This window comes from Lycium barbarum, chromosome 3, assembly GCF_019175385.1.
Source record: "Lycium barbarum isolate Lr01 chromosome 3, ASM1917538v2, whole genome shotgun sequence".
Lineage (NCBI taxonomy): Eukaryota > Viridiplantae > Streptophyta > Magnoliopsida > Solanales > Solanaceae > Lycium > Lycium barbarum.
Window position 1 is genome coordinate 145,428,135 of NC_083339.1, and position 51,581 is coordinate 145,479,715.

Consider the following 51,581-nt stretch of genomic DNA (forward strand, 5'->3'; position numbering starts at 1 on the left):
TTTTTAATAAAGCAAATTTAAATTTGCCAACATCACTGAACTGTCTGCGGACGAATAATTTGCCTTGTGTGAAGGAACTTATAGTTGAAGATGTACTACTATATTTCAAGTCAAGAACAGAGATGCTTTCCTTTATTAAAGGGAATAAACTACAGGCAGACAAATATCTATATCTATCTAATTATATAAAGCCGGGACATAGGTCAGGTGACGTGACACTCTCCTAAGCGAGGATTGCTATTTATCTAATTTTTTAGAGTTTTGCATTAGTTCCTTCAATTTCCAATTTTTCCAAATGTAAAGTGCCTTTTCGGTTGCACAGTTCTCTTAAACAGTTACACCCCTCATTAACAGCTGCCTCTGTAAAAGACTATCTCTTAATTACCCCTCCATCTTTCTCTTCTTTTCATTAATCATCTCCATCACGTCTATTCCTCCTATTTCCCTAGTTTAAAACAATTTTTATAGCCTTTTATCAACCTCATTTGTTTGTCCGCTTCAGTCCATGCATATGATAGAGTAAGTACTTTCTTTTGTCCATCTAGCGATTTGAGGCGACATTCTGTATTTTCTGTAGAATTTTTTCGTGTTTCCCCGTTCTTATGTTGTTTGTTGTTTTTATTTTATTTTGGGTCCATTAGTTGTGATTTGATGCTATTACGAGTTCAAATTTGCTCTGTCTGATTGTGTTGGTGCTTTTGTCTTTCCTACTCCGACAAATATAAAAAAGTTTACAAAACAGAGGAGTTTAATACTAGATTGTAAGTTAAGATCCTGGTATAGTCTACACGGTGAAGTAAGTTGACTTGACTCTTATATATTCTCTGTGGCTATCTCCATTTATATTTTGATTGCTAACATGGTTTATTGTTATTTCTTTCGATGAGTGCTTCTATATTGTTCTTGGCTATTGTTTACTCATCCTTCAACTGAGACTGCATGCAAGCTTCGACATTCTATAGTTGAATACATCAATTACCCGAGACAAGATTATAGCATTTTCTTGCTTTTTTCCCTTCAGAGGAATATTTTTTTGTTTCTCCTGTAGTAATGTTAATGATATAATGGATGAATCTACATAATAATTTAAAGTTAGTCTATACGGAAATGATGTGGAGCTTCTTTGTGATAAAGAGAGTCATTTATCTTTTTCTTCATTTTTGTTTTTGAGTTTTATTAAATATTTGTTTTCTTCCAAAAGGAGAAATTAATGTAATCGTTGTAACTCTTCTTTTTATGTGAATCCATGTAGCTCTGCACATTCATTTTATGTAAATCAGTGTAACTCTTTTTGTTTTACTTTCTAATATTATAAAAAAAATGAATGAAACGAATAGCCCTGCAAATTATATTAGGCCACGGTAATGGTGATCCAACATCTGCGATATCATGGTTCGACCCTGCACCTTCCACACCAAAGGTGGTTTTTCTATTTCTGTTTTTTTGTTTCCACATAATCTCTGGAATATCTTTGAAATTTCTTGTTTAAGTATTGTTAGATGCTACCTACCGATTAAGATGCAATTTTATTTGCATTCTGTTCACTCTTTCTGTTTCAATTTGTTTGTCTTACTTTTCCTTTTAGTCCATTTGAAAATGGTTTCAATTTGTTTATCTTAAATGACATTTTCGTTCATTCTACATATCTTTAATTTAAGACCACATGATTCAAAAGCTTCTTTACTATTTTAAACTTCGTGTCAAGTCAAAACTAAACAAACAAATTGAAACTTGGGAGTAATAAACAATTGTTTAAAGGAAGGTATATGGACATATTTTGTAGTATTATAACACACCTTATGTTATCGTCTAAATAATCTAATGGCAGACAAATGTATAGGAGATTGCTGGACATGCTATTTGTTTAGTTCTCAAATGCCATTTGTAACTCTTCAATTTATGTTAATCGTGTAAATCTTCACCGTACCTTCATTTTATGTGAACCGGTGTAACTCTTCGTTTCATTCTCTCATATTATAAATTAATGAAACGAATAACCATACAAACGATTCTAGGCCGTGGTGATCGTGAAGTGGGGTTAATTAGTCACTATACCTGCACACTTTTCATCTTCCCACCTTATTTTTCACTAAATTTTCTTGATAATTGCTTTGTAATTTTTTGTTGATATCTACCTATGGACAATGCAAAGATTCTGATAGTTTGCTTAATTATTTTTAACTGTTGTTCCATCCGAAACCTCATTTGGGATCTCAAAACAACACGATGTTCCTCTCTTTTGGCCTTTTCTTATCCTTTCTTCTTTCACCTTAATTCACTCCAATTTTCTCCTTTTTTGGGTCTTTTTTTCCCCTCATTTATTTGCCATGTTAATTAAGAAAACTCAAAAGTCACTCTTAATTATGTTAAAAAACTGAAAAATTATTTCTATTAAATAACACTAAATTCTAAAAATACTCATATTTCAAAAGTAATAACTATACAATTACACCAATTGGAATTCTATAAATTTTACAAACAATTTCTGACCCTTCACATCCTTTATTGCACATCAACACACCTCAAACATAAACAAACATGTTCAAATGCATAAGATCTTGTCCTAATATGTAGTTTGAAATGCACTATTTAAGTGTTTATTGGGTCTGATCAGTCTGACCCACATTTTCTTTTCTCATCTGCTTCGAGCTTTTCTATCTTCTCTTTGAATTCTTGGAGGTAATGTTTATTTCGAGGAATAATATGATGGAGTAATGTTTGTTAGAATCACACACTCCCAAATATATTTGTTTTTGAGAGACTAAATTTATAGGAGAGTTATCAAAGTGTCAAATTGGTAGGATTCGTTATTTGCAAAAAGAAAAATATTTAAAATTTCACATCAAATCAGAAGAAAAAGGAACAAGAGATTTGTTTTATGCATATGATTTGAAAGGAAAGAACTTTGGAAACAAAGTGACGTTTTGAAAATAAGATTTACTGACAGGCGGAAAAATTGGTGCTATCATTAACTGTTTTTGCAAAATTGACAACATAACGAGGTCGAAGTTAATCTCAATGAAATATGCTTACTTTTGATTTAGTTAATTTATTATTATTAATTTTTGTATGTATATAGATGAAAAGATTATTTCTATACATATTGACTGAATTTATAGGACTAATTAGAAATTTCACAAAATATTATAACCGCGCGATCAATGTCACTAGTTATATAATTAATTAGAGAACCCGTGGTTTAAATACTGTATAGTTTAATAATCATGTGCACAAAAAGCAATAGGCTAGCTCCTTGACCCCTCATCTAACTACATGAAATACTGAACAATTGAAACTCAAACGGATACACATTAATACATAGTTTATATATTATTTAATAGCATTAGATGGATTGTTTCCCCTGTTCTATCCTTCAATACTTGGATAAGCTAATCATCAACTACCCTTTATAAGAACTAACATGTAGCTTTAAATCTTTTCAGATCAATTAAATCTCCTTTTGTGTTAAATACAAATGAATTTGCAAACACATTCAGAGTTACCTTACATAATATATTTAGGGAAAAAAGTCAAAAATGTTCTTTTACTTTGGAAAAAGGGCTAAAAATATCCTCCGATTTAATTTTGGGTAAAAAATACTCCTCCCGTCATTAAAGTTTTCAAAATATACCCCTGTCTTAACGAAAATCCGCAACACAATTCGATTTTATTTTTGAACCCGCTCCATTTAAAACCGACCCAACTACATAAAAAACTCATATGCTACCAACTTGTTCTCGAGTCCTACATCTGGAGCCACTAGACACAGGAGTGGGCAACCCATATGCGTTTTCTATTTAGTTGGGCCAGTTTTACATGGAGCGGGTTTAAAAATAAAATCAAGTTATGTTGCGGATTTCTGTTAAGACAGGAGTATATTTGAAAATTTTAATGAAGGGGGGGGGGGGGTATTTTTGACCCAAAATTAGTTCAGAGGATATTTTAGCCCTTTTCCCAAATTAGAGGGGCATTTTTTACCCTTTTCCCATATATTTAATCTGGGTTATAGAAATAAGGCCAAACACATATGCAGAGGCGGATCCATGATTTAAATTTTATGGGTTCAATCTTAAGGTTTTTACCATTGAACCCATTATATTCTTAAAGTTAGGGGTTCATATCTACTATTTATTGCAATTTTAATAAATTTTTACACATAAATTTAGACTCCGCGTTGAAAGTTTGGGGTTCAACCCCTACATTGTAGGCTAGATACGCCTCTGCACATATGTGTCCCCTTAAACTTGTCAACATTTTCCATATAACCTCAACTACAAGTGTTACCTATTGGACACTTGGCCCCCGTTTGGCCATAAGTATTATTCACTTTATTCGGGAATTTTTTTTTCACTTTTTTTCGGAATGAGCATTTGGTCATGAGAATTCCGAATACAACTTGAAGTTGTATTCCGGAATACCAAAAACTTAAAAAACTTGTTTCACGAAAAACTAGAATTTCAAAAACTATGGTCAAACACAACTTCAACTTCAACTCCAACTCCAACTCCAAAATTTTAAAAAAAAATGATTTTTTTTGGTATCTATGAACAAACGGGGCCTTAATATATACTCAAAAGTGTATCTATTAAACACTTCTCGCATAATCCCTCAAAAAAAAAAAAGTGCGTGACTTTCACACATATGACATGGCAAATAGAGCGAATCATGATGTGACATGTGGCAAACAAAGAAAAATATTTTCTACAATATTTTTTCAGAAACCACTCCAGGCCCACGCCCACGCCACTCCCCCACCCCCTACCGCTTCGTCTTCTCACTGCAACCCAAATCCCCACCATTAACCTACTAGAGTATAATTTTTCTCAATGTTCTTTTTATTTTTATTTCAGAATCTCTCCACATCCTCCACAAAATAGTAGTCACTAACTTGAACAAGCTTGAATACCTCAATCTTTCATCTAAATCATTGTTTTCTAGGTTAATTTCTAATGAAATTGATTTGATTATTGGTCTTACAATTCTTTTACGTTTCAATAATTCATTTGAATACCTCCCTTTCTTTATGTTTAATTTTTTCAGAATATCCCGTTACACCCTTCTGCTTCGTCTTCTTCTTGCCCCCCTTCAAGCTGCCAATTTTTCCCTAAGTCCCCATCATTATCCCCAGCATGTCTTTTATCCCTCTTTCTCTCTTTTTTATCATTAATTTAACGGAAAAGAGTCAAAATTATTCCTGAACTTTGAAAAATAGTTCATCCATGACCTTCGTTATACTTTAGGGCCAATTATACCCTTACCGTTATACTTTGGGCCAAATATACCCTTGAGTATAACGACGTGCCACGTGTCAAAATCTCAGTGGCCAACTTATTTTCCCTCTTTTATTTTTCATCCGGATGCCTATTCCTTCAGATCCGACCCAATTAATTTATTACCCGACCCGTAAAATAACATATCATTGCCATAGCCAAACCTAACCTGTATATCTATAACGCCTCTCTCTCTCTCTCTAAAAAAAATACAGATCTCTTCAACCTCCATAGCAGATCTAAAAAAAAACGCAGATCTCTTCAAACTAAGCTTGGAATTCTTCATCCAAGAATAATTTATACTCTTCCACTCAGGATGGATATCCACTATGGCATGCTATGTCGTCTCTTTCAAGACAAAGTTTGGTGCAGATCCTATCATACTTAGGCCCACAGGTAATTGAAGTTCCCACTTTCTTTTTATCTCTAGTGGGACACTACTACAATTTCTCATGATAGAAAAGACATTGCTAATTTTAAAGAAGTGTCCTTTAATAGAAAATTGGATGGGAGCAGTGGAATTGAATAATGTAGAGAGAATTTTGGGATGTCATTTCTTGTTATTTACTGGTGCAGATTTTTTTTTACTGGAGGGATTTTTTTTTTTTTTGAAATTTGGGGTTTTGCCCAGCGTTAATGTATGTTGAATTTTGTATATTTAACTTTTACTTACTAATTAATTGCAGCTTATTAAGATGATAAAAGTCAACTTATTCTTCCATCATGGTGGTGATTGGATTCGAGAACCACATGTATTGTATGAAAAGAAATGGGTTCACTATTGGAGAGAGTATGATCCTGATCTCTTATCTTATATTGACATTGTAAATGAGTACACTTTCCAGTTAGGATTTGTAGGTGTCCAACAATTAATTGTTGCTGGACCATCTGGAAAGTACTTTGAATTAGAAAGTGATGAAGGTATTAGGAAATTATTATCATTTGTCTCCGAAGAATACCATGTCATTCATTTCTTTGCTACTGATGAATGTGAAATAGTTGTGCATGTTCCAAATATTCTACAAAGTGATGAATCATTTTTCTTAGTACCTAATTTTGTTAATGAAGTTGGGACAGATGCGCATGTTCCAAATGTTCTACAAAATGATGAATCACTTTTCTTAGTACCTCATTTTGTTACTGAAGTTGGGACAGATTGTAGTGAGACTGAGGATGATAATGGTATGACATTTGATTGTATAGAATATGATAGTGAGGAATTAGAGAGACTTGCTACCCACAAGAGAAGGGCTATCACTGAAAACTTGAATGATTTTAGGGAGTTAGTTAAGGGTATGACCTTCAAGGACATACCAGAAGCAAGGAATTTCTGTAGACTTTATGCACTGGCAAACAAGAAATAGTTAGTTGTTGAAAAAAGTGATACGCATAGGGTGAGATATTCATGTGATGTTGTAGGATGCCCATTTATATGCCATATATCTAATGATGACACTACTGTTGGGGTGACTGTTAAGACTTTAAATCCTCATAGTGATTGTCGTGTAGTGTATGATAACCCACTGATCAACTCTAGTATCATAGCTCAATATTTCAAGGGAAAGTTACAAGATGACCCAAAATACAAGGTAAAAGATATGAGGGATGACCCACCAGCTTTGGTCAAACTTGCCGGCAGACCCAGGATTAAGAGAGATAGAGGGAAAGATGAGGCCCTTAAGAGGCAAGGTGAATGGAAGCTTTCAAGGAAAGGTAGCGTGATGACTTGCAGCAACTGTGGAGAGCCAAATCATAATGTTAGGAGTTGTGGCAAGGTAAATTAACACATCTATTAATTGTTGTGTATCTAATATTAGTATAATTAACTGTTTTGTACTGTTTTTTTTTTTTTGCCTTTTTGTAGCCAAAGAAAGGCAAGCAACCAGCTAAGAAAAGGCAGCCTGCTAGGGGCAAAAAGAGGCAGACTCGGGGCTTAGTTGATGAAGATGAAAATTCCCAAGTTGAAGAAGAAATCAACTTAACAGCCCCCCAACCAACCCAAGACAGTCAGTCCATGCCTAGTAGCAGCACCCTATTTCCTAACTTTGAATATCCTTCAGTTGAGGAAGATGATGAAGACCCTTTTCTAAGGCCCATAGTGATTTCTGAATTTTCCACAAGGCTTCAAATGAGGCAGAAAGCACAAGAACCAACAGGTAGAAGGGCAATAAGCTTTAGAGGTGACCACAATGGTGTTAGCGAGGCAGCCAATCTTCCAGTCTCATTAACAAGCTTAACTTGGCAAGGGAATGATGCAGTTACTACCAGCCAGTTGGAGGCTAAAGCTCAAGAGAGGATTGGGAAGTTGAATCCAAGAAGGGGACCTAACAATTGATTTAGCTTTATGAAATGTTATTGTTTTTTGTGAATTATTGGTGATGTATTTACTGCTTAAGACAATACTCTTAATTTGCTAATTATGTAATGGTCAAACTAAATGGATGCCACATTATGACTTGGGATGTATTAGTTTTTAGGGTTATAGTGTGGCATCCATACAACTATTGACTTATTTTGTGTTGTGGTTGACAGTTTCTTTAGCATATTTATGGTGTTTGAAATGTCCAGTTGTTTTGTCGGATTGAATTAGTTTGGCTGAAATGTGTATGAAGTGTAGTGAATTGAGATGTGCAGAAAGTGTGCAAAACTGTGTTGAAATGTGCAAAACTGTGATGGTTATGTACAGAAAGTGTGTAGAAAGTGTGATGGTAGTATCATTACTTCTGAAAAGATCAAATGCTTTTTTAGACTGCTGCAGGCAATGATGAATTTCAAACCAATCATTTTAGCATGGACTTTACTATACCAATACCACTCACTCTTTATCAAGTCCAGCAATCAGCAAATATGTTCTAAGTAGCTGCAAACATTTTAGAATCTAATATAAATGAAAAATGGACTAACTACACTTTAGTTTTGTATTAGAATCACTACACATTAGCAAAACCACCAACAACTCTCAGGTTGTTTATGCCCTTCCTATGATTCACGTGCCAATGAATCCCTATACCTTTGTTACACAGAAAGATTAATAGCCCCATGAGTCCAACAGAGAGAAAAAATGGATTTCTTATTAGCAACACTAAATTAGCAAGTTTACACATACAATAACAACAACAAACTAGCTTACATACCAAGACTTCAACTCCTAAACAAACACTTCTACTCCTACACATCGTCATCTACCAAAACAAGCCTTTCACTTCTATTACTAGACCAAGCATAATTCATCCCAAATTAGCAACAAAAAAATTCAACTAATACGGACAATGAAATCATAAAAAACATCTTCAACTTCAACATCTTCTCTTCCAATTCCCTTGATTTGTTCACTTGAGAGTTATTTATAGCCTCCAAGTTATGCACCTTTTTCTTCAAGTTGTCTCTTTCGAGCTTAACCGCATTCAACGACTCTCTTAAATTGTCCATCTTCACCGTAGCCACTTCCAATTTACCCTTCAAATCACTTATTTCCAATATAGCATTGTCTAGAAAATTATCTTGCCACTCTCAAAAATCACAGTTTTCAGCCTGTCCAAACCAATAAAATACGAAAAAATGATCAACACTTTAATGAAACAACAAAAATAAGACTGGATAAATAATTCAATAATAAAAATAAGACTCTGAATAAATGGCAATTCATAAAAATAAAGGTTGATTATCATATCATCCTAAAAAATTACATCGCCATGTTTCTTCCACATTTTGAATGTTTATTTCCCATGCTTCCTTCTCTTTTTGGTGGGCAGAAAAAGCAGAATTCAGCTTCATTTCCATGCTTCTGATCTGTTGCTCCGTAGCACGCAGAGCTTCATCTCTGGAAAGGATTTGATGGATAAGTGTGTTAATTCATTCTCTTTCAGCAAATAAAAGGCTAAATCAAATTTCTAATAAGCTCACTGTACTACTACAATTTATATTCAAAACTATTTTGCCTGAGCGAGTGAATGAACTTAAGAGAGTGTCCATGTGTGTGAGCTTAATATATTCCAAACCAAAGTAGATAGCAAACTGCAACCAGATTTATTAAGATGCATATTGTGAATGTGTGAAAAACACACCAATAATAAACTGTGTAACCCATCAAAGATTCTATTGCACTTTCCGTATAACCCAACAAAAGGGAAACACATGGAAATCCTAATTGGAAAGTGTACTCATTTACAATGTCAATATAAGATAAGAGATCAGAATCATACTCTCTCCAATAGTGAACCCATTTCTTTTCATACAATACATGTGGTTCTCGAATCCAATCACCACCATGATGGAAGCATAAGTTAACTTTTAGGAATCATAATAAGCTGCAATTAATTAGTAAGTAAAAGTTAAATATACAAAATTCAACATACATTAACGCTGGGCAAAACCCCAAATTTCAAAAAAAAAAAATCCCCCCAGTAAAAAAAAATCTGCATCAGTAAATAACAAGAAATGACATCCCAAAATCCTCTCTACATTATTCAATTCCACTGCTCCCATCCAATTTTCTATTAAAGGACACTTCTTTAAAATTAGCAATGTCTTTTCCATCATGAGAAATTGTAGTAGTGTCCCACTAGAGATAAAAATAAAGTGGGAACTTCAATTACATGTGGGCCTAAGTATGGTAGGATCTGCACCAAACTTTGTCTTGAAAGAGACGACATAGCATGCCATAGTGGATATCCATCCTCAGTGGAAGAGTATAAATTATTCTTGGATGAAGAATTCCAAGCTTAGTTTGAAGAGATCTGCGTTTTTTTTTTTAGATCTGCTATGGAGGTTGAAGAGATCTGTATTTTTTTTTAGAGAGAGAGAGAGAGGCGTTATAGATATACAGGTTAGGTTTGGCTATGGGTATGATATGTTATTTTACGGGTCGGGTAATAAATTAATTGGGTCGGATCTGAAGGAGTAGGCATTCGGATGAAAAATAAAAGAGGGAAATAAGTTGGCCACTGAGATTTTGACACGTGGCACGCCGTTATACTCAAGGGTATATTTGGCCCAAAGTATAACGGTAAGGGTATAATTGGCCCTAAAGTATAACGAAGGGCATGGATGAACTATTTTTTAAAGTTCAGGGGTAATTTTGACCCTTTTCCGTTAATTTAATATAGTCAAAACTTGGAATTACCAAGAAATCAAATAGGTACAACTCTTTGTTTATCTTAAGCAACTTTGCTCATGGCTTCTGCTCAATCACGTGCTTGTCTTTTTTCCCCCCTTGAATTCGCCCATCAGTGTTGATTTTTCCCTAATCATACCACTTATGATTTATTTTTTTCCTTTCTTTATTCTGGGGATAGTGGGAAAGTGAAGGACAGGGGAATGGGAGGTGGTTGTGACAGTGTTGGGAAATTACGTAGCATTACGCAGTAATGTAATTATAACTACCTGTTTATTTATCATAATTTAATTATAGTGTAATTACAAACGTATTATTTGGTTGCATAAATATAATTACACAGTTAATTTAATTTTAAAATAAAATTAATATTTAAAAAATATTTACCTTTATAAATAATATTAATTTAGTTATTTAATAACACATTGTTTCTTGATAATATATTAATTAATAATCATATATTTGAAACTGATATTGTAAAAAATAATTGATATATACATTTTTTGAATTAATAATATTTAATTTAATCATATATTTGAAACTGATATTGTAAAAAATAATTGTTATATATATTTTTTGAATTAATAATATTTAATTTTAATTAATTATAAAACTTAAAAGAAGACTTTTCCCGTGAGAAAGTCATGGATTGGATGTTTGGCAAAAAATATATATATTTATAAATATAATGCTATAACATTATTCAAATGTTTGACACAAAAAATTCATCAAATGTAAGTGAAAAATAAACAATATGCAATGTGAAAACAAATAACTTAAAATTGAAAATATAACCTAAATTCAAAAGAAAAAGAAAAAGTTTAACATAATATTCTTATGTCAAATTTTAACATTACATAAGTAAGTTCCAACGTAACTTAAGTAAATAATTCAAAAAAAGAAAAGAAAAATATAACTCTATAACCTTATTCATAACGAATTTCTACTTTAATAACGTCACTCTTTATATTTCAAGTTTGTTTATGACTCATTCTTTTCAATATTAAGAGATTAGTTTCAAAAATTAGAATAATAAAACGGTTATGCTAAATGAATAAAATTAAAAAAAAAAATACGAGCAATTACCTGGAACCACAAGAAATAAAGATTGGAAATGAGAAGAAAGGAAATAAAAATAAATAATATAAAAAGAAAAATACATTTTAAAAAATAAAAATAATTAAAATGTATAAATAAAAACGAAATTAAAATAATAGAAATCAAAAAATAAAAATAAAAAGAAATAAAAATAATAGAAATAAAAAATAAATTAAAAATAAAAAGAAATTAAAATAAACAAAAAAGAAACAAACTAAAAGTTAATCTTGTAATTACAGGGTGCAATTACATCCAATTCTCAACCCCCTTGAGAATTGGAGAGTGTAATTACACCCTCTCAATTACACTCAATTCTCACCTAACTGTGTAATTACTTGATCAAACAAACAGGTCAAACTGTGTAATTACACCTAGTTTCAATTATCTGGGTGGCTTTCCAGACAGGCCCTAAGGAAAGAAAGAGAAAAATGTTTAGAAAAAGATAGCTCTCACGCGCTTTAAAAGAGTGTTCTACATTTAGTGTGTCATGCCAGCAATGTCTGTCTAGTAGACACACTTTGAGGATACATTAAGTATCCAATAGGTAACACTTATAGTTGAGGTGCCTGTATGGAAAATCTTGACAAGTTTAAGGGGCTCTATATTTATTTGGCCTAGAAATAATAAGTGTAGTTGTTTTAGAACCTTTGATAACATAAATAATGGACATTTGAAAGATGTTTTGGCAACTATAGGTATGACATTGAAAATGCAGATCCTTTACTGGTTACACAAATATAGGGGGTTTATGTTATAAATCACCTATAGAAAGAAACGAAATAGAAAATCATTTTTAAAAAAATTCTTCGACTGTTTCAGGCATATCTTCAAACATCTTGGCTGAATCAAATTTATTCCCTTTTCATTGCAATTATTTTTGGATGGCAATTCAGTGTGCTTATCGCTGCTGAAGTTTGTGAACCTGAGTAGAAAACTTTCGTAGAAGGTTTGAATAAATAACCACGTGCAGATACATAATCCACCAAAAAAACAAATGGATAAAAAAGGAACACCAGTTACCCGTATGGTTAATGAGAAATCCAAAACCTTAGACATTGAATATTAAAGAGACATAAATCAAAAAGGCAAAAAGAATATATGCAAGTGAAGATGCTAATCAATACGCTACAAAAGATAGAATCAAAGATTCTAGATGGTCACCAAGAATTAATTTAGCATAACTCAGACATATTCTCCTTTCTCCGCCTTCAGGGATAATTAAACAACACAAACGAATAAAATTAAACAACACAAACGAATAAAATTAAACACCAAAGGAAAACGATCTATCTAGTCAACCAGAACACCACATAAATGAATAGACAAAGAAAACTATCAAAGACAAACAATTCAACCAGAACACCACAAATTCAATAAACAAGACCATTGAAAAGGAAAACGATCTATCTAATTTTTACTTTCTCGTCGTCCGTTCCAATTTAATAAAAAAAAATTGTGAGCCCCATATATATTAAACAATAACTAATATTAAAAAAAAAATTGTGGGCCCCATAATTCTAATATATATATATATATATATCCGTTCCAATTTAATAAAAAAAAATTATGAGCCCCATATATATTAAATAATAATTAATATTAAAAAAAATAGTGCAAATTAATATGTAAAAAAAAAAGTGCACCTCATATTAAAAAATCAAACAATATTCATGTAATTTCCAAAGTATCTCATTAAGTCAATAATGATGGATTCATTACCACGTGCGCATTCGTAGCTGTATACGGTAAAAACCGGATGCGAGGCAAACCGGTGGAGCGAGGGGGCCGACTGATCTGCCTTCTTCGTCATTGGAACGACCAAGCCCGGTGACCCGAGCATTCGTGGCCGTTGGTCCGTATAGCCGTTGGTCCATACGGCTGTTGGTCCGAGTAGTCGTTGGTCCGTGTGGCCGTTGGTCCGTGTGGCCGTTGCACGCGGGTCACGCGCCAGTAACGTCCTGTCCTGGTCAACTACCCACCATGCGTGTGTCAGACGGCGCCGTTAGTCTAATCCCACCAAATCCGTGCAGAGCTGTCCTTGTTGCTATTATTTTATTAGTTCACATCATATGAGACCCATGGAGGTCACACTATAAATAGGGCACATCCCCCTCCTTTGTAAGGGTTGGCTTCTTCATCCTCCAAGAACACTTGTAATAGAAAAATATATATGCAATCTCTCTCTCAATATCTGATCCAGCCAAGGCCGTTTGCTTCCATTTACGTTGTGTTTCTTCCATTAAGTATTCAACATGGCTTCTAAACGTTCATGTCTGTAGCAAATTAAGCAAATCACCGTTACTAGCCGTTTTATCGCCAAATACTCACACGCTTGTTTTCCGCTATCAAATATACATCGAGATCCAAACACATATCTTATACCCGCGTACAAATTCAATTGGTTTCCCAATTTCAGGGTAAACAGTTTGGCGCCCACCGTGGGGCTAGGATAATAGTGGTCTTTGATCTTGATCTCTATCTTACCCATCAAAATCGGAAACATCTGCTGTCCGTCTCGGAAGAAACGGACCAAATGGCTAACAGTGGGCAATCTGGTCACGTCAACAACAACGAGATCGTGGTCGAAAATGAAGGCAGCGGGCCACGAGGATTGTCAAACCCCACTGACCCTTTAAATACTAACAATTCAATTACTTTGTCCGGGACACAAGTCCGGAAAAAACCGAATACCCCGAATGATAATATTGACTTGCGTTTAATTTTTGAAATGTTGCAGGAACAGAGAGCGGCGATTGCCGAACAGGGAATCGCAATAGCCCAGCTGCAAAACAGAAGAGGTAAAACGACCCCGGAAAAGGCGAAGAGTGTTGCTGAACCCAGAAGAGATGAGGCACGGATGGTTGAAAGCAATGGCTCCAGAGCTGGTCCATCCACCGAGGTTCTGAGAATGCTCGAAACGTTGGCGAAGCGGGTGGACTCGACCGAAAAAAGGGTGGAGACATACAACTCTCGGGTGGATCAAATCCCGGGGGCTCCGCCTATTTTGAAAGGGCCCGATTCGAAGAGGTACATCCAAAGGCCTTTTCCTCCGAGTGCCGCTCCGAAATTGATCCCGAAGAGGTTCAAAATGCCGGATATCCAAAAATATGACGGCACAACGGAACCTCACGAACACGTGACCTCATACGCCTGTGCTATAAAAGGCAATGATATGGAAGATGATGAAATCGAATCCGGGTTGCTGAAAAAGTTCGGGGAAACTCTGTCAAAAGGAGCATTGACTTGGTACGATCATCTGCCCAAGCATTCAATCACTTCTTTCGAAATGCTCGACGATGCCTTCATAAAAGCACACGCCGGAGCCAAAAAGGTGCAGGCTCGAAAGGCGAATATTTTCCGTATAGCCCAAAGAGACAAGGAGCTATTGCGTGAATTTGTCAACCGGTTCCAAAGGGAACGAATGGAGCTCCCCCGGGTTCCGGAGGAATGGGCCGCACAAGCTTTCACAAAGGGGCTCAATGTTCAGAGCTCGACGGCTTCGTTCAAATTAAAGGAAAGCTTGCTGGAATACGAGGCTGTGACCTGGGCGGATGTCCATAACCGATACGAGTCAAAAATTCGGATAGAGGATGACCAACTCGATCTTCCCCCGGGGCCCGTAAAAATGGACAAAAGCTCGGAGAGATCACGAAAGAATTACGAACCGGAGGCCGGACCATCGAGGGAAAGACATCGGCCATACTCTCGAAAACCAAGCTTCAGGTCGGAAAAATCAAGGGATGGCCCGAGTCATTCTCCGGGTGGGGGTGATAAACGGGCCGAGTCCCCGGTTCAGGTATACCACCGAGGGGTCAAACGAGGAGGCCACGGCTGTGAAACTCGATCTCACAGATGAACTTCGCGAAAACGCGTTGGTCCGTATTGCAACCCAGAAGCACAGAATGAGAAGGTACTACAATCGGAGAACCAATTTTTGACATTTCTAAGTTGGGGACTTGGTGCTTCGGAAAGATACCTTGAGCACCAAGAATCCCAACGGAGGAAAACTGGGTCCGAACTGGAAAAGACCGTACAAGATAACCAAGGTAACGGGCAAAGGATCGTGTCAGCTGGAATCCGTGGACGGGCAGCGATTGTGCAACGACCGGAACGTGGCTCATTTGAAGGGATATTACTGCTAATGTATGGATACCTCATGTTTAACCTTTTTCTTTTTTGCAGGAAATCAAGTACCGGATAAAGTTAGGATCTAGGTCTGAAAACGCGTGTTGCACTCTTTTCCTTAGTACGGTTTTGTCCCAAAATGGGTTTTTCGACAAGGTTTTTAATGAGGCAACAAGTACAACGTGTTACTTAACAAAATAAGGACAAACGGCCGGGAACTCAGGTTCACGGCCTACGAGTGGGGGCTTGATAGCGCTCGCCTGATCTTGCAGCTCGGATAAGCACTAGGGGACTTATACCCACATCGAGGTTTACCCCGGTTAATGGAAAACGGAGGAGCTCAACAAATCAAGACCGGACCTTCTGCATTATGTTTCGGTGTAAGGACCAAACGATCATAATGAATCGTGTCCCATTCAACATTTGCTACGGCAAAACTAAGGCCCGGCCACCGGCCACAACCTCCGATGTAAGGACCAAATGATCATAATGAATCGTGTCCCATTCAACATTTGCTACGGCAAAACTAAGGCCCGGCCACCGGCCATAGCCTCCGATGTAAGGACCAAACGATCATAATGAATCGTGTCCCATTTTTCATTTACTACAACAAGGCAGAAGAAATTAAAATTCTCATATGTACAAACATTTTGCAAACGCAAAGTCATCAAAACCTGGTATAACAAAATCTTGGGTGTCTTTCTGTTAAAAGGACTTCGCCCCGATGGTAACTGCCGTATTCCGACACTACCCCACTCACATACTCTATATCGAGGATTGTGCCCGAAATTCGACAAAGGCGACAAGGTCACAATGACCCAAGCCAAAGCTCGGCAAATTCCCCCAAAATGGGGACTGCTACATCAAAAACTTTGCCAAGGTTGAAAAAATACCGACCCTGAAGAAAACTCCCTATCGTAATTCGGAGACATCTGAACTTATGAAGCATCGGATAAGTCCCACGGGCACGGTGAATTAGCGACTATGAGTCGACCTGTCCTAAAACGGACCAACGATCATGACCAAAATAATGGCAAACATTCAAAACGAAGAAATAAGAAGGTAACGATGAGCTGACAGGGTCACCGGTTTCGGAAGTTATCCACTCCTCGTTACTCCGATAGATCGGAGATCCGGGAAGTGTGGGGCTATCTGTATACGGTAAAAACCGGATGCGAGGCAAATCGGTGGAGCGAGGGGGCCGACTGATCTGCCTTCTTCGTCATTGGAACGACCAAGCCCGGTGACCCGAGCATTCGTGGCCGTTGGTCCGTATAGCCGTTGGTCCGTGTGGCCGTTGGTCTGTGTGGCCGTTGCACGCGGGTCACGCGCCAGTAACGTCCTGTCCTGGTCAACTACCCACTATGCGTGTGTCAGACGGCACTGTCAGTCTAATCCCGCCAAATCCGTGCAGAGCTGTCCTTGTTGCTATTATTTTATTAGTCTAATCCCGCCAAATTCGTGCAGAGCTGTCCTTGTTGCTATTATTTTATTAGTTCACATCATATGAGACTCATGGAGGTCACACTATAAATAGGGCACATCCCCCTCCTTTGTAAGGGTTGGCTTCTTCATCCTCCAAGAACACTTGTAATAGAAAAATATATATGCAATCTCTCTCTCAATATCTGATCCGGCCAAGGCTGTTTGTTTCCATTTACGTTGTATTTCTTCCATTAAGTATTCAACATGGATTCTAAACGTTCATGTCCGTAGAAAATTAAGCAAATCACCGTTACTAGCCGTTTTATCGCCAAATACTCACACGCTTGTTTTCCGCTATCAAATATACATCAAGATCCAAGCACATATCCTATACCCGCGTACAAATTCAATTGGTTTCCCAATTTTGGGGTAAACAGTAGCAAACACTAATATAATAAAGTTTTAAATACGGAGCACAAACTACAATGTTATATTAATATGTTATATTAATCGTGTTTTGAACATAGTATCTCATATTGACAAAATCAAGCAAGATATATATATATATATAAAAGTAAATCCCATATTAAAAAAACAAACAATGTCAAAAAAAAATTGCGGGCCCCATAATTCTAATATATATATGCATAAAAATAGTGCAAATTAATAATTTCCAAAAAAAAGTGCACCCCGTATTAAAAAATCAAACAATATTCATGTAATTTCTAAAGTATCTCATTAAGTCAATAATGATGGATTCATTGTCATGTGCGTATTCGTAGCAAACACTAATATAATAAAGTTTTAAATACGGAGCACAAACTACAATATTATATTAATCATGTTTTGAACATAGTATCTCATATTGACAAAATCATGTTTAGGTGTCACACCCCAATTTAACCGGAGTCAAAATTAGGAAGTATGACGTATTGGTGATTCCTATTTATTTGTTTTATTTTAAGGAGTCGCCACCTAATTAATTTAACGGTCAATTAGGACACCTAAATATTAACTAAGGGAAAGTTAAAACTAAACCTCAATTAATAGTCTGCTTAACCAGTGTGATTCTAGGTAAGGGCTCTATATTATCCTAAAGGGAAGGGGTTAGGCATCCTTTAGAATCCGTTAACTTACGGTTATCCGACCAAACTTAGGTTAATTAATTAGTGATTAAATACAATGCTTAAATTTTAGAAAATGACTTAAAAAAATATTGCTAAAGTTTTAAAAGAAAATAATGTTAGTTAAAATAAAATTTACAGAAAATACAATAATTTGTATAAAAGAGACTTTAAATGCCATTTTGAAAACACGACTTATGAATATTGTTAAGGTTTTAGACGAAAGTATAATAGTGTTGTTTAAAATAATACTTGTAGAAAACATAATAATTTGCATAAAAGAAGATTCTAAATATTAAATGAGACTTGAAAATATTGATAAAGCCTTAAATGAAAGATACTATTTAATAAGATTTATAGGAAATGTGATAATTTGCATGAAATAAAACTTACAAGCATTGTTAAGATAAACATGTCATTTAAAGAGACTTATAAATGTGGCTAAACTTTTAAATAAAATGCTATTTAACATAAGATTTGTATAAAATATGATAATTTGCCCATAAATAATAGCTATTGAGAAGAGATTTGACAATTTTAAACTTTGAATAAATTATACTATTTGATTATAGCGATGTAGAAAAATCTAAGCTTATAAATAGGATTCAAAAGGAAGTAAGTTTTCTTTATCATTTCTTATTAACTATGATAACTATGCTTAACTGAAAATATGCGTGATTGATTCGAACTTGAAGGATTATTTATAAAATATGCTTGAATTTATACTTGCGTATTAGTGGTGTTTTGAAATTAAGATAACAAGAAATAAAATATGATTCCTTTAACTCAACAAAATATTAATTTATACTATCAATTATTCTAGAAGTAAATATTATAGATTCTATAAATAACTTTAATGTGAAAAGAAGAAAATGAAACTTATGGGATTAATTATTAGTCTTCCTTAAACTAACTACCCATTACTAAACTAAATCTATTAACTCATTAAGGTTCATCTAAGTTAAGAAACAAAACAAACAAAGAGTTAGTTGCATAATATGAATTAAATACAGAAAATAAAATAAAGGGGCAAATAATGTCAAATGGGTCCAGCCCGTTTTGGGACTGCTGGAAAACTGTTTACTGTTGGGCTTCGGCCCAACAGATTTCTTTTATATGTTGTTGCGGATCCGTCACTGCTGTTGGGCTTAGCCCAGAATATTTTAATCTGTTGTAGGTGTAGATTGACCCGAGAGGAGGTAATGTTGGGCCTTGACCCAACACCGAATGCGGAAAAGGAGACAAGTCCCTCGGACTCGTATGCGATGGTCATGCAAAAAATGAGAAGAAAAGGATTAGTATCTAATTCGATGAATAAGGTTAAACATGTAAAAATATAGACTCAAAACAAACTCAGCGGGGTGTGTATATTCTATGTATATTTGAAATATACCTCACGTATACACATTCATACATAATTAAACATGACACGTATGAAAGTATATAAAAATTTTAAACAAATGCAGAACATACAACATGCTTTTGGCAGAGTAATACAAGAGAAAGAAAGGCTTAGCATGCCACATAAAACAGCCACTGATTCGGTTAATTAGAAATTTGTCACATTTTACCCAAATTTGAGGCCAAATTATAACCAGATTTCAATTTCCTAGGCCCGTAAACGAACATAAGAAAAACCGTGGTAAACACAGCAACTTAATGCTCATACTTATCGTCAACAACACAAAAACACATACCGAATCTATACCGGGCAGATTGGCGGTATATAATGGCTTTTCCTTCACAACAATTAATTATGGACACTAAATTATATAAGATTTAAGGCAGCACTCCATAGATAACACATTAGCAAAAATAGAACAATAAATTTAATGTCATGGTTTCTACTTTCCCAATTGTACAAACACAAGTTCGAATTCGCGGCGTATGGAGTACAACAATAACAAAAACCTCAACCATTCAAGACCTTCTTTGTTTATGTTCCTAGATAAATAGTCAAAGACAAATGAACCAAATCAAACCAATATTGTTCAAGATAAGGGCCAGACAAGTCCCTCATTCTTTAATCAATCAACAAAATTAGTCTTAGCATGAACAAAACCAACATGGTATTCATGAAATCCTTTATTAACATATTTGAGAGAATAAAAGAAAGATTTCAGCATCTTTATTCTCAGCCTGTGTATTTCAAACAGTAGGGTAACAACAAAAGAAGTAAAAATACAAATAAGGATATCACATCACCAGGGACAGTTTTGTTAAGCACATTATCATACATGTTCAAAAATAGGAACTTTACACAATTCAAACAATGACAAACACTTCCTCATCCTTTCAAGATGAATGCAACATAACCTACTTAAACTTACTTAATGATAACATTCAACTTACCAAAGAAACAACTTATGATTGAGATCATGACTCAACTACTTGTATTTTAACTAGTCACACATTATTCCTACTAGACTTCATTCTCAAACTCATAAACAACAATTTCAACACTCATTGTTCATCAGGGAAAAAACTTATCTCGTTGGACATGTAAATGGGGCGGAGACTGTCTCCAGATTTCTCCTCTTTAGCAAAAACAGAACCAAATTGGAAAATACTTTAATAAGTTCCAGGAAAAGGACACCAAGCTATGGAATCCCTTAACATAGACTGGTTTAAAGTATCTAAGCATGTTTGAATGCATAAAGAGAGACATCCACAACAACCAAACAGACCTTTAACAAGCGAAACATAAGCCAAGCTCGAACAAGCTACCGCAATAAAACAGAATTAGAATTGAATTGAGGATAAAACAGGTTTGGTTCAACAGGTTCTTTAATATTCATGTCAGTCCATTTCCAAGAGTTCAAAATACTCGATTTGGAGCACAATAATGTTCTAGAGGACCTAAATAAAGCCGCAAACAGAAAACAAACACACACAGGTTCCATATGGATCAGGTAACCATCAAGCATACTACATAAACATCATTAGTAATTTGACTAAACAAAGCCTCCAAGCCAGCACGATGCAATCAAACTATTCACTCGCGCAGGTAAACAAATCCCTAATGGCCGTATGCTAATGCAGGAGCAGAAACAAACACACTATTCTACACTTTATGTGAACTGACACAAGTCCAAACAGGGCCATACACAGATCGATTTTTATCCATTAACTTAACTAACATGCAGCCAGATTCAACTGATTTGAGACTAAACATATGCTTAATAGAATTTAAAGCTAATAATACCAAACCCATGCCGAATAACTGAACTAAACAGCCATCTAAAACAGACAGGACCTATTTCAAAACTCATATTTTATACACTCTATTGCATAACTGTAATTAGTCTAGTATAAAGATTCCTTAGCCACATGTCTTTAATACAACAATCACAAGCTTATACATAGAGACATAAATGATATCATATTAGTATAGTTCATACTGGCACATAATCAAACTACTAAACTGAAGTTAAACCAACTAAACAGGAAACATCCCAATATTTTAACTTCTGGCCCGAGACTAGACTAATTAAAACAGGGATATTCATAATGCTACTAAGCTAAACTAAAATTAACCAACCAAGACAACAGACAATGTATGAACACATAAATACTTATCGAACTACCGGACTGAAATTAATTGATTAAAGGAGAGTTGTTCACATACTTAAACAAACCAAATTGAATTATCATAAACAGACATGCTTAACCACACAAGCAGACTAATACAGGAACATATAAACAGGCTTATCTAAATCAACGCTAACACATGATTAATCCCAGGACATACAGGCAAACAAAGATGAACTTAAAGCACCTGGTTAATCCAAACTTGCATGTAAAGCTGCAACGGTCCCAAAACTGAACTAAACATAACTAAACATGTCTAATACAACTAGAATAACTACGAACAAAAATCTGAACTACAACTAAGCAAAACATCCCACATAAACAGTTTCAAACATTCCAACAAATACAAAAAATGATTTAAGGGAAGGAAATTTACCTTCTTCGGGTGCAGCGAAGTGAGGACGGAGGGATCAATATCACCTCGAACACTTCAAAACTCAGTTCCCAGAAATAAGAGAGATTGATAAAAATCGCAATTTTGGCTTAGAGTATGTTTAGCAACAAAACGAACACCTTCAATTTCTATGGAATTTTAGGCTAAAAGACTCAAATTTTCAAAGAGTTATTGTGCGGCTGAGAGCTTAATTCTTAGGGGGGGTTTCCTGAATTCCAAAAATCCTCCCTTAAATGATTCAACGTGCCACCATTTATAGGGTTTTGGCTCTTTTGAGTTGAAGAAAAAGGAAGAGGAGCGGGGAAAAGGAAGAGGAGCGGGGGGAAACGGCGGTAATGGTGGAGAGGAGCGAGGGAGCGTGTGTGGGGGTGAGGAGATGATGATGAAGAAGAGAAAGGAGTGGGGGAAAGGGAACAGCGTGGTGGGGAAAAGGGAAGAGGAGCGGCGGTGGTGGGGTGAAGAGAGACGAAGGAGAGGAGAGAAAGGGGCGGGTGAGGGTTTTTAGGTTTAGGAAAATTAGACCGGGTCGGGTAAATGGTTGGCTGGACCGGGTATGAATTAATTGGGCTGACATTTGAAAATGTTGATTAATTATTTGTGCTGAATTGGTTAAAAATGTGGGCTGATTTGAAAATTGGGTTGGTAAATTAAATGTGGACTGGTCTTTGTGAATTGGTCCGAAAAATAGTATGAGTTGATTGGGCTACTACATTTAGATAAAAGACCTACTTAAACAACTTGTGTTAAAATATTACTTAATATAAAATATGCAATCATTAGTGCTCAGATAAAAAATTGCGTTGTAATAGTCGTGTAATAATATTTCGAAAATCCACAATAAATAAATATTATTATTTAATTATGCAAAGATAAATGTGATGCGTGTGCGTAAGCTGGCAAAAATGCTGAAATGATAAAATTGTGAATAATAATAATAATAATAATAATAATAATAATAATAATAATAGTAATAATAATAATAATAATAGTAACTGTAATAGAATAATGAAATACCGGTATTGATAAGAGGCTAATAATTATAGTAAAAAATAAATATATATATATATATTTATATATATATATATATATATATATATATATATTTTATTTTATTTTCAAAAATATTAAAAGCGTAAATAGGTATTTTGGAAGAGAGGCAGGACAAAATTGAGTGTCAACAACTTGTCCCTCTTTGCCCGGTAATGATGAAAAGAGTTGTCGGGCAAAGATGTTGACTCAGTAGCCTATTTTGTCCCGACTAAAGGAAACTTGAGAGGATTATGACCGAACTCCGGCCTCTGAGTTGCCTACATATCTCGGGCTGTACGAGAATCAGGTCGAGTGTAGTTCTGGGATACTTACGACACTTGAACCCCGATTGGCGCGAAGCTTGCAAAATATTGTCCCAGTGTTGAATTATGATAACACTAGGTATTATGATAGAAACTTGAGAATTCTTGAAAAATTGAATTGATAGAATGCAAGAGAATACTTATAATTAGAGACGAGTGTTCGAGGTAGATCTTTGACCCGTGTCGAGAAGTCTGATTATCTTTCCCGACGAATTGCCCCAGTTCGCTGCCGAAGAAAAAATTCCACGATTTGATGTGTGATGCCAACTTTGATATTTTTCAAAGCCACCAGCTAAAAACAATTGTTAGCAATAAAAAAGAAATATATGTGTAAATAAGACAGGGTTGGAGAAGTTACACTTGCAACCCCTGTTTCGAAAGTTGAATCCACATTCGGAGGTGGATGCCCGAACTGAAATATAAGATTCCCGCATTCGGAGGTGGGTGCCTGAACTTGAATATAAAATACCCGCATTCGGAGGTGGGTGCCTGAAATAAAATATAAGATACCCGCATTCGGAGGTGGGTGCCTGAACTTGAATATAAAATACCCGCACTCGGAGGTGGATGCCTGAACTTGAATATAAAATACCCGCATTCGGAGGTGGGTGCCTGAAATAAAATATAAGATACCCGCATTCGGAGGTGGATGCCTGGACTTGAATATAAAATACCCGCATTCGGAGTTGGGTGCCTGAAATAAAATATAAGATACCCGCATTCGGAGGTGGGTGCCTGGACTTGAATATAAAATACCCGCATTCGGAGGTGGGTGCCTGAAATAAATATAAGATACCCGCATTCGGAGGTGGGTGCCTGGAATTGAATATAAAATACCCGCATTCGGAGGTGGGTGCCTGAAATAAAATATAAGATACCCGCATTCGGAGGTGGGTGCCTGGACTTGAATATAAAATACCCGCATTCGGAGGTGGGTGCCTGAAATAAAATATAAGATACCCGCATTCGGAGGTGGGTGCCTGGACTTGAATATAAAATACCCGCATTCGGAGGTGGGTGCCTGAAATAAAATATAAGATACCCGCATTCGGAGGTGGGTGCCCGGACTTGAATATAAAATACCCGCATTCGGAGGTGGGTCCCTGAAATAAATATAAAATACCCACATTCGGAGGTGGGTGCCTCGACTTGAATATAAAATACCCGCATTCGGAGGTGGGCGCCTGAACTGAAATATAAAATACCCGCATTCGGAGGTGGGTGCCTGAACTGAAATATAAGATACCCGCATTCGGAGGTGGGCGCCTGAACTGAAATATAAAATACCCGCATTCGGAGGTGGGCGCCTGAACTGAAATATAAAATACCCGCATTCGGAGGTGGTCGCCTGAACTGAAATATAAAATACCCGCATTCGGAGGTGGGCGCCTGAACTGAAATGTAAAATACCCGCATTCGGAGGTGGGCGCTTGAACTGAAATATAAGATACCCGCATTCGGAGGTGGGCGCCTGAACTGAAATATAAAATACCCGCATTCGGAGGTGGGTGCCTGAACTGAAATATAAAATACCCGCATTCGGAGGTGGGCGCCTGAACTGAAGTATAAAATACCCGCATTCGGAGGTGGGTGCCTGAACTGAAATATAAAATACCCGCATTCGGAGGTGGGTGCCTGAACTGAAATATAAGATACCCGCATTCGGAGGTGGGTGCCTGAACTGAAATATAAAATACCCGCATTCGGAGGTGGGTGCCTGAACTTGAAATATAAAATACCCGTATTCGGAGGTGGGTGCCTGAACTGAAATATAAAATACCCGCATTCGGAGGTGGGCGCCTGAACTGAAGTATAAAATACCCGCATTCGGAGGTGGGTGCCTGAACTGAAATATAAAATACCCGCATTCGGAGGTGGGTGCCTGAACTGAAATATAAGATACCCGCATTCGGAGGTGGGCGCCTGAACTGAAATATAAAATACCCGCATTCGGAGGTGGGCGCCTGAACTGAAATATAAAATACCCGCATTCGGAGGTGGGTGCCTGAACTGAAATATAAAATACCCGCATTCGGAGGTGGGCGCCTGAACTGAAATATAAGATACCCGCATTCGGAGGTGGGCGCCTGAACTGAAATATAAAATACCCGCATTCGGAGGTGGGTGCCTGAACTGAAATATAAGATACCCGCATTCGGAGGTGGGCGCCTGAACTGAAATATAAAATACCCGCATTATAAGGTGGGTGCCCGAACTGAAATATAAAATACCCGCATTCGGAGGTGGGCGCCTGAACTGAAATTAAATCCACGTCTACTTCGACAGTTCAAAATATAAATCCACGTCCACATTTCACGGTACAAAAAATAAATCCACTTCCACGTCCGTATTATACGGTGTAAAAATAAATTCACTCCTACTTCCACGTCCGTGCTCACATCCACAATGTAAATGTAAATCCACGTCCACTTAAAATAGTGTTGTAGAAAGGTATCCACATTTATATCCACAACCAATAACAGGTGATCACTGTCAGTATCCACCTTGAAGCAAGTTAAATCCACGATTATGTGTACTTGATCCATCGAGAAATGCCACGAGCTAAAACAAACTGTTAGTGATAAGAATATGTAAATAGCTGGGTTTGAAAGAATTATGCTCACAACCCTTGGTTGAGAAGATGAGTTTGTGTCCACTGTTGTGATCGAAATTTCATGATGAGTGGAACAACGTCCACCGTTTAGCACAAACTACCTTTGCATCCACGTTGAAGAATATTTGTATTTTGAAGAAAGTTAACTCTTTGATCATGTCCATAATTTAATTTTTAAGATTAGTCAAATATGCACCACATTCATGTTAATTGAACCTGTCTCATCAAAGAAAAATTGTGAGTTTAAAAGAAAAATTGATTGACTTGTGCATGTCGGGGAACTTGGCTCTTGAATTGATCCTTGTTTCGGTCACGTCCACGTTCTTCGATGTCTCACCACATATTTTGCTTTGCCAGGGAGTTTCAGTTATAAAAAGTGTATTTTGAAAACAAAAGCAATGAGATTTGGATGACTTTGAAAGGAAATACTTAGTGGCTCTAATCTGTAAAATGATTAGGAAGACTCAATTTTTTGAATTTATTCGCATTTTAGAAATATGGATGGACTTTTATTTAAAATGGTTAAACATTTAAGACCACTTTTATGCTACTTCTAAAAATTTGTCCCAGTTTAGTCCCGGAGACGCTTGATTCTGGACAATTGAAAAGTAAGAACTTATAATGAAAGTTTCCTCAAGTGATTTGACCGACTTCAAAATTTTGTCCCAGTTTCAAGTCCTGGAGGCACTTGGTTCTAAACAATCGAAAAGTGAGAAAGTTGTAATGAAAATTTTTGAAAGTGATTTGACCGATTTCAAAATTTGTCCCAGTTTCAAGATACTAAGACACATGAATTTAAACGGTGGGAAGACCAAAGTCTTGTATAAAAATCCTTATGTATTTTACAGGAACCAAAATGTTTGGACAAACCGAAGATATTAAAAATTTTAAAATAGAAGGGCCGAACCCGCCTCAGGTTGCCTACGTATCCCAAAGGAATCAGGCCAGACGTAGTTCGTGGATCAAAAATAAGAACTTTTGAGTTTTTGTTTTTTTAATAAAGGGGGGGGGGGGGGGGGCGAACCCGATGTGGGTTGCCTACGTATCCAAAAGGAAATCAGGCCACACGTAGTTCCACCCATAAAACAAAGACACTGAAATATTTTGAAAAGAGTGGCCGAACCCGATGTGGGCTGCCTACGTATCCAACAGGAAGTCAGGCCGTACGTAGTTCCAAACACAAACAAAGATACTGAAATAATTTGAAAAGAGTGGCCGAACCCGATGTGGGCTGCCTACGTATCCAACAGGAAGTCAGGCCAATCGTAGTTCGTTACAAACAAATGACAAAGTCTTAATTTTAAAAGGTCGTAACAAAACATAGAGGCAACATGACAAAAGGAACTAAATGTTCTAGTTGATGCCTCCGGCCTACTACAAAAAGGAAATTTAAACTTAAAATACTGAAACTCCCGGCGGACCGGGGCTAAGATAAAAGTCTAATTCTGCAACTCAGGTCCTGGCTCAACAGCCTATAAAGTCAATATTTCAGCAAAGTCTTTGATTATCACAGCATGATCATCTTCATCTTCCACGAACAGGCTCTTGATTCCCTCCACGATATCATCATAGGCAACCTCAATAATCAGATCTGAAGTTTTGAAGCTGGTAGGTTTTGAGAAAGTTTGATCAATGGTAGGAATGGGTTTTGGCAATGGAATCTCCTTCCCTTTATTCTTTCGTGCTTTCTTCATTTCTTCCTCAGTTGGCTCATATCCCAAACCAAATGTAAACTTTTGCACAGGGAGAACCACAGGCTCAACCCGCCCATTTAATGTTTTCCCCAGCCCAAATCCAGGTTGGTACCCATTTTTCAGCATTTCTTTTGCAACCATAATTGCGGCGCATGACCTTTTAAATTCTTGAGTCTGACACACTTCACCCACTTTAGTGACATTCACAACCTCCCAAGCATGGTAAGTTGCTCCATCGAAACCTCCTTCTGCCTCGATGAATGGGATGGATTGCTCTAGATAGAAAGACGTGTCCCCTTCTCCATGTATACATATTTGTTGCTGATCCCACTCGAATTTGACAGTTTGGTGCAAAGTAGATGGTACAGCTCCAGCCAGATGGATCCACGGTCTTCCTAACAGCATGTTGTATGTCGTTGAGATATCAAGTACTTGAAAATCCATAATGAACTCAACAGGACCAATCAACACTTTCAACTCTATTTCTCCAATAGGGCGCCTTTGAGCCCCATCAAATGCTCGAATATTCACATCACTTGTCTTGAGCTCACTAACATTATATCCGATCTTCTTCAGACTTGTTAATGGACAGATGTTAAGTCCAGAACCCCCATCAATCAACACTTTAGCCACAAACATGTTACGACACTTGACAGTTATATAGAGCGCTTTGTTATGCATGCATCCTTCTAGCGGCAGTTCTTCATTATCGAAGCTGATTCGATGACTGTCAAGCACGCGCTCGATCATCCCAGCTAACGCCTCACTAGTTGTTTCACTTGGAACATATGCTTCATTTAAAATCTTCAAGAGTGCATTTCTGTGCACATCCAAACTCAAAAGCAAAGAGAGAATAGGAATTTGGGCATTGGTCTTTTTCAACTGATCCACAACTGAGTACTCACTGGCCTTAATCTTCCTAAAAAATTCTTCTGCTTCGAATTCTGTCACGACCCTTTTGGGAGGTATATTGGTTTCCTTAGCTTTCCCCAATCTAGCTAGCTCTTCTGGGGAATAGCATCTTCCAGACCTTGTCATTCCTGATGTCTTAATCTTGTCAGTGATCGTGTCCTTTTCTCGACATTCCATCACAGCTTGTTGATAATTCCATGGTACGGCTTTGGTATCGAGCACTGGTAACTGATTTGGTGCTTGAACTACTTCCACAGGTGTTGATGAAGCTCCTAATATCTCGATAGGTACAAAACCCCTTATCACTATAGCCGGAGAAGCAACGGCTACAAGACCTTGATCTTTCACGCTATCCACAGGCACTATGAATTTGGCTGGATCGTCATCATTTTCATCTATTCCAATCATATTTATCGTGGCCTCATCATGGGTCGGGAGTGGATTGTTAACCACATTTGGTGCCAGTTGTTTGACCATGATCTGTTTGGCTTCAATAAGATCTTCAACCTTATGTTTCAATGCGTAACAACGATCAGTGGAATGACCTTTTACCCCCGAATGATATGCACATGTTTTGGTGGGATCAAAACCTCTAGGTAGTGGATCCGGAATTCTACCTTCCACAGGATATACTAAGCCCGAAGCTTGCAGTCTTTCAAAAACAACGCTCAATGGCTCTCCCAATGGTGTAAAATTGCGAAACGGTTTATTTAGGCGAGGTGCGGATGCATTGTTCGGATAATGAGATTGTGATGGTGGAGCTGGGTATGTTGGTGGTCGTGGAGCTCGATATGCTGGTTGTGTGTTGTAAACGGGGTAGGAAATTTGTGGTGATTGAGGTTGGTAAGATGATAAAGCTTGGTTGTATGGATATGGAGAATATTGGAAATATTGTGAGTGGTGAGCGTTAGAATGATATCGCGGGGGTTGTTGATGGTGGTATGATGTGTTTCCCAAAGCCATTACCGATGCTGCTTCTTTCTCTTTTTCTTTCCGTTTCCGAGAGTACCAGTTTGTATGGCCCTACTAGTAGACTGTAAAGCCGCAAGACTTGTTATTCTCCCTGTCTTAATGCCATCTTCGATCATGTCCCCGGCTTTGATCACCTCTGCAAAAGTCTTTCCACCCATTGTCACCAAACGTTCATAGTATTCCGGCTCTAGCGCTTGAATGAAGAAAGTAACCATTTCTGTCTCCTCCATGGGTGGGTGTACTCTAGATGCTTCTTCCCTCCACCGTATAGCATATTCTCGAAATGATTCGGTTAACTTCTTCTTCAACTTTGTAATCGAAATTCTGTCAGGAGCAATCTCAACATGAAACTTGTAATGATCCACGAAAGCATTTGCCAAGTCATCCCAAGTACGCCATTTGGTTGTATCTTGCTTGGAATACCACTCCAAGGCTTTTCCACTCAAACTTTGATTGAATAGTTTGACTCTTATCCCTTCATTCTTCCCCACACCAATCAACTTTTCACAATAGACCTTCAAATGGAAGAAAGGGTTCCCCGACCCATCAAACTTCTCAAATTTTGGAATCTTGTAACCTGGTGGCAATTCTACCTCAGGAAATGCACATAATTCTTCATATCTCACGCTTTGGTTACTACCAAGTCCACGCAAACTTCTCATGGCATCCTCCAAACTTTTGAGCTTTCTATTTATCATTTCATCATTAACTGACCGTGCCTCATTTTCAACTTCGACATAATGATCGACATCTGTGCGACATTGCCCCTGGATTTGTGTCATGGGTGGAGCTGTGGTATAAGTATATACTGGCGGAACTTGATGCGTATTGGTAACATCATGTGTCGGCGGTATGAACTGAGCTTTTGAAGAGGTGGCTGTAAATAAAAGGGGAGCATTTTGAGTGAGGGGTTCGGAACGATCCGGCTGAGAGGTGGTAAAATAATTTGCTTGGTTAAATTCGTCCAAATTTGGGAATGGAGGTGGCATAGGCAAAGTCTGACGAACCCCATGAGATGGAGTCATATGTGGTGGCGTTTGAGAAAATGACCGGTTGTGAAGTACCATGTGACTTAATTCAGCAACTCGTCGCTCCAGACGAGCAATGATCTCCAAATGTGTTTCTGGTTCATTAGAAGATGTGGGATCACTCGTGATCGGTAAACTAAGAGATGGCTCAGATGAAGTGGTTGCATTGATCAAACTTTGCTCCATTTTAGAACGAGTCTTTTTAGTTAACCAGGCGATTAGTGATGAGTCAGAGTCTGATTTCTTGGCTCTAGACCGTGTGAAATATGGATGCTCCGCCAGTTCCCCTTTAGCATAAGTCAACCTTTTGTTTTGAAAAATGAGTTTAAAATAAAAAGATAAAAGAAAGAAAGAAAAAAGAAAACGAGTTAGTATACGATAATGACATATTATTACACATAAACACATTATTGCACATAATACATCGCGTTCTATAATGCAAGGGACCTCTTTGTGCCAGAGGTAGGCCTAACGAACATTTGAAGGACAAACATGTCTTTTATGTATCATTCCATAACTCTTCCTAAAACTAATTTACAAGAATTAAAATTTATTACGTGCCAGTTTAATAATACAATTTAAAGTTGATCTAGGATATCTAACGCTTCATCTCCACTAATTCTTTTAATTGTCTTCAACCCCCCGGCATTAATTGGATGCTCCACGACAACCTGCAACAAAATGTCAGTTTTTCCTGAAATATTTATCTATAGAGTACTAGGTCCACATATTCCACACATTTGTCCTTCAAATAATGCACATAGATAGTGAATAGTGTCACTTAGAGTCGTAGACTCATTTAGACATTTGGTAAGGTTGACTAATGAACTTAATACACCAAGGGTATTAAGCCTCCTAGGTTTAAAATGATGCATGTCCTTATAAGGTTTTGGTTTCGCTCTACCCTAGGTAGACTAAGAGTGGGTTTACTAGACACAAGGTTCCCGAGCGGACTGCTCGAGTGAGAAGGCTACGCGGTCTCCGTTACTCGGGCACCCCGCGCATACGCCAACTCTCCTAAAATTTGGATTCTACGAAAGAAATTTGCGGGTGCGCAAAACACACCTCGCGTGTACGTGTGATAGTGTGAGTTTTCCAGAAAAGGAGAAAATATGAACGGAATGCCAGTTTAAGGAAAGCAGTGATATACATATTACATAGAAAATGCATATAATGAATGGAACAATAATAAAAATACTTAAAAGCATATAAAGCAACAATATAGGCAAAATAAAGCAAAACAAACAGAATACAAATTATTTATTAACCTAAGTTGTTATGGTTAGAGCCTAAAATCCCCAGCAGAGTCGCCAAGCTGTCGCACCCCATTTTAACCGGAGTCAAAATTAGGAAGTATGACGTATTGGTGATTCCTATTTATTTGTTTTATTTTAAGGAGTCGCCACCTAATTAATTTAACGGTGAATTAGGACACATAAATATTAACTAAGGGAAAGTTAAAACTAAACCTCAATTAATAGTCTGCTTAACCAGTGTGATTCTAGGTAAGGGCTCTATATTATCCTAAAGGGAAGGGGTTAGGCATCCTTTAGAATCCGTTAACTTACGGTTATCCGACCAAACTTAGGTTAATTAATTAGTGATTAAATACAATGCTTAAATTTTAGAAAATGACTTAAAAAAATATTGCTAAAGTTTTAAAAGAAAATAATGTTAGTTAAAATAAAATTTACAGAAAATACAATAATTTGTATAAAAGAGACTTTAAATGCCATTTTGAAAACACGACTTATGAATATTGTTAAGGTTTTAGACGAAAGTATAATAGTGTTGTTTAAAATAATACTTGTAGAAAACATAATAATTTGCATAAAAGAAGATTCTAAATATTAAATGAGACTTGAAAATATTGATAAAGCCTTAAATGAAAGATACTATTTAATAAGATTTATAGGAAATGTGATAATTTGCATGAAATAAAACTTACAAGCATTGTTAAGATAAAAATGTCATTTAAAGAGACTTATAAATGTGGCTAAACTTTTAAATAAAATGCTATTTAACATAAGATTTGTATAAAATATGATAATTTGCCCATAAATAATAGCTATTGAGAAGAGATTTGACAATTTTAAACTTTGAATAAATTATACTATTTGATTATAGCGATGTAGAAAAATCTAAGCTTATAAATAGGATTCAAAAGGAAGTAAGTTTTCTTTATCATTTCTTATTAACTATGATAACTATGCTTAACTGAAAATATGCGTGATTGATTCGAACTTGAAGGATTATTTATAAAATATGCTTGAATTTATATTTGCGTATTAGTGGTGTTTTGAAATTAAGATAACAAGAAATAAAATATGATTCCTTTAACTCAACAAAATATTAATTTATACTATCAATTATTCTAGAAGTAAATATTATAGATTCTATAAATAACTTTAATGTGAAAAGAAGAAAATGAAACTTATGGGATTAATTATTAGTCTTCTTTAAACTAACTACTCATTACTAAACTAAATCTATTAACTCATTAAGGTTCATCTAAGTTAAGAAACAAAACAAACAAAGAGTTAGTTGCATAATATGAATTAAATACAGAAAATAAAATAAAGGGGCAAATAATGTCAAATGGGTCCAGCCCGTTTTGGGACTGCTGGAAAACTGTTTACTGTTGGGCTTCGGCCCAACAGATTTCTTTTATATGTTGTTGCGGATCCGTCACTGCTGTTGGGCTTAGCCCAGAATATTTTAATCTGCTGTAGGTGTAGATTGACCCGAGAGGAGGTAATGTTGGGCCTTGACCCAACACCGAATGCGGAAAAGGAGACAAGTCCCTCGGACTCGTATGCGATGGTCATGCAAAAAATGAGAAGAAAAGGATTAGTATCTAATTCGATGAATAAGGTTAAACATGTAAAAATATAGACTCAAAACAAACTCAGCGGGGTGTGTATATTCTATGTATATTTGAAATATACCTCACGTATACACATTCATACATAATTAAACATGACACGTATGAAAGTATATAAAAATTTTAAACAAATGCAGAACATACAACATGCTTTTGGCAGAGTAATACAAGAGAAAGAAAGGCTTAGCATGCCACATAAAACAGCCACTGATTCGGTTAATTAGAAATTTGTCACATTTTACCCAAATTTGAGGCCAAATTATAACCAGATTTCAATTTCCTAGGCCCGTAAACGAACATAAGAAAAACCGTGGTAAACACAGCAACTTAATGCTCATACTTATCGTCAACAACACAAAAACACATACCGAATCTATACCGGGCAGATTGGCGGTATATAATGGCTTTTCCTTCACAACAATTAATTATGGACACTAAATTATATAAGATTTAAGGCAGCACTCCATAGATAACACATTAGCAAAATTAGAACAATAAATTTAATGTCATGGTTTCTACTTTCCCAATTGTACAAACACAAGTTCGAATTCGCGGCGTATGGAGTACAACAATAACAAAAACCTCAACCATTCAAGACCTTCTTTGTTTATGTTCCTAGATAAATAGTCAAAGACAAATGAACCAAATCAAACCAATATTGTTCAAGATAAGGGCCAAACAAGTCCCTCATTCTTTAATCAATCAACAAAATTAGTCTTAGCATGAACAAAACCAACATGGTATTCATGAAATCCTTTATTAACATATTTGAGAGAATAAAAGAAAGATTTCAGCATCTTTATTCTCAGCCTGTGTATTTCAAACAGTAGGGTAACAACAAAAGAAGTAAAAATACAAATAAGGAAATCACATCACCAGGGACAGTTTTGTTAAGCACATTATCATACATGTTCAAAAATAGGAACTTTACACAACTCAAACAATGACAAACACTTCCTCATCCTTTCAAGATGAATGCAACATAACCTACTTAAACTTACTTAATGATAACATTCAACTTACCAAAGAAACAACTTATGATTGAGATCATGACTCAACTACTTGTATTTTAACTAGTCACACATTATTCCTACTAGACTTCATTCTCAAACTCATAAACAACAATTTCAACACTCATTGTTCATCAGGGAAAAAAATTATCTCGTTGGACATGTAAATGGGGCGGAGACTGTCTCCAGATTTCTCCTCTTTAGCAAAACAGAACCAAATTGGAAAATATTTTAATAAGTTCCAGGAAAAGGACACCAAGCTATGGAATCCCTTAACATAGACTGGTTGAAAGTATCTAAGTATGTTTGAATGCATAAAGAGAGACATCCACAACAACCAAACAGACCTTTAACAAGCGAAACATAAGCCAAGCTCGAACAAGCTACCGCAATAAAACAGAATTAGAATTGAATTGAGGATAAAACAGGTTTGGTTCAACAGGTTCTTTAATATTCATGTCAGTCCATTTCCAAGAGTTCAAAATACTCGATTTGGAGCACAATAATGTTCTAGAGGACCTAAATAAAGCCGCAAACAGAAAACAAACACACACAGGTTCCATATGGATCAGGTAACCATCAAGCATACTACATAAACATCATTAGCAATTTGACTAAACAAAGCCTCCAAGCCAGCACGATGCAATCAAACTATTCACTCGCGCAGGTAAACAAATCCCTAATGGCCGTATGCTAATGCAGGAGCAGAAACAAACACACTACTCTACACTTTATGTGAACTGACACAAGTCCAAACAGGGCCATACACAGATCGATTTTTATCCATTAACTTAACTAACATGCAGCCAGATTCAACTGATTTGAGACTAAACATATGCTTAATAGAATTTAAAGCTAATAATACCAAACCCATGCCGAATAACTGAACTAAACAGCCATCTAAAACAGACAAGACCTATTTCAAAACTCATATTTTATACACTCTATTGCATAACTGTAATTAGTCTAGTATAAAGATTCCTTAGCCACATGTCTTTAATACAACAATCACAAGCTTATACATAGAGACATAAATGATATCATATTAGTATAGTTCATACTAGCACATAATCAAACTACTAAACTGAAGTTAAACCAACTAAACAGGAAACATCCCAATATTTTAACTTCTGGCCCGAGACTAGACTAATTAAAACAGGGATATTCATAATGCTACTAAGCTAAACTAAAATTAACCAACCAAGACAACAGACAATGTATGAACACATAAATACTTATCGAACTACCGGACTGAAATTAATTGATTAAAGGAGAGTTGTTCACATACTTAAACAAACCAAATTGAATTATCATAAACAGACATGCTTAACCACACAAGCAGACTAATACAGGAACATATAAACAGGCTTATCTAAATCAACGCTAACACATGATTAATCCCAGGACATACAGGCAAACAAAGATGAACTTAAAGCACCTGGTTAATCCAAACTTGCATGTAAAGCTGCAACGGTCCCAAAACTGAACTAAACATAACTAAACATGTCTAATACAACTAGAATAACTACGAACAAAAATCTGAACTACAACTAAGCAAAACATCCCACATAAACAGTTTCAAACATTCCAACAAATACAAAAAATGATTTAAGGGAAGGAAATTTACCTTCTTCGGGTGCAGCGAAGTGAGGACGGAGGGATCAATATCACCTCGAACACTTCAAAACTCAGTTCCCAGAAATAAGAGAGATTGATAAAAATCGCAATTTTGGCTTAGAGTATGTTTAGCAACAAAACGAACACCTTCAATTTCTATGGAATTTTAGGCTAAAAGACTCAAATTTTCAAAGAGTTATTGTGCGGCTGAGAGCTTAATTCTTAGGGGGGGTTTCCTGAATTCCAAAAATCCTCCCTTAAATGATTCAACGTGCCACCATTTATAGGGTTTTGGCTCTTTTGAGTTGAAGAAAAAGGAAGAGGAGCGGGGAAAAGGAAGAGGAGCGGGGGGAAACAGCGGTAATGGTGGAGAGGAGCGAGGGAGCGTGTGTGGGGGTGAGGAGATGATGATGAAGAAGAGAAAGGAGTGGGGGAAAGGGAACGGTGTGGTGGGGAAAAGGGAAGAGGAGCGGCGGTGGTGGGGTGAAGAGAGACGAATGAGAGGAGAGAAAGGGGCGGGTGAGGGTTTTTAGGTTTAGGAAAATTGGACCGGGTCGGGTAAATGGTTGGCTGGACCGGGTATGAATTAATTGGGCTGGCATTTGAAAATGTTGATTAATTATTTGGGCTGAATTGGTTAAAAATGTGGGCTGATTTGAAAATTGGGTTGGTAAATTAAATGTGGACTGGTCTTTGTGAATTGGTCCGAAAAATAGTATGAGTTGATTGGGCTACTACATTTAGATAAAAGACCTACTTAAACAACTTGTGTTAAAATATTACTTAATATAAAATATGCAATCATTAGTGCTCAGATAAAAAATGGCGTTGTAATAGTCGTGTAATAATATTTCGAAAATCCACAGTAAATAAATATTATTATTTAATTATGCAAAGATAAATGCGATGCGTGTGCGTAAGCTGGCAAAAATGCTGAAATGATAAAATTGTGAATAATAATAATAATAATAATAATAATAGTAATAATAATAATAATAATAGTAACTGTAATAGAATAATGAAATACCGGTATTGATAAGAGGCTAATAATTATAGTAAAAAAAAAAAAAAATATATATATATATATATTTTATTTTATTTTCAAAAATATTAAAAGCGTAAATAGGTATTTTGGAAGAGAGGCGGGACAAAATTGAGTGTCAACAAATCCCATATTAAAAAAATAGACAATGTCTAAAAAAAAAAGTGCAGACTTTGTATTCGTAGCAAACACTAATATAATAAAGTTTTAGATACGGAGCACAAATTACAATGTTATATCAATCGTGTTTTGAACATAGTATATATATATATATATATATATATATATATATATATATATATATATATATATATATATATATATATATGCATAAAAATGGTGCAAACTAATAATGTCCAAAAGGGTGGGCCCCATACTAAACAACACCAAGCAATATAAAAAAAAAAAAAACTATATAAAGCCTGGGTTTAGACCCATGCTTCGTCGTCCGTTGTCCCTTAAAAAAAGGGTGGGCCTCATACTAAATAACACCGAGCAATAAAAAAAAAAGTGAAATTCACTATCTCCAAACTCATGGGAAAAAAAAGTTGGACCCTATATTATCAAAATCAAGCAATATAAGAAAAAAAAAAAGTGAACCCCATATTAAAAAAAATATAATGTTAAAAAAGAAATGTTGGTTTTGTATTCGTAGCAAACACTAATATAATAAAGTTTTAGATACGAAGCACAAACTACAATGTTATATTAATCGTGTTTTGAACATAATATATGTATATATATTATATGCATAAAAATAGTACAAACTAATAATGTCCAAAAAAAAAAGTGCACCCCATAAAGGGTGGACCTCATACTAAACAACATCAAGCAATATAAAAAAAAAAGTGGAACCCATCATCTCCAAACTCACTGAAAAAAAAAAAGCGGACCCCATATTAACAAAATCAAGCAATATAAAAAAAAAAAGTGAACCCTATATTAAAAAAAAATAATGTCAAAAAAAAGTGCAGACTTTGTATTCGTAGTAAACACTAATATACTAAAGTTTTAGATACGAAGTACAAATTACAATGTTATATTAATCGTGTTTTGAATATAGTACATATATATACATAAAAATAGTGCAAATTAATAATGTCAAAAAAAAAGTGCATTCCATATTAAAAAATCAAACAATATTCATGTAATTTCCAAAGTATCTCATTAAGTCAATAATGATGGATTCATTGCCACGTGCGTATCAATCCATTAGTGGGAGCAAATGAAATTGCTTTTCTTCAAAAAGTTAAGTAGTCAAATGATTAAGTTTTTTTTTTTTTTTTATATATTAGCCTGAGATCTAATCTAGATATTAAACTGTTATATTTGCTATTCCGCCATGTCATTTATTTGTTATGTTCACTAAAATAAATATACTTAAAACATTTATATTTTAAAATAAGATAGAATTTAATTACTTTTTTATTTTTATTCTTACTCTAATAAATGTGAAAAGAGATTAATGTCGTAAAAAAAAAATATCAAATGGAGATCAAATAATGAATAAGGTAAATTAGTCAAATTATAATTCTAATCGACGTTTTCTTAAAAAATCATGCAAAAGACAACATGACAAGTAAAATGAGTTAAACCGAGAATATTTACCAAAAATTAAAAAATAGTATTTCTTCGTTTAAATAGAAAATCAGTTTCTACTTTGTTTCGTTTTAAACATGTAATATTAATTTAATAATTTGAATTAGAATTATCCAAATCAAAATTTGATAAAAAATAATAAGTATTTTACACCTTTAAATTAATCGAATTAAAATTGAAAGTATCAACTGATGCTTAAATATTGCTATTGTTTTATCTCAAAGAGAGGAAAATAGTTTCCTTTTAAACAAGTCTTTCTCTTTTAAAAAATATTAATAAATTTGCCGATTTTGTATTCGTAGCAAACATTAATATAATAAAATTTTGGATACGGAGCACAAACTACAATGTTATATTAATCGTGTTTTGAACATAATATATATATATATATATATATATATATATATATATATATATATATATATATATAATCACTATTAAAAAATAACTACATACACATAGATGCACTATAATCTAAAGTGCGCACGGGCGCCTAGTCTCTAGTTAAAAGATCGTGTTCGACAGAGAGTTAGACCACGTGCTTAACAGGAGGGACGTGTGTTTGACTGTTTGTGCATGATGATTAATAACATTTGATATTCCAAAATTGCCCCTGTTCGTCCCTCCCCTCATGTACAATTGATGTTACTTTTTGTACAGTGCTTAGAGCAGAGTTCGTCCAACCCAACTCTTGCTTCTAAATACAGTAAAGTAATTTAATTCCAGTCTTTTGTCAGGTGGTCCTCGTGCATTTTTCGGTGATAAAAAATGTTGTAGTCTTGCTGAAATGATGATTAGTGCTGTGGAGAGACCTGTAATTTTGAACATGATTTTACATACAAAAATTCTTTAGCTTTGCTCCCACCTAATCCCTCACATCTCTGTCATTTGAGATAACATGCATAGACCTTTATAGGTTTTATGGAAACAACTAATGTCACACGTTTCATGTTTTTTCTACCCTCCGATTGGGACTTGACCAATCTTTACGATCATAAGAGGCTTATCCAAATCTTTGAGTTTCAGTGTATAGTAACCTCACACCGCATTTTTAATGAAAAGAAAAAGGGCCAAATTTACCGCTCCACTATTTAAATTTGCCCTCCCTTGTACTATCCGAAACAAAAAACTATCTGATACTATTACCTAAAGGTCAAAATATACCCTTTAGCTCCGCCCTGCCCTTCCCTTGAGGATGAGCAATGAAGTACTACTTATACAAAATTAGTTTTTGTCAATATTGAGGGTAAATTATTTAGCCTCACTCGTGATTTATGAGTAAGTAGAAACCATAAAAACGTCTACTAGAAGTGAGAAAATGATCTGCATTGGCCAATTATGAGAGGACAAGTATGTTTACCCCGAATTTGGATAATCAATTGAATTTGTAAGTGGGTATGGGATATGTGTTTAAATCTCAATATATACCGTAGGGAATAGAGTGTATGGACGTTATGTAGCAATGCAATTGATGAAGAGTATTAATGCTTATTAAATGACATGCAACACTTATTTGAGGAAATACAATGAAAATGCAAATGGTCACTGTGGACCGAATCCGATCTTGGAGAGAGAGAGAGAGAGATTGTATATATGCTTTGATGTTACAAGTGTTCTTGAAAATGAATAAGCCAACCTCCTCAAAGGAGGGGGATGAGTTCTATTTATAGTGTTGCCTCCATGGGCCTCATACCATACAAATTGTTAAAGTAATAATAATAAGTACAACTCTGAACGAATTTGGTGGGATTAGGTTGGCCGTACAGTCTGACACACGCATGGTTGGTTGTTGACCATGGCAGGACACTACTGACGCGTGGCTTGTGTGCAACGGCTGTACCGGACAAACGGCTCGGATACTTGGGGTAACGACCTCGACCAACTCGGTGATGAAGGAACCGGACCAAATGGTTCCCCGATTAGCTCCGGACAAGTGCTCCTCCGGTTCAGAATGAGAGTCTTCATGTATGTTCTTGTTCCCTTCTCCCTCCGATTTCTCGCTTCACCAGTTTGACTCATATCCGGTTTTTACCGTATACAGATAGTCCCCACACTTCTTGGATCACCGATCTTTCGGAGTAACGGGAAGTGGATGAACCACAAAACCGGCGACTCCAACGGCTCGTGGTTATCTTCTCATTTTGGTGGGAACGGTTGCGTCACGTCTCCCCCTTTATCGGCCACGTGTCTCATCCCGACTGGCCGGTCCTGACAACCGCCGCATGCACGTCGTTTCAAGTCATTCCACATTAATTACGGGACACGTGGCGCTCCCCGGTTGGCTGGGGAGCCATAACCGTCACAGCCCCATGCCTATATAAGGCTCTTTCCCTCTTCATTTCAACACTTTCACGATCCATCTTCCCTTCATCTTATACTCTTTACTGCATTTCTTCATCTTCACCACACACAGTTATCTCCATAGCAAATCTGCTGTTGATCCATTGCCTTATATTACGTGAGAAAGAATCAACTTTGTCACCATTTCTGCTAACTATTCTTGCTCGAGTGTTGCTTGCTTCGTACTTTGTCATCCCTCGAATCATCAGTTCCCTCATTCTTCTTGAACTCCTCTTCTGAATTTTCATCCTTTCATATTTTTGAGATGTCTGAAACCACTTCTCATGACATTCCCTCGATCTCAACCCCAGGAACCGAGACCGTATCTCCGGCTAAAGCAAAGAGCTCCTTTGATCCTACAGCTTCGGATGTCATACCGGTCAAATTCAACTTCAACAAAGACCTCGAGGTTGAAAAGCCTTCGTCGGTGTCCGACAGGGGGTTCGATGTGAGACGATACCCCTCCTCCAATACCGAGGATTAGCTCGACCTGGTCAGGGCAGACTGCGGGTGGAACATACGTTCGGTTCAAGTTTTCGCCCTCGGGCCTGATAAATCAGTCACCGACCACCGGAGAGGCTTTTTGTACGTTTACACCTACCCCTTTACTCTCAAGCTCGACCCTCCGATTGACCCGGTCGTCCTAGACATGTGCCGGACTTACGGAGTGACCTTGGCCAAAATCGGTCCGATTGTTTGGAGGGTCGTGGCATGTCTCCGGCTGCTGGCCAGTAATGCGGAGAAAGAGTTCACGTTGGCCCACTTGATACGCTTATATTCCCCGAGGATATTCCGGGGCAGCGTAATAAAATTGACCAAACGCAGTCGGAACCCCTTTTTCTCGAAGATGGACGAGGACAGAGACCGAGGCTGGCTGGAGCGGTTCGTCCGGGTGAGGACCTCGGACATCATCCCGGAAGATTACATGCCATTCCCCGAAGAGTGGAACGACAAGCGTAAGCCTGAACTTCCAGCTATTGCCTTTGTATGTTTTGTCCTTCTTCGGTCTCATTTTTTCACCGCTTTTCTTATTTTGATTAGCCAACGGATACGTTCCCCCGGTAGTCCGTAATCTGAATGAATTGGTCACGGCACTCCTCAGCCAGTATGACCACGACAACCGGACGTGGGCCCACCTATCACGCGGTCGATGGGTCGCCCAAAACCACGGTAGTACTATGCTTTCACCCGAGTTTAATGCATTCTTTCACAGTCCGTACTCATGGTCTCTTTGGCTTTCAGGTTTAGCCAAGGGCTCGGTGGATCCGAGACCGGAGTCGGGCGTCACACCCACAGCGTCGGCATCAGAGTTTGACTCAGCGGGTGCGTCTCGTGCCCTCGCTGCTGCTACTGCGGCCAAAAGAAAGAGGCCCTCGGAAAGGGGGCAAAAGCCGCAGAAGAAGGCGAGGAGCGTCGCCCGGTCCTCCCGGGATGAAGCAGATCCCGATATCATCATCCGGAGATTCGATGCCGATTTTCCCGTTGCTCCGATCCTTGAGGAGGCCGCCGCCGTTTCACCTCCTCCTTTTGTTGCTGAAGGACTTCTGATTCCGATCTCACATACAGGTGCGGAAGAAATTCTTTCCCCGGCTCCTCTAAGGTCGATTGACTTTGTCGACATGACAGGTGAAATTTCTTCTGAAGAGGCTCCCCTGCAAAGGACAAGGAGGCCCGGGGAGGCGGCCGCCGCTGAGTTCGGTCAAAAGATTGGGCCGGTTCCCGAGATCGAAGTCCCCTTCGACGTCGATCTGACGCTCGACCATGAGCCTGCCGTAACTACGGTACCCTCGAGCTTTCCCGAAGATATTGAGGCTGCTCCAAGTTCATCTACCCCGGCACCACGGCCTGACGATTTTGACGATATGTTCTCGGCCACCCCTCCCGCTACCGGCGAAGCTGCGGGATTCGGACATCTGCCTATCCCTCGGGCTACGAGGTCGGCCAGCCGGACCTCCGAATCTGGGGCTAGGGACGGCTTGGTGCGTGTTTTTTCGGCGCCAAGCGTGGAACCGAGGAGAACCAAATCAGTTGTGGTCACCGTCCCCGAGGACTGCAGCTTCCTTTCTCGTCCGGTGGGCGTAGTGAGTTACCTGAGGCCTCTTGTCTCAGATTTGGATAAGCGGAAAATGACCGGGGTTACCTGGCAATGCCTTATCAACGAGGGTATGCATGCGAGCAACACGGTAGGTTTTTGAGCCGTCTTTGCATACCTTTACTAAGAATTTTAATCCTGTTCTCGTTTAAGTTTTTTTTTTTTTTTTGACTTGCCTTCTTTTGCAGAGTGTGGTGCTTGTTAACGAGGCCTTCGTCCGTGCCCAGCAAGAGATGGACGATCTTAAGGGCCAATTGGATGCCCAGGGTCGGGAAACGGAGAAGTATGTGCATCTTCTTCGGGAGAAGGAGGAGGAGCTGAGTCGAGCAGTTGCTCTTTCCCATCTTCAGCCCGAGCTTGTCGCAGAAAAAGCCGAGAACCGTCGGCTGAGGAGCGAACTGGTCGCTATGACCGAATACAATCGGAGCCTCGAAGTCGAGAAGATCGGCCTTAACCGGGATAATGGTCAAATTTCCTCGAGGCTGGGTGAGCTTGAGACCTCTTTCTCCCAACTCCGGGAGGAGCTGGATGTGGTGAAGTCGGATGATTCTAGCTTGGCCGAGAGGAACCGGCTTCTAGAATCTGAGAGTTCCCGGTATCAGGAGCATGCCAGGGTGTTCGAAGAGAAAGAAGTGAACAGGTCTCAGATGTGTGATGACCTGAAGAACAAACTCAGGGAGACGGCCGATGCAAATGATGCCCTCCAGGCCGAGCTTCAATCGGCAATTCAAATGCAGAATATTCTTGGGGAGGCTCGGGATGCCCTGGTAGCGAAGTTGGCCCAGGCCGAGGCTGATTTGGACGAGGCTCTGAAGAGCGTCGAGGCCGCCGAGGCTCAGGCCATTATTGTTGCTGAATATGAGAAGTGGAAGTCTCGGAGGATTACTCTCGAGCAAGCCGAGCATGGCTTCACTGATCTTTCGGCTCTTATTGCCGAGGCTAGAAAGGTCGAAGGAGAGGCAAAGGGTGCTCTTGGTTCCGACTCCGATGACTCTGAGCGGACAGAGTCCGAGCGCTCTGATTCCAACCATTCCGAGTAGATTAGGGGACTTTTGTTTTTTGATGTAAAAAATATCCCTTTGTATAAATTTTCATGGGCGAGAAATGCATCTCTCTTGTTTCCTTGTTTGAATGTTCATTACTATTTTTGCCAGATTCGTCGGTCTGTTTTGAGGGCCAGCTAACTCGTGGTCGTCAGCTTCCCGAGCCCGCAGGACTTATCTAATGCCTTTTTAGAACAAGTAGACTCGTAGTCGTTAATTCATTGTGCCCGTAGGACTTACCCTCGGAGCCGGTATTTTTGTCAATATTTTAGGGCCGGTAAATTTTCGGCGTTGGCCAAATTTTGACGTAGTAGTCCCCGTTAGGGGAAGTCTATCGAATTTTTGCTCGGATCATTGTGACCGTCACACCCTCATCTTGATAGGACAGATGGGCACCCGACTCTCATCAGAGTCGAGCGAACCCTTAAACGTTCGCTTTACCAAAACCTGTCATTTCAAAAACTTTTAAAACATGGAACTTTTCCAAATAGAGATCATTGTCTTTATACAGATTATGAAAACTTTCTATCAATTACGTACTTTAAACCAACTGAAATCATCTGAAAATACATACTCTTTTAACATCTACAAATGATTCGCACTTCTCGACGCCCTATCCACAGGACACTGTCTGCAAAGTCTCTAACATATACAAAATACCATGACATAAGTACTTTGACCCGGCAACACTCCGAACTGAGATGGAGCTCGCCAATTCCGCGGGAACACCTTCTAGCAAAGTCTTCTACTCATCTGGGTGTACTTGCGTGGCATGAAACGCAACCCCCGAAGAAAGGGGGTCAGTACGGAATATGTACTGAATATGTAAAGCATTACTGAATCATAGCACAAGGAAGGTGCAGCAGTAAACAAGTTTAGAAATCAAACTGTAAGTAACCTGAAACAGCATTCTGAACCAAGTCCTGCGGGCTTTTGCCAAATTCTAGCATGCACAATATAATTACCTCATACGCAAATTCTAGAATACACAATATAAATTTGGTATCACAATAGTCCCTTCGGACGGCCGCTTCCGGCTTAGTAATGATGATGGCCCCTTCGGGCATGCCACTTCTGGCATAATAATAATGATGATGGCCCATTCGGGCATGCCGGTTCCGACATAATAATGATGGCCCCTTCGGGCATGCCGCTTCCGGCATAATAATTATGATGGCCCCTTCGGGCATGCCGGTCCCGACATAATAATAATGATGGCCCCTTCGGGTATGCCGGTCCCGATATAATAATAATGATGGCCCCTTCGGGCATGCCGATCCCGACATAATAATAAGGATGGCCCCTTCGGGCATGCCGGTCCCGACATAATAATAAGGATGGCCCCTTCGGGCATGCCGGTCCCGACATAATAATAAGGATGGCCCCTTCGGGGCATGCCGCTTCCGGCATAATAATAATGATGGTGTCAACACAAATTAATGCACGAATATCAATAAAAAGAAATGATGCTATGGGGTGTAAACATAAATCGTAAATGAAACAAAATAGTAAAATCTCGCACCCCCTTCGGAGTGGTTTGAAAATCTAAATAGTAAAATCTTGCACCCCCTTCGGAGTGGTTTTGAAAATCTAGCTTTATGTTTCCTTTAGTATAAAACTAATTTTTCTCAAAATCATTAGTAAAACCATATGCATATAAATCAATTTTTTTGGACTCAACAGATAAGTACACTAATCGACACTTGGAGGATCATGAACACGTTTCGAGTCAATCTGAATTAGCACAAGAAGGTTATGGACATTATTCATTATAGAAACCTCCATGAACGTTTCCAAAACAATCCGAGTTAGCATATGAAAGTTAGGAACGTTATTCATTATAGAAACCTCTATGAGCATTTCCAAAACAATCCGAGACCATCCACGAAACTTAGGGACATTACTACTTACATAACTCTTTAAAAGAAAACAAGAACTCTTTATGCTTTGGTTGTTATTCAATCGTACGATAAGCTCGACTATACTAAGTATACTCACATCAAGAAGTGAATAAGAATCATTAACAAGCTCGGAATCAAGAATAGAGTTACCCCAAGATACGTATCATAACTTACCTAGCTCTAGGACATGCCAAAAGAAAGAAAGGGTAAGCCTTACATACCTTGCCCGCTTTGGCTTCACAAGATCTACAACAATATTAGTGTATACCAAATATTAGCTATAGATACTTAGAAGTTCAATCTTCAACCAACACTTTACTTGCAGAAATTTTGGCAGCATTTCTCCTGTAAATACGACTATCCCCGAGAATCCAACTCGGCCAAATCATCAACAACAAATTCGAGAATTTAACTAGGCCAAATTATCAACAACAATACCAACAGTTATTCTAACAATATCCACAATCAATTCAAAACGCATACTAACATTAGCAACTTCTTTCTACAAACTTCGACGGTGTTTCATTTATGTTAAATTCATAATTGCCCACATATTCAAGTACTAATCCGAAACCATTCAAACAATATTCAAGAACACTTCAAACAGTCCGCACAATATTCAAAATAATCTAACCAATATGTCATTCCACTCGAAACCTTCCAAATGCAACAAGAACGATAACAACACATTTCCTTCCTTCAAGTTCATGAACTACACCAACAATTTACACACTAATAACATTATTTTCCATAAATACAAGAAATGGTTTTTAACATCACATTAGCTTCTAAACAACTCTCCAACACTTACAACTTCAACTAGAATCATTAAACTTTCATTTTCATCATGGAATCCACAACAACAACAACCAAAACACTAGATAAAATAATTGGTTCATCATTCCTACATAACACACATATGCACGGCCAAGCTTCACACCACACGGCTCAACCTCCAACATACAAAACATCACAAATTTCATTCATTTCTACATACTACAACATACACAACCATCCATAACAAACAAAAGAAGATTAAATCTTACCTCTTCCACTTAACTCCACACTTGGCTAGGATTTGTAGCTTGCAAGAATAGATGTTTTACTTGCTCCAATGAATACTTCACTTTGCTAGGGACCTTCCAATTGGTTGTTTAGCTAGAAGAAAATAATTTTTGATCCATTTTTTTCCAAGGTTTTGCTCGGCTAGGCCCTTGGCCGAATAACCCTCTCTTTTTGTTCTCCAAGTTTCTTGAAATTTCTAAGGTGAAAATGATAATTATGGTCCATAAGTCATCCTTTGCCTTATTTATTTTATGCATCCATGTGGGCCTTAGCCCACACCATACTTGGATGCCTCACTTGGCCCTTTTACTTCAAGACCATTATTTTTTTTTGTTTGGAATTCACGAAAAATTATTTTCCTAATTCCAAATTTGCCCTTAGCCTTCCTCAATATTTCCATGAGCCACCTTGCGAATTTCCCTTTTTACCCCTAGCCTTTCTTAATATTTCCACATCAAAATTTTCATAAACAACTTATATATTAAACAAGATCAAAATATATCCTTGCCTTTAACTTGTCGCAATTATCTTGAATTATCCGAATGTACAAAATACGGGATATAACAGTGACCTTGTTGCCTTTGTCGAGTTTCGACCATAGTGCCCGGTATAGGGTGTGTGAATAAGGCAGTGCCGGAATACGACGGTTATCATCGGGGCAAAGTCCTTTTAACAGAAAGACACCCGAGATTTTGCTATCCAAACTTTTGATAACTTTGTGTTTGCAAAACGTTTGTACATATGAGAATTTTAATTCCTTCTACCTTTGCCGTAGCAAATATACAATGGGACACGATTCATTATGATCGTTTGGTCCTTACATCGAAGGCTATGGCCGGTGGCCGGACCTTAGTTTTGTCGTAGCAAATGCTAAATGGGACACGATTCATTATGATCGTTTGGTCCTTACATCGGTGGCCGGGGCAATCAAGTGTTGAGTTTCCCCGTCTTTTTTGACCAAGGTAGTCTTCGATGTGGGCATAGTATTCCCCTAGCATTTATCCGAGCTGTAAGGTCGGGTGAGTGCTATTAAGTCCCCACTCAGAGGGTGTGACCTCAGTGGTCCGGACACTCGTCCTTTGTTCTTGCCAAGTAACACGTTGTGCTTGTTGCCTCATTAAAAACCTTGTCGAAAAACCCATTTTGGGACAAAACCGTACTAAGGAATAGAGTGCAACACATGTTTTCAGTTCTGGGTTCTCTGCTCTGCTTGGTACTTGGCTCTCTGCAAAAAGAAAAGGTCAAAAAGAGAGAAAACATGGGACTTCCTTACGTTAACAGTAGTATCTCTTTAGATGATCCACATTCCAGTTATTGCGCAAGCGCTGCCCGTCCATGGACTCCAGCTGGTACGACCCTTTGCCCGTTATCCCGGTTACCTTATATGGGCCTTCCCAGTTCGGACCCAACTTTCCCTCGTTGGGATTCTTGGTGTGCAAGGTAACTTTTCAAAGCACCAAGTCCCCGACTTGGAAATATCGAAAGTTGGCTCTTCGATTGTAGTATCTTTCCATTCTCTGTTTCTGGGCCGCTATACGGACCAACGCGTTTTCGCGCAGTTCATCCGTGAGGTCGAGCTTCACGGCCATGGCCTCCTCGTTTGATTCTTTGGTGGTATACCTAAACCGGAGGGTCGGTTCGCCAACCTCCACAGGGATAAGGGCTTCAGCCCCGTAAACCAATGAGAATGGGGTCTCCCCAGTGCTCGATTTGGACGTGGTTCTGTAAGCCCACAGCACCTCTGGAAATATTTCTCTCCAATGATGCTTTGATGCTTCGAGTCTTTTCCTCAGATTTTGGATTATCGTCTTGTTGGTGGATTCCGCCTATCCGTTTGCACACGGGTGATATGGGGTTGATATAATTTTCTTGATTTTCAATCCCTCGAGGAAATTGGTGACCTTAGCACCCACGAACTGGGGGCCGTTATCACAAGTTATCTTGGCGGGGATGCCGAAACGACAGATGATGTGATCCCATATAAAGTCAATAACTTCCTTCTCTCTGATTTTTTCAAAGGCCTGCGCATCCACCCATTTAGAGAAATAGTCAGTCATAAACAAAATGAAACGAGCCTTACCTGGTGCCCAGGGTAACGGACCTACGATGTCCATTCCCCACTTCATGAAGGGCCAAGGTGAGACCACCGAATGGAGCAACTACCCGGGCTGGTGAATCATCGGAGCATGTTTCTGACATCCGTCACATTTTCGGACAAAACCTTTCGAGTCTTCGTCCATCCGGTTCCAGTAATAACGAACCTTGATAATCTTTCGGACGAGAGCTTCTGCACTGGAGTGGTTCCCACAAGTTCTTTCGTGCACCTCTCTCATCACATATTCCGTTTCACCGGGGCCCCAACACTTAGCCAGGGGACCGAGAAAAGAGCGTCGATGCAATTGGCCGTCCACTAAGCAAAAACGAGCAGCCTTGGTCCGTAGCGACCGTGATTCCTTCGGGTCATTTGGGAGCTTACCATCACGCAAGTAGTCAATGTACTTGTTGCGCCAATGCCAAGTTTAGCCCATTGTGTATACTTCGACGTGTCCGTTTTCTATGGCCGTGTTTGATAAGTGCACCGTTGCCCTGGGGTTGATTTCCTCCCCCTCGACCGAGGATCCCAAATTTGTGAATGCATCGGCGTCGCTGTTCTGCTCCCTCGGTATGTGCTGCATGGTCCATTCTTTAAATCGATGAAGCAACACTTGGGTTTTTTCGAGGTACCTCTGCATCCGTTCGTCCTTGACTTCGAATATGCCGTTCACCTAGTTTGCGACCAAAAGCGAGTCGCATTTTGCCTCGATTATTTTGGCTCCCATACTTCGAGCCAATTCCAAACCTGCAATCATAGCCTCATACTCGACTTCATTGTTAGTCAATTTAGCAGTTCTAATGGACTGTCGAATGACATCCCCGGCCGGGGTTATAAGGACAATCCCTAGTCCGGAACCTTTAAGGTTCGAGGCCCCATTCGTGTGCAAAGACCAAATGCCCGTGGCCTTTCCCCAGGCCAGTAGAAGTTCTCTTTCGGCCTCGGGGACCATAGCCGGGGCAAAATCTGCCACAAAGTCGTCCAAGATTTGGGATTTGATGGCCGTTCGAGGTCTATACTCGATATCGAAGCCGCTAATTTCTACAGCCCATTTTGTTAATCTACCTGACAACTCCGGTTTATGCATGTTATTTTTCAGCGGGTAAGTAGTTACTACACATATGGGGTGACATTGAAAATAAGGCTTGAGCTTTCTGGAAGCGCTTACCAGTGCTAATGCCAATTTTTCCAAATGGGGGTAACAGATCTCTGCATCCCCCAAAGTCCTACTTACGTAATAGATAGGGAATTGCGTACCTGATTCTTCTCGGACCAAGACGCCACTTACCGCCACTTTGGAGACAGCTAGGTAGAGGAAAAGCGGCTCGTCTGCCTTCGGTGTGTGCAACAACGGGGGGCTAGACAAGTACCTCTTCAATTCTCGTAGAGCTTCTTGGCACTCCGGTGTCCAAACGAAATCGTTCTTCTTCCTAAGCAAAGAGAAGAAACGGTGACTCCTGTCCGAGGACCTGGATATGAAGCGACTCAGCGCCGCTATTCTTCCGGTGAGCCTCTGTACCCGTTTTATGTTGTTCACAACCTCGATATCCTCGATGGCCTTGATCTTGTCCAGATTGATTTCAATTCCCCGGTTTGACACCATGAAATCCAGAAATTTACTGGACCTTACTCCGAAGGCACATTTTTCCAGGTTGAGCTTCATGTTGTATTTGCGGAGCACATCAAAGGTGTCCTGCAAATGCTTTAAATGGTCCTCTGTTTCCAGGGACTTAACAACAATATCGTCAATGTAAACCTCTATTGTTTTTCCTATTTGTTCTTAGAACATCTCATTAACTAGGCGTTGGTAAGTTGCACCGGCATTTTTTAGGCCGAAAGGCATGACGTTATAACAGTAAGTCCCATATCGGGTGATGAAGGATGTTTTCTCTTGATCCTCCGGGTGCATCCGAATTTGGTTATACCCGGAGTAAGCATCGAGAAAACTTAATATCTCATGTCCGGCCGTCGCATCGATCATTCTATCGATGTGAGGCAATGGAAATGAGTCCTTCGGGCATGGCTTGTTTAAATCCTTATAATCGACACACATTCGAAATTTATTACCTTTTTTGGGCATTACCACCACGTTATCAAACCAATCCGGGTACTTCACTTCCCGGATAGAACCTATTTTTAAAAGCTTTGTTACCTTGTCTTTCACGAAGGCGTGTTTTGCCTCCA

General features: G+C 38.0%; 1 protein-coding gene and 1 long non-coding RNA gene across 3 annotated transcripts; one reads left to right on the forward strand and one right to left on the reverse strand.

Moving 5' to 3' along the window:
* The first annotated feature begins 4,751 nt into the window (after positions 1-4,751).
* LOC132633358 (uncharacterized) lies at positions 4,752-7,831 on the forward strand. 2 transcript variants are annotated; one of them, XM_060349714.1, is made up of 4 exons: positions 4,752-5,666; positions 5,957-6,060; positions 6,816-7,045; positions 7,135-7,831. In XM_060349714.1, exons 2-4 carry the CDS (start codon positions 5,994-5,996, stop codon positions 7,603-7,605), a joined length of 768 nt encoding a protein of 255 aa, XP_060205697.1. In that variant the 5' UTR covers positions 4,752-5,666; positions 5,957-5,993; the 3' UTR covers positions 7,606-7,831. The 2 variants fall into 2 exon arrangements, with proteins under 2 accessions (XP_060205697.1, XP_060205698.1); XM_060349715.1 differs by lacking the exon at positions 5,957-6,060.
* Positions 7,832-8,323: 492 nt separating this feature from the next.
* LOC132633360 (uncharacterized) lies at positions 8,324-10,276 on the reverse strand. The gene is made up of 3 exons (XR_009579643.1): positions 9,866-10,276; positions 8,957-9,090; positions 8,324-8,801 (listed from the first exon to the last, which is right to left on the reverse strand). It is a non-coding gene; the product is annotated as an uncharacterized LOC132633360 (long non-coding RNA).
* Between the last annotated feature and the right edge of the window lie 41,305 nt (positions 10,277-51,581).

Bases quoted from the DNA above. Each gene is read 5' to 3' on its own strand.
- LOC132633358 (XM_060349714.1), top strand. From the start codon at position 5,994: ATGGTGGTGATTGGATTCGAGAACCACATGTATTGTATGAAAAGAAAT. The intron at 6,061-6,815 runs GTATGATCCTGA...CTAGTATCATAG, and splicing joins TGGGTTCACTATTGGAGAGA to CTCAATATTTCAAGGGAAAG. The intron at 7,046-7,134 runs GTAAATTAACAC...GCCTTTTTGTAG, and splicing joins ATGTTAGGAGTTGTGGCAAG to CCAAAGAAAGGCAAGCAACC.